The sequence below is a fragment of the Protobothrops mucrosquamatus genome, unplaced genomic scaffold (assembly GCF_001527695.2).
Source record: "Protobothrops mucrosquamatus isolate PMUCROS unplaced genomic scaffold, P.Mucros_1.0 scaffold2125, whole genome shotgun sequence".
Classification (NCBI taxonomy): domain Eukaryota; kingdom Metazoa; phylum Chordata; class Lepidosauria; order Squamata; family Viperidae; genus Protobothrops; species Protobothrops mucrosquamatus.
The window spans coordinates 9,412-66,709 of NW_015388225.1; the positions used below are offsets into that span (position 1 = coordinate 9,412).

General features: G+C 43.1%; 1 protein-coding gene across 1 annotated transcript; it reads right to left on the reverse strand.

Annotated features, from left to right (window-relative positions):
• Positions 1-2,534: 2,534 nt before the first annotated feature.
• On the reverse strand, positions 2,535-42,385 carry LOC107294841 (ras-interacting protein 1). The gene is made up of 9 exons (XM_029285722.1): positions 42,347-42,385; positions 12,505-13,152; positions 11,130-11,167; positions 9,587-9,738; positions 9,036-9,151; positions 8,703-8,943; positions 7,075-7,247; positions 5,641-5,788; positions 2,535-3,107 (listed from the first exon to the last, which is right to left on the reverse strand). The coding sequence occupies exons 1-9, from the start codon at positions 42,383-42,385 to the stop codon at positions 2,908-2,910; spliced, it is 1,755 nt and encodes a 584-aa protein (XP_029141555.1). The 3' UTR covers positions 2,535-2,907.
• Between the last annotated feature and the right edge of the window lie 14,913 nt (positions 42,386-57,298).

A 57,298-nucleotide genomic window follows, 5' to 3' on the forward strand; every position in this document is an offset into this window, starting at 1 on the left:
TCTGAGATTCTTTTCCGTTGCACATACATTCCAGGCATTTTTCCCTCCCCTATGACAGTGATTGCATCCAGCCTAGAGGGAGAGGCATCCGAATGGCTGAACAATTTATATAATGAGCAAGCCCCAGAATTGGAGGACCCCCATCTCTTCCTCGTAGGTCTGAAAGAAAGATTTGAGGATCCATCCCTTGGCCTAAAAGCAAGAGAACAAATCCACAAAATAAAACAAGTCTGCAGGCCTGCCCTGGAGTACATGCGAGAGTTTCGCAAGATAGCAGGTCGAATAGAGGGGTGGCCAGAGCAGTCCCTAAACCATCACTTCAGGCCACAGGCAGTGTTTCTTCACACAACAGGTGTCACCTGTTGCCAGCTGTCTGAGGCCCGCGCTGGATTTCACTGACGTGGCAGATCAGGTTCTGATCAGGGTATTTAAAGTCAGACACGCTTGCTGCCCTGCGTCCCGCTTGGGCCCTGCCCCTTGGCACCACCTATGCCCCACCTTCCCCCGGAGCTGCACTTGCAGCCTGTGTGTGTGTGTTTGTTTCTGTGTGTCCCCCTGGCAATGTGAACCTGACAGGATGGGCACTAAAACCTCTGTTAGATTTGTATGCCTTGGTGATGTATTGGGCTGTATGGATGAACAACACTGACCCCTCCTGGCCATGTGTGAAAAGGTCATCTCTACCCCCCACATTTGTATGGGACACTGAAGTGTCCGTGTGTGTGTGTGTGTGTGTGTGTGTGTGTGTGTGTGTGTGTGTGTGTGTGAGAGAGAGAGAGAGAGAGAGAGAGAGAGAGAGAGAGAGAGAGAGAGAGAGAGAGAGAGAGAGAGTTTGTAAGTAGTGAGAGAGAAGACAAAGCAAGGGCTCTTTTGTCTGTGTAATGTTGCTTTCTATGGCTGTCATCTCCTAATCTATTTTGGACTCAAATACATATGCGTTCCCAAGTAAAAATATAGACAAGGGTGAAAGGTATGCCCATATACAAATCTGTTTTTCCTCTTGAGATTCACACACTCCAGCCCTCGACTTAGGACCAGGTGCTTAGCAACCATTAGAAGTTACGACAGACTCTCCGGGGGGTACTTACGACCTGGTTCCAAAGTTTCCACGGTTGTCCTCTCCCCACAGTCATGTTTCTACATTTCAGGCACTCAGCAAACCACCCTCATTTATGGCCATTTGCAGTCTGCTGCAATTGTGTGAGTGTTTTAGGATGGTTTTGCAGAAAATCAACATTTACTTCCACTTTTCGGCAAAACCGGCCCCTAGTGAACAATGTGTCTGCTTAATAACTGTGATGTTCACTCAACAACCACTGCAAAAATCAGGTTGGTCAAGTGGGTGACCCGCTTTATAATCGTCACGACTTTTCGGTTGTAAGTCGAGGACTACCTGCCTTTCAGAGTGGAAGATGGTTGGTTGATACACGCATGCTAATGTGTGTACGTTTTTCCCCCTGCCCTCCAACATGCATGATCTTTGTCTTTGTGTGAGCTGTGTTACCTGGCATGGTCCCTCTCCCCAAAACTGGGCAGCCAGACCCGTGGCTTTGCTTGATTAGAATTCAGAGCTTCATGATCTGGAGCTAAAACTCCTGATTTACTTGCGGTCAATTGGCCCAGGTCTTTTCTTTCACCTGGATCTCCCTCTCTATAATCATGAGTTCTAGTCCCGCCATAGGCATGAAAGCCAGCTGGGTGACCTTGGGCCAGTCACTCTCTCTCAGCCCAACTCACCTCACAGGGTTGTTGTTGTTGTTGTTGGGAAAATAGGAGGAGGTGTGTTGGATATGTTCACCATCTCGGGTTATTTGTTAAAATAGTAAAGGCGGGATATAAATAAATAAGTAAAATAATAAAATAAATAACGTCTGTGGTGAACAGTTCTGGATTACCTGCCTTGGCTGCAATATCCTTGGTGCAAAGCATTCGTACCAAGGGCTACTCTGAACCAGCCCTTGGTACGATTGGTTTGCCGGGAGCTTCGTTTGACATCCAGAGAGGGGAGGGGCATGAGCTCATAGGTCTTCCCCAGGCTCGGATTTCAGAGATTAATTCCAGGCACAGCCGTGAAACTGAGGCTATTGACAAAGATAGCACACTTGTGGTCTGGGACAATGGAAAAGAGGCACGTCCCAGCGATAGCAAACCTCTACCAAAGAAATCGAAGAACAGCACACTGAATTTTTACATTAAATGTTTTACATTTTACAAAATGTCTCACACTAAGTACAGACAGCCTCATCAGACCCAAGTCAACATACTTTGGGGCAGTGTTTCTCAACCTTGGCAACTTTAAGACGTGTGGACTTTAACTCTCAGCTGGCTGGGGAATTCTGGGAGTTAAAGTCCACACATCTTAAAGTTGCCGAGGTTGAGAAACACTGCCCTAGAGAGTCTGAAGTAGCCAGAATACACTTTTTCTAGTTATCCTGCTTCCTACACTTCTGCCTTCTGGATAACATGGTTGCTACATGCCATCCTAAAATACTTGATTTATTCGTTTCAGATAATCATTTTATTGCAAAGAAAAAAAGAAGAATACATAGTTTGCTACAAACTGTATTACCTGAGGCGAAAAATAATAACCCAGTGTTGAGGTGGGTCCTCTTTCAAAGACATATCCAGATTGTTTCTTGAAGTCAGCACCTGCCACCCGATGGCATGGCTGCAAAGTTGGAACAGAAGCCAAAGAATTTATTCTTTCTGACCTCGGATACCAGGGCAACCGCTGATCTTCCCAGACCATTCTGCTTGCAAAGAAATAAGAGCTATTTCAGGTGATTCTGCATTTCCCAGAATTGGATCGAGGTTTTCTAATATCCAGCCTGACCCAACAGAGTCTGTTGTGAAAAGAGCTTCTCGAGGTCAAGGCACCATCTTGAATGTTGGCATTGGTGCCTCTTTTCATTGGCTGGGATCCAGCCCATATACTGCTCTTTGATTGGCTGGGAGAGATTCACGCTCCAGCTCCCAAAGAAAACGGCGCAAGCGCACCAGTTGGCGATGCAGAGTGTCATCTAGCACGGGCTCTGACAGATGCAAGTGGAAGCCATCACATGGAAGAATAAGGGGTGGATGGTCGGTGAAACTCTCAAATATATCACCTGGGGAAATAAAGATTATGAAAAGAGACCAGTTGATGGTTATCTATTTAGCATATGGCGATGTTACATTAGCCAGGAGAGTAGTGTAGAATAGTAGTTTGGCTGCCTAAGACTGCTAGCCCTGTTCGGTTCATGCTTGTGCACTTTCCAAAATGTGCCTGAGGGGGCGAGCTATTGTGCATGAGAAGAAAGACCAGCAGCTTTCCTGGAGCATCATTCAGAGCTGTCTCCACCAAAGCCAGCTTGCAAAGCGGTATCACAACCGGGAAGGTTTAGCACCAGCAGGGTTCTTACCATCTGCACAAAGAGCCAGCTCGTCTTCCCACCAAGTGGTGCCTCTTTATCTACTCGCATATAAGATGCTTTCGACCTGCTAGGTGGGCAGAAGGTGAGGCGAGTGACAGGAGCTCACCTGCCACACAGTGCTAGGACTCGAACCGCTGGAGCAAAGACCATTTCCAGCATCATTAAGCCACTGAACCACCACACCTCAGGTGGACGGTCAGGTTTCCCTAGAGGAGAACCATTAAATCATGACTATTATCTCACTCTTTAGCCCAAAAGTACCCCAAAACATCTTTCAAATATTATTAGCAGGAGAATTTGTACACTCGACTTGATTTTGTACACTCGACCCCAGTTTTACACATAAGACATAGGAGATTAGAAAGGAAGAGGAAAAACATTAAATCCAACACCAGCGTTATAGGTTTTGTCATGATCTGCTGTACCAAAACCAACTGAAGCACCATGACTGAATTGGTGTTGACGAGGTGATAATTTGAGAGGGTTGATTTCGCACTGGAGGCAATGGAATTATCCTGTTTCTTTTCTTCACATTTTTCATGTCTCTGTCCTGGGTTGATTTTAATATCCACATCCCAGTTTATGTATTTTGGGGGTGAAAGAATGCCAGAGGAAGAGAAAGAAGAGATACAGATTAGAACTGAATGAAAAGAGACATATGGATGCAGAAGAAAAGCTTCACCTGATGAATTGCTAGCTGGCACCGGCTACCCAGTCATCCTGGGTCAGATTGAATTCGAGCCAGCATAACGTTTGTTAGCCCCATTGCCAGTTCCTGTCCTGTTCCTAGTCATTGATGAATGGTGCTGTCCTCATTAGAGAGAGTGCTTCTCATACGAAAGGGTTTTTTCCCCCCTCCAGGTTTGCTGATGGCTTCTTTCAACCAGCAGAGAAAACATCTACCATCAAAGAAGAGCGTGGGCCTGGCTTTAGCCACCCTAGCTTGGTTGGTTTACCTCTTTCCTAACACCCTAGCTGAGCATCTCCAAGATAAATAATGTGACACATGGAAATGTTACTCTTGGAATTTTAATTTTTTTTATATTTGCAATTGTTTTTATATTTATATAAAAACATATTTTTTTATATGCAGCGGCCTAGAGGTGAAGATGCTCGCCTTTCACTTGGAAGGTTGAAAGTTCAATCCTAGGCAGTGACAGATGTTTCTCTATCAGGGTGTAAAGAGAAAACACCTGTTGAGAACGCTGCATAGGCGTCAGGAAGGGCATCCGGCCAGTAAACACTCAGCTCCATTCAGACACCCCGACTCCACCCTGAATCAAGGGATTACAGGGTCGCAAAAATTGTTTTTATATTTATTTTTTTACTGCATTGTAAGCCGTCCAGTTGCATTGGATAGTGAGATGGGAGGCATATAAATTTAATAATAAATTAAGATATACACGGGGCAGAAATAGTCCTGGAGAGAAGGGAGGCAGGCCAGGCCTTGTTAGTATAACTAGCTAAGTTTTACAAAGGGGATCTGAAATTACTACATTGCTGAGCAAGCAGGTTTCCTCCTTCAGCTACAAGGGCTGGGAAATGCTTAAAACAGACAAATATTTGAAAGCTGGGCAATAGTCAGCTCAGGTTCTCTCCATATTTTCCAGTTACAGCAGGAAAATAATGGGGGTGCCACATCTGAACGAAAAGATACATTTCAGTGTACTGTTCTAGATGAATAATGAAAAATAGACTGTCTTCTTCCCAAGATAAAATACTGAAGCTCCACTCTGCTCTCCTCTGCCTTGGTAGAAGCTTGAAGAAATGATGATGATGTCAAAAGCAGGGAAAGAGAGATGTGGCAGGACTGAAAGGAGCTCAGAAAACAAAGCACTAATGAAGAAGGTAAAGGCTGGGAGAGGAATCAATGTGTGCCCCCACCTCCCAGCGCTCCCAAAACACACCTTTGATCCTATTTAGAATCGGCCACCTCTAAGAGAATGGATGACAGATTTTATAGACTTTGAGGCTGTGGGGAGGTAGCAGGGGCTTAAGGAAGAAAATATTATTATACTGGCAACCTAATGGTAATTTCAGCTGCTTTACTTATGGACTGGGGGTAAGAATAAGGAAATGCCATGAGATCAAGGGGGAAAATTGATCTCATTGGGGTGTGATCTTGTCCTGGTTAAGAACATATGGTGATAAAGGCCAGAGAAACCCCTGTTAAGTCTCCAAAAATTGGCAAACAACTTATAGACTTGACACTAAAATGCTCATGTACTTTGTGCCATCTCGTCTCGCTCCTTGTCAGGTGGGTTCCAGCATTCAGGAGATGCACGGCCTGGCCCCAGTTGGTAATTTCTGAGCACATGTTGGAGCTGGGCTGGTGTTAGCGCTGGATAATCATTTCTTAGGCAGGACCAGGATGCCTGTATATCGATAGAACACAACATATTTTAAAAAATGTCAATGGCTCTTATGGCAGTCCTCTAAATCTGACTTGTTCTCAGTAGAATGTTTAGTTGTATCCAACACCCCTAATACAGCATTGTTTCAGAGGAAGAAGGCAGAATTATCCCCCCCGTCCACATTTTTTAAAGAAATAGCTGGTCAATAGTTCGATGTTATTGATCCATAGATTGAATTTGTTTATGAACAAAAACAGCTGGGGGGGAAGGCCCATTTCCTTTATCATTGATACTAAATATTGTAGGAGCACTATTTTTTAAAACACAGATGTTGACCAAAAAGGTTGTAACCAACTGAAGTTACTGATTACATGACATTAAAAACAAAGTGATCGATTTATTTGGTCTCCTAGTGTAAACTCTACACACAGAGGGATAGTGTTACTAAAGAATGGGTTCAGAAAAATAAGTGACACCTATTTTAGTATTTACTAGTTATTAATCAGGACACTCTGTCCTGCTAGACTCAGGGAGAGAACAAACCCACACACCTCTGAAGTTGTTACTACTGTGACAGTTTTTTGGATTTGTCTTCAATATGTAGAAATACGTATTGAAGAAAATGGAGATTCTCAGGACGGACTTGGGTAGAACTGCAGAAAAACACTGCTGTGTTGGTTAAGTCCTTGGCTGCTGTATTTGCATATAACATGGGGCAAAAACACTTGTAATTTAATATTCTCTGGCATATTTTCTTTAGAGGCATCGGATCTTACATAAAAGACTATCAGGACCTGATAGTAAGTAGTCCTACAGATGGTTGACTTATGACCCCAGTTTGATCATAAGTCTTCTGGTGCTAAGTGGGATGACTGTTAAGTGAGTTAGGTCCACTTTTATGACCTTTTTTGCTGCAGTTGTTAAATGAATCATATAGTTGTTAAGCAAATCTGGCTTCCCACACTGAATTTGCTTGTCAGAAGCAGGCTGGGAAAGACAAATGTCCATCACATGACCCTGGAATGCTTCAACTGTCATAAATACATGCCAGTTGCCAAGCACCCAAATATTAATCATGTGGGGGGAACGCTATGAAGGTCGTAAGTGTGAGGATCAGTTGTAAATCACTTTTTTCAGCATCGTTGTGACTTTGAATGGTCACTAAATGGTGATAAGCCGGGAACCACATGTAGTGATCCGGCCCCACATCAGAGCTGGCCCTGAATGTGAACAAAGACCTGGAGGTGAGCTGCTGCCCCTCAAGCCCATTTGGGGAGAGGAGGGGGGATGTGAACCGGCTCCTTCACCTGAAGCAAGCTGCTTTTGGGCATGCACAACAGGTTGGCTGTGTTGCTGAGCTTGCGGAAGAATTCTGTGGCGATGTCCCCCAGGCCAACTCCTTGCAGCCAGTCCAGGACGAGGTCCAGGTTGGTTCGGATCTGCACCGCCTTGGCCCACTGGAAGAGAGACTGGGAGCCACCTGGAAATGGGTGGGGGGTGGGAGGCAAGGAGGAAGAGGTGGTAAGCCTGGCTGACACCCCTGGCTTTCCTGCCAAGTAGCTTAGCCCCAGCATTCTCCACCCCCACCACGTCTGGAGGAGGGAGCCGCCCCTGGAAGCCAGGCTTATTTCCTGCTGCGTCCGAGGGCAGCCCTGAACTTTGGGACAGGCAGGAAATAGCCAGCTTCCACCAGAGACCAGAAGAAAAAATAGGAGGAAACAACAGCTGCTGGGGTGGTGGAGGCTGGGTAGCAGGGAGAGGCGGAATGGGATTATTTCTTTTCACTGCTCAGGAGCAAAAAACAGAAGTGGAAGAGTTCTGGCTTTCTCACATCTCCCTGAAGACAGAAAGGGGTTCTTGCTTCATTTGGTCTCGTTAATACAAGCAAAAATCCTTCACTGCCTAAAATATTCACTCAAAATCCAAATTCTTTTTCTTTCTTTCTTTCTTTCTTTCTTTCCTTCCTTCCTTCCTTCCTTCCTTCCTTCCTTCCTTCCTTCCTTCCTTCCTTCCTTCCTTTCTTTCTTTCTTTCTTTCTTTCTTTCTCTCCTCTCCTCTACATTAGCAATTTTTTAAAAAAGCACCTCAAAAGCAATTATAAATTCCTGAAATCATTTGACATGCTGTACTTAACAGTTCAGTTGAAGGCCTGGTAGTTGCAGAACATGGTGAGACTGACTAATGCAAATTTGGGGCCTTAGGAGGCTTAGCATGACCGGCAGACACAGCCCATCTGGTTAGTTCATAATGGTCTATTTCCTTCACAGAACCCTCAGGCTCCTAATTCTTACAAGTTTCTAGTTTCTTACACTCTTACTTGATTCCTTTCCTTCCAATGCACAAAAGCCAGAAGAACACTTTCTGTAAATTCCCTCTCCTAACAAAAAAACCTCTTGTTTTGGTCATCCTTTTCTTCCTCTTGCTCCACCATTTTCAGCCATCAAAAATTTCCTGATATTTCCAGTTGTATCATCCTTTGCTACCCTGTATGTCTTAAACTGTTCACAAGCACAAAAAATGCGACCTGTTTAGTGTTCAAAAATTGCCCTTTTTACATGAAGCCTTAGGATAGTTTTGGCTTCTATGCTCAACATCCAAAGCTTGTCTACGAATAAACCAATCTTCTTCCTCTATCTTTGCTGCTTTCTCTCTCCCATGCAGAAAGTTAAATTGCAATTTACTTGAGGCAGAGTCCTTCCTCTTACGCAGTGCAAAACCCCAGGTTTTTTTAGGAGGGAAATGCAGACAGGTGCACCTGTTTGTCTTCAGATGCGAAGTGCCGCGTAGCCCTATGTTATGGAAGTGAATCTATCTAGTTTTCTTCCACAAAATACTGAAGTATTTTTTTTTCTGCTTATCCACCTTCAATTCTTTCGAATTGGTGTCCCCTTCCCCCCTTCCCCGGGAAAATGTCTGCATATTGTTCCTGGCCCACCTCTTTCCATGATGGTGTTGAAGAGCGAAGCATTGGAGAAGAAGAAGAGGTATCCAAAGGTCTGTGAAACAAGGTCAGGGTGCAAGTCACAGTCACGGGTGAGTTCAAGTGTTGCCTGGTAGATGGCCAGGGTCCCTCGGATTCCCTCCGGCATGCTGCTCAGCTCAGGCACATGCGACAGGTCAGTGGTGGCTGTGAAGGGGTTACTGTCTAGCAAGACAGGAAGGGCTGAGTATAGAGTCTGCCGGATGAGGAAAGAATTAGACACTGAGACTACTAGAAAAAGGGAAGGGTCAGAAGGTCAGGCTTGATCCTTGCAGAGTGTTTGCTCACCTTAGTGAGGTAGTACACACATTGCTGGAATGTGGACATGATGACTTCATCTAAGACAGCCATGGCTTCATCACAGGTCTCCAGGTCACTGGAGAGCAATGCATTGTGTGAAACTCCTGCAGTGGGTTTGAGAACATTGCGTAATATTACAGAGAGGCAATAGCTCTACCGAGAGTTGTTCTGCAATGGAAACTAGGAATGTATGGAACATTTTCAAATTGCACTGCAAGGTGTAATAGATACTTTGGGAAAAGCTATGCGTATTCAACTGATATCAAGCTGTATCAGTTTGGTAGAATGTCCTTAAAGTTCTGGGCTACGTATGCAGAAGCTATGATTCCCTTTGTTGAGAGCCTTTTCTAGAGAAACCAGTAGTACTCAGCCCCCATTCTGTGACCTCGCAATTATCTTTGAGTCAATAATATTTGTCTTGGAGAAATCAGGAAGTCCTATTTCCTTGACCCCTCTGTTCTGGGATGAGTCTTTGAAAAAACAGTTGGCCTGTCCTTCAATCTCCTTGACTACTAGAAAAAAGAAGATTCTTGGCTCACCTTCCAAATCCAGATCTTTCTCAATGTCTAGGACTCTTTTTTGCACTAAGTTGAGTAGCTCCATCAAATTAGCCATCCACAGCATGAGGGGGCGCAGGTCAGCTGCCACTTCCTCAATGCTGAGGTTTCCTGCTTCTCCTTTGTCTTGCTGGCTGCAAGGAACACCAGAGTGACAGAGATTAGCGTCAAGGGGTGGGGGAGGTTGAAAAAGTTCTCACCTGCCAGCAAGAGGCAGCTGATTTTTGGCAGGGATATTAAAACAACAACTGGACTGGATATTTTGCATTTAAGCCATTCTACACATTTTCAGAGTTCACGCCAAGTTCAGCCTTTCTTGATGATTGTAAACTAAATTATTCACAAATGGGAAAAACGAAACCATACAAAGGTGTCCTGTTGACCTGGAAAACAATTTGTTGTTTATCTCAACATTTCTGCATTTACTGTTAACCCAACTTGTATTTTTTTTAAACAAAGAAAAGTATTTATTATTGACCTCCTCCAACTTAAAGGTCAGTTCTCATAATCTCCAGTCAACGTGCCAAAATGTCAGTGCTGGCTGGAACTGGTAGGAGTTACCTCCGCCTATCTAGATGTCTGAAGATGGAGAAGGATAAACTGCATCCCAGCATCCCAGAAGGCTGAGCAAGCAAACTGAACTCGATTGCCGAGCTTGCTCAAGTTTAGAAAGTCTGTCACTTCAACAGAGGTAGAAAAATGTCTAGATCAGTGTTCCTCAACCTTGGCAACTTTAAGATGTGTGGACTTCAACTCCCAGAATTTCCCAACCAGTCACACAGTTTAAGTCCACACATCTTAAAATTATGAAGGTTGAGGACCATTGGTCTAGATCAGGGGTAGGGAACCTTGGCTCTTTTATGACTTGTGGACTTCAATACCCAGAATTCCTGAACCAGCCATGCTGACTTGGGAATTCTGGGTATTGAAGTCCACAAGTCATAAAAGAGCCAAGGTTCCCTACCCCTGGTCTGGATCAACACATCAGCTAAATCAGCTTCTGTTATCCTGTATCCTCCACAAAGCTAGGAATTCTGAGAGATATTATTTCAATAAATCTGGAGGGAAGGCTAACATTACTGAACTGAAAGTGATTATTATGCTCTTGGGCCATAGAAATATCTTCAGGCACAAACTTGTTGAAGTGTTTAAGGTCATTATTTTGAAATGAGAACATTTCCCAATAGCTTGGAGTGATGCCCAAGCCACTTTGGCCATCTCAAACCAAGAGTAAGATCTTCCTAATATTCCACAAATAGACCTTGACTGGATGAGCAGATGAACCTTACTCTCCAGGAATGATAAAGCAGCATTTTTCATTGCTCTCAAGGGGCACAAACAAATTTAAGATGCCAGGAACCCAAAGCTCAGCTCCCCAATAAAAGGAAATGACTAGAGGCTTCTCTGTTGTACCTCCCAAATCACTCAACATCTGTAGCTTAAAACAAACTACAGTACTGACCAAGCCTAATATTATGACTTGCCTTGGAAAACATAGTCTTCTAGAGATTATTAATTTACTTACTTTTCTGGTTGTCGATCTCTGATTTCTTTGATCTTGCCCTAGGAAGAAGAATATGGAGAAAATGAAATTATTTAGGGAGGACCACATTCTTGGTCTCAAACCCTTTCCATACCTGATAGTCAGAAAGACTTCTACAGTTACTGGAGGATCGATGGGGGGGAAAGTATTTGTTATACTTACTTCATTTAAAGAGATCAAATATGGAGGTCAGACATGGAGTTTTTCCCTATAGGTTCTAAACCTGTATAATTCGACTCAGCTATGGATGTAAAGATTTTATTTTACATTCATACGATTCTGTTTCTCTTCTGATTATTTTTAGAAAATAGTAGAAAGCAAGAAAGGAAGAAGAACATGGATTCATTTTTACTTTTTGTGTGGAGCCAGAAGAACAGCATCTTGCAATTAATCATTAAAAACCAGTTTTCTTACAGTACTCCTTTCTTGTATTTCCTTTTTTTAAGGAAACTAGTCATGCTGTCTTCCATTCCATGACAGAATGTCATAGCCATATAACAATGGATATAACATGACACAGACTATGTGGATTTGAATTAATGAGATTCAGAATAGAGAAAAGAAAAGGGGGGGCTTGTACTTCTGAGGAGACTATTTGCAGCTCAGGGTTGAAATGAGGAGTCCTTGGCGCTCTCTGAGCTTGGCTGTTTTCTTGCAGATGTTTCATTACCGCATTAGGTAACGTCATCAGTGCTAGTAGGGAGTGGGATTTGCTCTGAGAGAAAGCCCTCATGTTAGGACCATAATGATGGTTTAACACGTTTTTTTGCCATGGTTTTGAAGTGAATCACGACGGTCATTAAGCGAATCAGCAGTCATTAAACAAATACTGCAGTCGTTAAGCAAACCAAGGGGTCAGTATGGGTGCAAGAACCATAAATGACCATTTTTGGCAAAACCATTGTAAAATGTGGTCACATGCTGGTGGGATGCTGCAAATGGCTGTAAATACAGCTGTGTTTCCAGGTGCCCAAAGACTATGTGACCACAGAGGTGACCCAAATGTGGTAACTTTGAATCAAGGTCATAAGTCCTCTTTTTCTTGGTTGGTCATAACTTCCAATGGTCGCTAAGCGACTGGTCATAAGTTGAGGACCAGCTGTAATTAAATAAATCTAAAGGACAGCTTTCCGAAATAAAGGACTATCCTTTTTCATCAAGGATATAGGGCAGGGGTCTTCAAACTTGGCCCTTTTATGACTTGTGGACTTCAACTCCCAGAATTCCTCAGCTAGGCACGTGTGCCTGGCTGAGGAATTCTGGGAGTTGAAGTCCACAAGTCATAAAAGGGCCAAGTTTGAAGACCCCTGATATGGGGCATGATAGGACCCAAGCAAAGAAGTAGAAAATCCTTTACCCAAACAGCTTCCTTCACCAGCTGAGCGATCCTGGCTATCAACCTGGGCAGATGCCCTGGCTCCAGCTCCCGAGCAGCGTGCTCCAGGCAGAGCCCAAAGAGGAAGGCGGGTCCCAGCCTGCAAGTGGATGTTTCCTGCAGCCGCACAATTTCAGCCAAAAGCGCTTCCTGTTCCTGGGGGCGGTAGCGGAGCTGAGGTTCTCGGCTCTTGAGATAGGCCCGGAATGCCTCCTGCCGCTCCTGCAGGGACCGGCCACAGGCCTGGCAAGCCAAGGCCCCCACCAGCCCTGGAGACATCCAGGCTTTGGGCAGCCAAGCCGGAGGAGCAGTGGCAGCTCGTGGATCTTTGTACATGAAGAGGAAGTACTGCCCCATGCCAAGCAAGTCTCCAGGAGCCAACTCCACCTGGCGATGGAGCGGGGCGCCATTGTGGGTGATAGAGGCTCCCCGGAAAGGCCGCACCATGGCTGAACTCCGGGGCTGGCTGGGATCAGCAGGGGGCACCGAGGATACCACACAGCAGTGCTGCGGCAAGATGTCGGGGGCATTCAGGAAGGTGTCCACAAAGCTCGATTGGTCTGGAGCTGGGCGACGTTCGGGGCGTCCAAAGATGTGGCGGTGACGTGTCATCACGTGGATGACAAACTCCTGTAGAAAGTGAGAAATGGAGCAGAGCAGCGTGAGAAACTGGGAAGGGTGCAGTTTAGGTGAGAAGACGTCACCTCAGTGGTGGGATTCAGCCGGTTTGCACCAGTTCGGCAGAACCGGTAGCTAATTTTTTGTTGCCCAGGCCCAGAATGGACCTCCGGAAGCAGCATCCACACAGAGAACCGGTTGTTCACATATTTGAATCCCACCACTGGGTCACCTGGTTTAGATGTGAAAGCTCTGGAAAGGAAATGGTTCCATTTAATTAACTCCCTGCAGGGCCAAATGGAAATGCACAGTTTTCAAGGTTACATTTTCCTCCCTACTAGCATGAAAGATCCCTTTCTGAAATCTGCATGGTTTTTACTTGGGTTTGCCAGCCTTTTGCCCAAAAGAAGACTCAAGATTTTTGCCTGTGACAATGGGGTGCTTTAAGTGTACAAACGCTCAGGGATTGGGACATTTATGTTGAGCACTAGCAACTGCACACGATTGGTTGAGTTTGCATGACCCCTGGGCTAGGCAGTTCTACGCTGAGTAGTGCTTTGTGGTTCAGCATGTTGTCTTAGTGCGTTTTTTGAATCCCAAGATTTTTATAGTGCTAAGGGAGGAAATCCCACCGTTTTTTTCTCTTTGGGAAGGTAATTTTTTTTTTAAAAAAAAGATAATTTGACAATGGACTGTGCTTTTATAGTATTAAAGTCAATTCTCTAAGGCTGACTTCCTCAATCTGCTTGATAAGAAGACTGGGGCCAAGAGGATGAGGAAGACTTCCCTGCTTTTCAGCTGTGGATTTGCTCTCCATTCCAGTTCCAATCTTGCCCCCTGAACCTGGGCTACCCAACATCTACACGTGACAACTTGAAATGATTAAATTCCAACTTTCCGGTTTCAGGGGAAGGAATGACTAGACCAGGTGAAAGCCTGGCCAAAAAGCTGCACTCGAGTGTTTGTGAGTGTATCTGTGCGTATAAATTTTCTTTCTCCGTGGCATAGGACCAGGTGCTTCTCAGTCCCTTTAATGCTGTTAGGCATAAATGTGGGTGTTAACAAAGACGTCAGGTGCAGTTGCTGGGTAGGAATTTCTAGTCCTTCTTTTCCCTAGCACTTCATTGAGAGATTAGACGATCACCTCTCTTAGGCCTGTTTCTATCTAGCAGTACCTCATCAGCTGCGAGAATGGTACCAGGCAGTGGTGAAGCTAGACGTTCAGCTTGCCCGCTATAAGAAGCCTCCCCCACCTGAATCCGAGCAGCAGCCAGAGCAACCCAAGCAACAATCACCCCCACGAAACCCTCCGACTACTGCGATGGCTGAAAGACCCAGGCCACCTGCAGGCCCGTCAATTAAGTGTTTCTGGTGCGGACAGAAGGGACATCGAGCAGCAAACTGTCCGGTCCCCTACCCCCGACTGCAGAGCAGACCGGAACCAGCAGCAAGAAGGAAACCTGCCCAAGGGCTAACGAGAGAAAAATCCAACCGGGTCACGCAAGAACCTGTTGTCCAGATTATACCCCCCACACAAGAGGACGCCGGGACTCCGGGTGGACCCTCCCCTGCTCTACCCTCCTTTGACAGCGATGACGAAGGAGAGAACGACCCAATGGTGAGTCGATAAATCCCACCTTTTCCACTGGCCGCCAAGCTTATAATCCCTAAGTCGGGGGCACAAATGGACTTAAACGTGCTAATTGATTCGGGATGCACCCGATGTATTATTAGCCTACCCTTTGCCATGAAAATGGGCATACGGGCAAAACAGCTCTCCAAACCTGTGAGGTTCGAGCAAGCTGATGGCTCCCTGATGGGAGGGACTTTAGCCACACAATTAACTGAGCCCTTACGCCTAGAAATAGGTGAGCACTGGGAGTTTATTCGCTTCCTGGTGGCCCCAAAAAGGACTGAGGCTGTGATCCTAGGATTAGCCTGGTTGGACAAATGGAAGCCATTTATCTGGTGGGAGAAAGGAATGAGAACTGTGAGACTACCTATAGGGCCTGAGCCTCCCACTGATTCAACTGACGTTGCGGGACACTTTAGGCCACCCAATGAACAAGCGCACTTGGCTGCCTCACCGCCACCAGACAAACCACTCATCCCCAACGAATACCGGGACCTAACGGAGGCATTTAGTGAAAAAGAATGCGATGCCCTGCCGCCTCACAGACCCAATGACTGCTCTATCGAACTGGTGCCAGGAGCCAAACTCCCACGACTGAGAATGTATGCTATGTCCCCCCTCGAAATGGAGGAGATGCAGTGATACGTGAATGGGCCAAATCTACCATGGGAGCCCCTGTGTTGTTCAAAGAAAAAAAAGATGGGTCTCTTCGTCTCTGCATAGACTATAAGGGTCTCAACGCTGTGAGTGTGGAAAACAAATACCCCCTCCCCCTTCTCAAATACTTATTAACCCATCTGGCTAAGGGGAGTGTTTTCACTAAATTAGACCTGAGAGAGGCATATTACCAGGTGAGAATAAAAGAGGGGGACGAGTGGAAAACTGCCTTCAACTGTCCTATGGGGAGCTACCAATTCAAAGTCATGCCATTTGGACTACAGGGGGCCCCAGCCGTATTCATGCAATTGATTAATGAGGTCCTACATGATCACTTGTACAAAGGAGTTCTGGTGTATCTTGATGACATCCTGATATACAGCACAAATATGACTGATCACATAAAACTGGTAAGAGAAGTGTTAAAGAAATTATTGAATGCCAAGCTTTATGCCAAATTGTCAAAATGTGAATTTCACCAGACCCGATTAGATTATCTTGGCTACAGAATTTCCAATGAGGGTATTGAAATGGATCCAGCCAAAGTGAAAACTATAATTGAGTGGCAGCCCCCAAAGACTCACAAACAGCTTCAGAGTTTTTTAGGGTTTGCCAACTTCTATCGTCAATTCATCCCCTCCTTTGCCGAAATTGCCCTACCCCTTACAGAACTACTCAAAACAGGCAAAGGAGGAGGAAAACCACGACTGGGCCAGCCACTTACGTGGACTATGAGCTGTCAAACAGCTTTTGAGAATTTAAAAAGACTATTTGCTGCTGAACCAGTACTAAAGCACCCCTACCCAGGGGAACCCTTTGTAATCCAAGCTGACGCCAGCGACGTGGCAGTGGGAGCTGTATTACTGCAGAAGAACAAAAGTGGAGTTCTACAACCCTGTGCCTACACTTCTAAAAGATTTACTGAAAGCAAGAGGAGATGGGCAGTCTGGGATAAGGAGGCCTTCGCTATTAGGTGGGGACTGTTAAACTAGCGACACTATCTAGAAGGGAGCAAGGTGCCATTTGAAGTATGGACAGATCATAAAAACCTAGAGGCACTGAAAACTCCCCGCAAATTGTCCCCAAAGCAAGTATGGTGGGCACAGTACTTTAACCATTTCAACTTCACTCTAAAGTACATACCAGGAAGAAAAAACTTCCTAGCTGATGCGCTATCGAGATTGCCCCAATACAAAAGCGAACGTGAAGAGGTTAATGAAGCAATTATCTCCAATCCACAAACTGCCACTCAGCTCACGCCTCGCAGGGTCCCAAATCCTGATGACCCTGGGGCAAAGAAAATAAAACGAGAGCTCCTCACTGATCAATGGTTCAAAGATAATCAAACCTCCCTGACATGCAGGGATGGTTTGGCTTACAAGGGGGGGGGGGAAGCTGTATTTGCCTGAAGCCCTCCGTCTTAATGCTCTCAAACACAGCCGCAATGTAAAACAGGCTGGACATTTTGGATATCTAAAAACTCTACATCTCACCCGCCGGCAATTTTGGTGGCCGGGGCTGAAACGGGATGTGGAAAACTATGTAAAGCAGTGGTTCTCAACCTGTGGGTCGGGACCCCTTTGGGGGTCGAACAACCTTTTCACAGGGGTCACCTAAGACCATCGTAAAACACATATTTCCGATGGTCTTAGGAACCGAGACACCGCTCCTCTATCTCCTTGCCCTCCTCTTCCTCCTCCCCTTCTTCCTCCTGCTGCCCCCCAGGCGGCTCGGGTGGGCGCCGGGACAAGAGGGGTGGCTGGGGGGAGCAGCCAGGCTGGCGGAGGAGCTGGCAGGGGTTCCGCGGCACCAGCCCCCACCGCGGCTCCATTGGATGGGTGGAGGGTGAGGCCAGGCAGCGTGGAGTTCCGGCTGGGGCGGCGATGGCGGTTTCCTCGCCCTCCTCCTCTCCTTCTTCCTCCTGGTGCCCCCCGGGCAGCTCGGGTGTGCGCCGGGACAAGAGGGGTGCCTGGGGGGGGAGCAGCCAGGCTGGCAGAGGGGCTGGCAGGGGCCGTGTGGCACCAGCCCCCACAGCAGCTCCATCAATGGGCAGAGGGCGAGGCCAGGCAGCGCAGAGTCCCGTATGGAGCAGCTGCTTCCTCACCCTCCTCTTCTCCTTCTTCCTCCTGCTGCCCCCCAGGCAGCTCGGGCAGGCACTGTCCCCACCGCAGCTCCATCGATGGGTGGAGGGCAAGGCTGGGCAGCGCGGAGTCCCGGCGGCGGCGGCGGCCAAGCCGGGGGCGGCAGGGACCCCCGACGATGCAGCCGTAAGAGAGAGAGAGAAAGAGAGAGAGGAAAAAGAGAGAAACAGAGGAAAAGAGAGAGAGAAAGAGAAAGAGAGAGGAAAGAGAGAGAAAGAGAAAGAGAGAGGAAACAGAGAAAGAGAGAGAGAGTAAGAGAGAGAGGAAAGAGAAAGAAAGAGAGGAAAGAAAAAAGAGGAAAGAGAGAGAGAGGGAGAGGAAAGAGAAAAAAGAGAGGAAAGAGAGAGAGAGGGAGAGGAAAGAGAGAGAGAGGGGAAAGAGGGAGGGGAGAGAGGAAAGAGAAAGGAAAGAGAGGAAAGAGAGAGACAGAGAGAGACCGTTTTGACATCTAAAATGAAGATAACACTGCATATATCCTTGTTTACCTTTATTTTATATACACACACACAAACACAGATACATACATACATACATACATACATTAAAGGTAAAAAAGGATATATGCAGTGTTATCTTCATTTTAGATATCAAAAAGGTTTTGCGGCTCCCAGTGTTTTGTTTTCGGTGGGAAACATGTCCAAGTGGCTCTTTGAGTGTTTTGGGTTGCCTACCCCTGTCCTAAGGGAGGCTGCGCTGCTTCGTGGCCCTTTCCGCGGAGGAGGCTGAAGTAAGCTCTGCCGGCGCTGTCGCCCTCTTGGCTCTCTCTCTCTCTCTCTCTCTCTCTCTCTCTCTCTCTCTCTCTCTCTCTCTCTCTCTCTCCCCTCTCCCCGCCTGGGCGCTTCTCCAACCAGGCTGGGCAGAGCCAGCGGAACGGCCTTCCTGCCCCCCCTCCCTGGCCAGCTGGATGGGGGGTTGGGTGTCACCACAACATGAGGAACTGTATTAAAGGGCCGCGGCATTAGGAAGGTTGAGAACCACTGATGTAAAGAGTTGTACCATATGTGCCACAATGAAAAGAATCCCAGGGAAAACCCCTGGGTTACTGCAGCTGGTGGCAGACCCTTCTCAACCCTGGGAAGAAATAGCTATGGACTTTATCGTAGACCTACCTGAAAGCAGAGGAAATACTGTCATCTGGACTGTGATAGACCTGTTTTCGAAGCAGGCTCATTTCATCGCCTGCAAAGGACTCCCATCTGCCCAACGACTGACTAAATTGTTCCTGAAACATATCTACTGGCTGCATGGGGCCCCTAAGCGAATAATTTTGGATAGGGGGGGTGCAGTTCACAGCAAAGTTTTGGAGGAGTTTCCTTAAATTAATTGGATCATCTCAAGGCTTATCATCTGCTTTTCATCCGTCCACCAATGGAGCTGCAGAATCCACTAACAAAATGGTGGAGCAATATCTCAGATGCTACGTTTCCTACCAACAGACAAACTGGACTGACCTCCTCCCTTTTGCAGAGGTGGCGTACAATAATTCTGTGCACAGCAGCACCGGCTACACACCTTTCAGAGTAGCCACAGGAAAAGAGTTCGGTTCAATACCTGAATACCCCCAGGTGCCAACCGCTTCCCAGACACTTGACCAATGGGTGAGGGGATGGGAAGACGTTTGGAGAAACACGAAAACTGCTTTAAAAAAGACTTTTGAAACCTATAAAAAGCAGGCTGATAAAAAGAGGGCTCCCCAAAGAACATTCCAAGTTGGGGAAAAGGTTTATCTCTCAACCAAATATTTACGCCTCAAATTACCCAGTAAGAAGTTAGGACCGAAATTCTTGGGGCCTTTTCCTATCGTAAAGATCATCAATCCGGTCACCGTAAAACTGAAACTCCCTAGGCTTTTAGGTAGAATTCACCCTGTCTTCCATAGCAGCTTGTTAAAACCTTATCGGGGCTCCACTTTAAGACCTCCCCCGAAGAAGGCACCTGGACCCCTCGTACTTGCGGGACAGACCCACTATGAAGTGAAACGTATTCTTGACTCTAGAATTTTTAAAGGGAAATTGCAGTACCTAGTACAATGGAAGGGATACCCGTTGTCTGAAGCCACCTGGGTGAAATCCAGTGAGGTGAAAGCTGACAGGCTCGTCAAAAGGTTTCATGCGAAATACCCCAACAAACCGAAAACTAGTCATTAACATATGCTTTTGTTTACATTACAGGATCTGTCTTTTTGTAAGGGGGGGCCGAATGTCAACGCTGTTAATATAGGATATTATTGCTTTGACAAGATATTCAGAACTGTCTGGTATTTTTAGAGTTAATTCAGATGACATAGAAAGGGAGGAGATTTATAAGGAAAGCGCGGGATAAGGAACGGAAGTGAATCTTTGCCCTCCAGGCTAATTGGAAGATGTGACTTATGACTGCAAAATAAGGGAGGGGTTTAGCAAGAAAAGTCAGACGTAAGCAAGAGAAATTCAGATTCTGGCATCCATTCAATATGTGCCGACAATGTGTCCATGATTAAAGACTTTTTCAGAATAAATATGCCTGGAATTTCCTTGAAGTGTTCCATTAGTCGGAACTTTGACAGGGTCACAATTTATTATGTTTTTGCCAGTAACTAGAAATAAACACCAGTAAACATCAATAAATGCCACAGCAATCGATAGGTGCACTGAATGATGACAGCGTTCACTTACCAACCACAGTGTTCACTTTACAATTGCCACATTCACTTAACAACCACCACAAAAGTGGTTGTAAAATTGGGCACTGACAGTATTTCTTCCTATCTCCTGACACCATCACCACCTTCTGAGACACTGCCTCTGTCCCCAGCATATGACCAAGTCAGTTGCAAGTCAGACGCTGAGCACAGCACAGCCGCACTTCAGCAACTCTTCCCCCCACCTGTCCACCAGGTTGAGATGCAGCCATCGGTGAAGGGCATCCAGAAAGCTGTGGCTGAATGTGGGGTTGTGTTTTATGCAACAAATGGAGAATCCAGAAAAGGTGGGGGTTGGAGGGAGGGAGGAAGGAAGGAAGAACAAGAGAAAGTGAGGCTAGCAGAGCAAGAAAACTTGCAAATGTGTGAAAGCCATCAGTTCAGATTTATAGAAACTCCATTTAACATATTTTTTTTTGAAAAGACAGAGGAGAGTTAAGGGAGAATAAAGTGAACCTGATGAGCTGCCTCCAACCTCTCTGCCCAAATCAGGAAACGATTAAATCCCCAACTTTTAATAATTATCTCATCAAGATTAACTACCCTTATAAACGAAATTAAATCAAGGTCACCTTTCCTTTTTTTTTAACAATATTTTATTAAGTTTATATAGATAAGGGAAAATTAGGAACAATATGGGTATGGTAATGGAGGGGGATGGGGGGAAGGAGATAGGGAATTTAGGATAAAATAAGGAAAGGTACAATCACATATTTTAACAAACAAACAACTGTCCGGATCATAATAATGAGTGAATATCTTAAAATAAGCTTAACTATAGCCATATTACAAACAGTTAATAAACAAATAAATTCATCTATTAAATAAACACGAATAATAAACTCTCAGAAAATCCTAACTATCAACATAGATAAAAATCACTAAATCACTAAAAATAACAATGTCATCTACCTATTAAATAGAACTTGGTTAGAAATCAATCATCTATTCTGAGATGTTAGATCCTTTTCAATTTCTAACATGTCTCTAACCATTGATAAAATTTATCCCAAGTTATAAAATAAACTGAATCATCTTTTTCTTTCATCTCCAATGTTAATCTATCCATTTCTGCACACTCTAAGATTTTAGTAATTATAGTCTGGTCAGATGGTAGATTCTCATTTTTCCAATATTGGGCAAATACTATCCTCGCGGCTGTTAAAACATGCAGTATCAGATAATCATTCTCTTTACCATAATTAGGTTTTAATATTCCTAACAAAAACAATTCCGGTTTATATTCTATCTGTATTTTCATCATCTTTTCCAGCCATCTATGAATCTTAGACCAGTATTTCTTAGCATTGGGGCATATCCACCAGACATGGTAATAAGTGCCTGGTTGTTGCTTACATTTCCAACAAATATCCGAAACATTTTTAAACATTTTCGCTAAGCGAACTGGTGTCATATGCCATCTGTAAAACATCTTATATAAGTTTTCTTTATATGCTGCGGCTTTTGTGAGCTTAATATTTTTATCCCAAAGTTTCTGCCAATCTTCTAAATCTATAGAATATCCAAAGTTCTTTGCCCATACTATCGTTTCTTTCACTTGTTCTTCTTCCATCTTCCAGTTTAAAAGAAATTTATAGAGTTTCTTAATTAAGTTCTCATCTGTTTTTAACAAAAATGTATCTAGTGGAATCCTTTTTGTGATGGTCTCTCGCCTCCTGCTTTTGAAGGGTAGCCCCTGGCAAGTCATTCAAAGGCCAAAGATGGTTCTTAGGGTGAGGCAGCCACTTTGGTGAGGCTCGTGGCCAGGGGCCCCATGAAAAGCTTTACGATTTAATGGAGAATTCGTTTGGTTTTAATGGCAGAGAAGAAGCTATGAGAACTTTTATGACACAATTAGGCAAAAAGGAGGAAATTGGATTTTGTGCTGGCAGGATCTGGGCTCTGAGAGATTCCTCTGCAGATGCAAATATATAAAAAGGGGGAGGAAATCCCCCAAAATGTCTTAAAGAAAAGCTTTTGCTTTCCTTTTTTTTTAAAAAAAAGTTTTTTTATTTATAAAACAGTTAAAACAAGGATGGACATAACGTAACATTCCAGTGTATATATTCCTAACAATTTGTTCCTCATCATACATATAATTCTTAATCTCTATATATACATATTTTTCTATAATTTGTTTCTCTATATACTGACATACAGTTTTATATATCTCTATCTTAACACTAACTTAAATCCCGAACAGTTCTCCTTGATTCACACCAACAATAGAATTTGTCCCAGATTTCAAAGTAATCTGACTCCGTCTTGTCCTTCATTTCCATTGTGAGCCTATCCATATCAGCACACGATAAGATTTTATATAAAATCTCTTCTTCTGTTGGAATTTCTTTATTCCTCCAGTTTTGTGCATACGCCAATCTAGCAGCCGTGAGAATATGTAGCATCAAGTACAATATCCCTTTGTCGTATTTCTGCGTAGTTATACCTAGCAGGAAGAGTTCTGGTTTTAGCTCTACCTCTATCATTAGTATTTCTTCCAGCCATTTTTTAACCTTGTTCCAAAAGTCACGGGCTTTTGAGCACTCCCACCACATGTGGTAATATGTCCCTCTTGCCAATTTACATTTCCAGCACGTGGAAGAAACATTTGGACCCATTTTAGCTAATCTTGTGGGTGGGAGATGCCATCTGTAGAACATTTTGTAGAGGTTTTCTTTGTAGGAGGTGGCCAAAGTAAGCTTCCTATTTCGTACCCATAATTCTTGCCAGATATGCAGATCAAAGTTGAGATCAAAATCCCTGCTCCACGTTAACATGGTTTCTTTCACCTGTTCCTCATACATTGCCTGATCTAACAAATAATGATATAGCTTTTTAATCATTTTATCCTCAGTACCTAGTAATATTTTATCCAGCCCTATCGGTTCTATTTTTATGCCTAACTCTTTTTTATCTTTCCAATATCTCGCCTGTAGTTGAAGGTATGCCCACCATTCTAGTTCTATCCCTTCGTCTTGAAGAATTTTCCTGGGCTTCAATTCCCCTTTCTCGTCTAGTACGTTTTATATGTTATAATCTTCCCTAATTGGATAAACTTTGGATGTACATGCATTTCTAACGATGAGATCCAGCCGGGGACTTGAGTATAGTTTGGTTGCCAGGTTTTAACCCATACATCAATTAAAGCTCATCTGATATAATGCCTTTGAAAATATTTGTGTGTCTTATATTTCTGGTCCCATAGCATGGCATGCCATCCTATTTGTAAATCATGACCTTCCAGACATAATAATCTCCTGTTCTTCAAAAGTATCCAATCTCGCACCCATAATAATACTATGGCCTGATAGTATTTTTCCAGGTCAGGGAGGCCAAGTCCCCCACTTTCCTTCAAATCCTGCAATAATTTTAATTTAATCCTTGCTTTTTTTCCTTGCCAAATAAATTTGAGTATAGTTTTGTTAAAGTTTTGAAAACATTTCTTATCCAATTTTATGGGTATACATTGGAACAAAAATAAAATTGTTGGTAGCACATTCATTTTGATTACAGCTATTCTGCCCATAAAGGAGAGCTGTAGGTTGGTCCAGGTATCTAAATCAGTTTTAATCTGTTCAATTAGCTTATCATAATTGTCTCTCTTAAGTGTAACGCATCTAGCAGTTAGTTGTATCCCTAAATATCTTATTTTATTCGTAATTTGAATACCTATTCTGTCAACCAATTCATGTTTCTGTATTTTAGTCATATTCTTGACAAGCATTTTAGTTTTTTCTTTATTTATCTTTAGACCTGCTGTTTCCCCATATTTACTCAATACTTCCATCAATCTTGTCCCTGATTGTAATGGCTCTTCAATTATAAAAACTAAATCGTCTGCAAAAGCTTGCGTTTTAAATGTTTCTTTCTTGATCTCTAAACCTTTGATCTGTTCATCTTTCCGAATTACTCTGATTAATACCTCTAGGGATAATATAAACAATAATGGCGATAACGGACAACCTTGCCTTGTACCTTTTTGAATTGGAAAGCTATTGGTCATTTCTCCATTAATTATTACTTTTGCTGCCTGATTAAAATAAACTGATTTAAACATATTTATAAAATTTTCCCCTAAGTCCATATGCTCAATTGATTGAGCATAAAATCCCATTTCACATTGTCAAATGCTTTTTGTGCATCGAGGAAAATTAAACCCATTTGCTTATAATTGTGTACCTCATAATACTCCAATATATCCAAAACAATCCTGACATTGTTTCTTATGTATCTTTTAGATAAAAATCCATTTTGATCAGAATGTATAAAATCTGCTAGGAATCTTTCAAGTCTTTGTGCCATTATGGCCATAAAAATCTTATAGTCCGAATTTAATAATGAAATGGGTCTATAGTTTTTACTATGCACCAAGTCAGGAAAGCTTTTGCTTTCCTGACCATGCATTCTGGTCTTTGAATATTCAATAAAGATCTAAATCTCCCCAAGGACATGCAGAATCTTTTCGACTCGGAGATGAAATATCCCAAACTTTTTCATTCAAAATTGTTTCTTCTAATCTAAGCAGTTATTAGCAAATCTTCCAAAAACTCTTAACTCAGATGAGAAATTATGCAATTAAACACTGCCAGGATAACGCCATACACTTCTTTGCTGATTTGTAAGTTCCTCCACAGGAAAGCCTTTCACCTCTGAAGAATTTTGTAAGCAGGCTTTACATGTCTAAGGATGTAAATCCAAACCATTTCTGAGCGGCGACTCCTGGACCTCTGCGTGTGATCTCCGAGACTTCGGAGAAGAATTTTAAGAAAGGGCTGTGGAAGAAAAAGGTACTTGATCACTTTGGATAGGGGTTTTGAGGGGGGGGGGGAATGGAGTTTTTGACTTCTTCCAAGATCCCCTGAAAGTTTATTGCTGTTTTCTTTTTTAAAAAAGACAAAACAAAACAGTCCAGCTTGTTCTAGATTGAACTTGGAAAAGAGCTGAACCTGGATTTCAATGGGGGGAGGAGCCAAGGTTTATTTATTTTAATTTGATTTTTATCCCACCTTATTCCTTTATAAATAACTCAAGGCAACGAACATACGTAATTCTCCTTCCTCCTTTTTTCCCAACAACCACTTTGTGAGATGGGTTGAACTGAGAGAGAGAGAGTGACTGGCCAAAACTCACCCATCTGGGTTTAATGATTTAATGGAGAATTAGTTCAGTGTTAATGGGAGGGAAGAAGCTATGAGAACTTTTATGACATAATTAGGCAAAAAGGAGGAAACTGGACTTCGTGCTGGCAGGATGTGGACTCTGAGCGATGACCATTTCTCCACAGGATGCAAACGTTGTACAAAAAGGGGGGAGAAGAACTTACAGTCTACTGGTGATTGGCTCAAAGTCACTAGCCAACTTTCATGCCAAAGGTGGAACTACAACTCGCCATCTCCTGGTTTCTAAGCCAGCGTCTTAACTACTACAACCATACTGGCTCTCTGGGAAAGGACCAGAAGCATTAAGGAGGGAGATGACTACTGAGAGTTTTGGGTTTCATAAGAAAGGCTTGGGTCCACACCTGCTGTGTATGAGTCATCATCTAGGAATTATTTTTTTGTGCCATCTTATGCCTAGTACCAAGACCTGATCTTTTTGTTCTGGAAAGGTATAAAAGGTGGAAGACATCTTTCCTTGTTGTTGCCTTCATCACTCTACCAGCCACGAAGAGAGATGGGGTCACCCAACTCTATTTTGATCAAAATAAAAGTTGTTTGCTTGCTGAAACCTCGACTCAGGAGTTTCTTTGGCTCTTTTAAATTCCTGAGTAATGCTGGGGCAATTGTGAGGCTAAGTGGAAAACCTTACACCAGCGAAGGACGAGGGCGACTCGGAGGAGAGGGGGCCGTCCCGCTGAGCCAGCAGCGCGTTCCGGGTGTCGGGTGTCGCGGCAGGTGGCACCGGCGGGGAGGGGCGGGGAGGGGGGCTCGGTGGCGTCCGTCCGACCCCGGGCGCGGGGAGCGGGAGGGGGGTGGGAGCACAGCGCTCAGGCCAGCCTCTTTCCGCGCCGCCGGGCTCGCCGGGCGCTGCCAGCCTCACCTGGGCAACCAGCACAGGCAGAAGCGCGCTCGCCCCCTCCTCCCGCCGCCGCCGCCGCCCGACCCTCCCCGAGAAGCCGTCGGGGCGCCCTCGAGCCCGCGGCAGCCACAGGAGAAGGAGGGCCGCGCTCTCTCGTCGACCATTCCGGTGAGCCGGGGCGCTTTCTCGGGGCAGGGGCTGCTGCAGGGGGGCGTCCGGCGGGCACTCCTCGGGCTCTCTAAATCCCCCCCCCCCGGACTCTCCCGAAAGCGAGCGGAGAGGCTGTCAAGCGGCCAAAACTGGCCGAGTCGTCGCTTCCCATTAAGCTTTCCATCAGGCCAGGCAGAAGCTCACCCGGTAGAGCCCACCTCCCTCTAAGCGTCCAGCACGACAGGCAGAAGCTCACCCGGTGGAGCCCACCTCCCTCTAAGCTTCCACCAGGACAGGCAGAAGCTCACCCTGTGGAGCTCACTACTTCGTTTACAAAAGCCGCCGTCGATCTCCCCCCCTCCCCCTTTCCTCTAAATCCCTGTTCTTGCCACTGCTAGGCGGGGACGCCTTCCCTTGTTTTGCCCATTGAAACCAATAGACCAAGAAAGGGACGTTATGGTGAGGGACTGGTACCCCAAAGCTGCAAAAAAAAAAAAAAGTGGGGATACTGTTTGAGTGAAAAGTGTTGATTTATCTAATTGGGGCAAATCTTGTATCATTCTTTTGATGTAGCCTCTTCCATGGGGGAGGGGGGGTGCCAAGTCCTTGAACCCATTGCCATGCTCCACCTGCTGCTTTTCTTCCAGTTCCGCAGTTGTTCAGTTGTGGTTTTGTCCTTGCCCCCACAGACTTATCCTTACAGCAACCTTTGCTTCTTTACCATTGCATTTGGAATGGAGCATTTGTGATTCTTTCCCCTTTCCTTGTTGGATCTGCACAACAATCCCCTGAGGTAGGCAACCAATTGAAAATATTTCTACAGCAGGTCTCAATTCAACATTTCAAGGGCAATTGAGAATAAAAGACCAATAATAATCATAAAAATTTTACAAATTCAGAGTCTCTCTTGGACTTCCAGCTTTGTGGAGATTTAAATGCCCATCGCCCATTCTAAATCCAAATAATCTGCCCAACAATAAAAAACTCTAAAGTTAGGTGACCTCTGCTAAAAAAGATCCTATTGAAATTTCTGAGATTAAGAACCTGATGTTGTTCTTTTTCCTTTTAGATGATTCTCCCCCTCCTCTTCCTTTACCTTCTGTCGCCACTATTATTTCTTCTTCTTCTTCTTCTTCTTCTTCTTCTTCTTCTTCTTCTTCTTCTTCTTCTTCTTCTTCTTCTTCTTCTTCTTCTTCTTCTTCTTCTTCTTCTTCTTCTTCTTCTTCTCCTTCTCCTTCTCCTTCTCCTTCTCCTTCTCCTTCTCCTCCTCCTCCTCCTCCTCCTCCTCCTCCTCCTCCTCCTCCTCCACCACCACCACACCACTACTACCACCTTCTCACCTTCTTTTTCTTTTCCTGCCAGTGTTGCTAAATATCAGTGGGGCCTACTTCACGTTTGGGATCTGTAGCTCCAAAAGCAGCCAAAGATGACACTTCTGGCATCTGAACAGTCAATGCTCATTCGAAGAAGATTTCGTTCTGGTAGGTAGGACCAGCATTGGTGTGTCATTTCAAAAGACAGGAAGCATTTTGTACTTTTGGGTTGGAGGCCCAGCTACCCCAATCCCTTCCCTAATGGAACCCCCAGGCCTTTTTTCATTCTTTGCATCTTCATGTCACCATATAATGAAACTATGCTTTTGTTGGAATTTCAGAGTTTGCTTGTCTTTGTTATTTACATTCTGAGGATTTGGGGCCCAATGTCCGAGTATTTAAGCTTTAGTTTTACTTTTCCCCTTCCCCAACCATCTCCTGCTCTGTGAGAAAACAATTTAGCCCAGCTTCCTCGACTTGATATGGTGAGTGTCTGCAGGAAGAGCAAATGATATCATTACAATAATGCTGCAAATTATATATTCTCCAAATAGACTAGTGATTCACTTCCCAGAATTCCCAACCAGCACTATTGTAAATCCAACTATTGATGGCTGGTTGATTTAAACCAATGTTGCTCGACCTTGGCAACTTTAAGATGTGTGGATTTCATCTCCCAGCAAAGCTGGCTGGGGAATTCTGGGGGTTGAAGTCCACACATCTTAAAGTTGACAGGGTTGAGAAACACTGGCTTAAACCCTTATACCTATGCGAGATAAAAGAGAAGCAGTGTAAGTTGGACCCCTTTATTAGTTCTTTTGCCTGCTGCTTTCTTGGCTGTTGCCTGCTGCTTTTATGTTGCAAAATTTATGTTATAAATATACTTTATATTTTATTACACTGGGAAATGCCCTGCAAAGCTCAGTGGCAAAAGGTCAGAGGACCAATTTGTGGCATCTCCAGGTAGGGCTGGATAAAGTCCCCCCCCCCCCAAATTCTGCAAAGTTGCAATTCCAGTCTGGATTTTAAAAAATTGATCTAGAAAGGTCAATGGTTTCATCTGAACTAAAGCAGCTTCTTAATTAAAATTTCCATCCCCCAAACTTAATTAGAGCCAACTTTTGCCTTGTAGCATATTTAGAAGTATTCTAGTAAGTGTGGAGAAATATTTTCATATAATTTAACCATTCCATGGATGACAAGATTAAGATCAGAGTTTTCTTCCCAACAGAATTCCAGTATAATGCCTGTGTTGTAGTGTTGCTGTAGGAACACTGCAGCAAAATCAGTGGTTGTTAGAGAGAAGCCAAGAGCCAGGCCTTTTAGGTCAGAGATGTCACTTACTGTATGTCAACCAACAATAAGCACTGAGCTTCTCCAAAACCATGAAGTGCAGGAAAAATAATCCATTAAAATATGGAAAAGATGGGAAGAAGAAATGATGGATTTAAACTGCTTTCATTTAATAAATAACTATAATAGGAAATCAAATGCCAGTAAAGTGTAGTCAAGTTTTTAATATGACTTCAGCTAGTTTGCAAGAAAGATTCTTATTGAATTGCATCCTGATAAATGTGCAAAAGATTTTGGCCGGGTTTTATTCTAGCAGTCTTGCGAAGTTAAGGATTGAAGATTTGCACTTGTATCCAGGTCTGGGGATCCTTGATAGTAGTGACGGTTATGTTGTTGATCCAAAGGTATCCCAACTCACTCATCCCCCACCATGCACATACATATACATAAGCCATACATAATTATGGATTCATGCATGTTTATGTTTCAATTAAAAGGACAAAATGACATCTCACATACAATCCAGGAATCAAGACTGCACATGTCCTTCCCTGGTTGGTTACTTGTAATATGGCACAGAGCAAAAAGTACTAAGAAAATAGTAGCTCACTTCTTTCAGTCAGCTGCCTACTTAAAACACAGGCTGGCCTTGAATTTGAATGTATAGATGGTATAAATGCACCTCTCTTTATTCCATGCGTTAGGACCCTCTTCCATCATGAGTTGAGCCAAGGTCATTTGATTTTGCATTTAATGAAAATGGGGATGGAGAAAAAAATGGGCAATCCATGTATTTATGGATTGCCCATAAGAGACTTTTGAATGTGGTGGGTGGAGGGGAGGCTGGGAAAGGGAAAAGACCCGCCATCTTTCATTTTCAAAGATTTCACCTCTAATAATTGCTTTAGGCTGGGAAATGCTGGGAATTGAAGTCCACACGTCTTAAAACGGCCAAGGTTGAAAAATACTGGTTTAAAGTTTAATTTGACGGTTGGCTCCTGGTATGCCTCAAGCAGAATAGGAGTCTGCCTTGGTTCTCAAGGATATCCTTCAGATCTGAAGATTTAAAAAATATATATTCAGAATGACTTTTTAAGCCCCCTTTACTAGCTGTAATGGAACACATGGATGACCTTGAAGAAAACGGAGAAAGAGGTACTACTTAGGAAACAATCAGACAAGAGGCAAAGGAGCCCACAATCACTAAGTGGCCAAAGAAAGAAACTAAGGAAGGATCCTCCCTAATGGAGCTAACAGTTAAATGGAGTTTGTACTTTCAGACTTGCAAGAGTCTGTTAATGTAGTCTTATAATAAAGTAGATTTAGCTCATCTAATCGTGTTTCCTATCTGGTTTACGTGGGAGGTCTGACTTTCCTGTTGGGTTGGCCAACCTATGCAGATAAGAAATATGATATCTTCAAGAGCAGAGTTTCTGCATGAACATCTGGATTGTCTTCATTGAGATCCAGATGGTACCTGCTCTGCTGTTGTTTAGAAAAGCCATGCAGAGCTGGCTCTTCACCCAGGCCTTTAGTGAGAGAGACTGGGACCCTTAACTTTTCTATTATTATGTTTTATTGATTTTATTGTAATTTCTTTGATTGTTATGAGCCATCTAGAGTCGTTGACAGTTGGGCAGCATACAGGTGTAATAAATTATTATCACTAACATCAACATTTTTCTTTTTGTCACTTCGAGTCAGTAGTCTTGGTGTCTGCCTGGACGAATCCCTTCAGTTTTCTTGGCAAGATTTTCAGAGGTAGTTAGCCCTTGCCTGCTTCCTAGAGCTGAGAGAGAATGACTGGCTCAAGGTTACCCAGCTGGTTTTGTACCAAAAGTATAACTGCAAATAATGGTTGCTTGGTTTCTAGCCTGGTACCTTAACCATTACAATTTAGATGGCCTGTTGTAGAATTACACTGTCATTCTCTGATGAGAAATGGCAGTAGTAATGACCAGAACATGGACACAGAAGTAAATCAGATAAGAGTAGCAAAAGAAGAATTAAGGATATAAAGAGATCATTCAGCATATGTCATACCGTACAGATAGTCCTCAATTTACCATTGTAATTGAGACTAGAAATCCAGTCGTAAGTCATTATGGTGATAAGTCAAGACACCCCACAAGATCAGAAACAATTTTCCAGCCTTTTTTGCAGCAGTCATTAAGCAAATACCACGGTCATCAAGCAAACTCATTCATTTGAAAGGATGTTTTTGGCCAGAATTTTACAAAAAAAGCCAGAAACTGGCAAAAAAAACACATTGCGAATCACAATCACATGACTATGGAATATTGTGGCAGGTGGTAAAGCTGACCTGCCTGACATATGGTCATGTGACTGTTGCTGGTGTTTTAAGAGCCATAAAGGGCCATTTCACGGCCATTGTAACTTTACACAGTCTAAAATAAGTGGTCATACGCTGATTACTACCTATAAGTAAAATAAGCAAGTATTCCTTCCAGGCTCATAACAAAGCCAAAGCAGCAGAACATACACATTTAGACCAATATAATATCGTTCTAGTTACAAGGACAATTTTTTTCACAGAAAGCCTTAGTTTTATGGCCCAGCACTGCTCATGAATGAAAGATGTTCTCTTATAATCATTTTCTTTAGGCTCAAACTCCTAAAAACCCCAATCTGCTTCTGGGTATTTTTAATAGTCATTGTACAATAGTATTGTATTCAATGTTGTGTGCCTCCCCATTTATGGTAAAATATTCTTCAGAATTATTCCACACTTTTTATTTTTATGATATTGCCAGAGTTTCTGAAATGTCTCCATGAAAATATGTGTTATTTAAATGCAAGGTCAGGCCACTTAACAGCTTTCAGGTATTCTGGATTATAAAACTTGATGGCAGTATAGCATTGTCCCAACAGAAGAGAATATCTGTAGCTCAGGGTTGAACTTTGAAATTCTTGGTGGTCCCTGAGCTTGGTACTTTGCTTGTAGACATTTCATTACCAACCAGGCAACTTCATCAGTGCAAGGGAGTGTGTGGTTAGTTGTTCAAAAGAGACGATTAAAACAAAAATCTAAAAGTGACAATTAAAAAAAACCTGGAAGGAAACAGATTAGAGCGCATTCTCTCCAGCGGCCCACATTCAGATAAGCAGGGATCAGCAACAGACAAACAATCAGGTGGAAAACTATACTCCAATCAAGGACCCACCAAGGAAGAAACTACCAAAACTGGCAGTTTTCAGTTGTACAGGATTATACTACTTCCAGAATTTCAGAAACACACATACAGCTAATTTTGATGCAAACTTTTGTTCATGCTGATCAGTTGACTGATTGCTAAGAAGCTAGCTAAGATTGCTCCTCTAAATTTTCTTCCATGGCTTGACAAACTTCGTGAAAATGAGAATGTAGGGTGCAATCAAATGTTTCTTTGGTCAGATACATGGAACTGTCTGCAATTAATCCCCACCTAGGTGCCCATGTGTCCCATATGAAGGTGCTGTATACTGCATATTCTGTGGGTATCACCCACCACCCCAGCCCTGACAGCCTCTGGCCTGGGAATCAGGGGCATCTTGTATTTCCATCCTTTTAAATAAATAGCTAGTGGCGTCACCCCAGCTGTTGCTGACAACAGGAGAAATGCCAGCCAAGCAGGGGGCACAGGAATAGAAACGCTTGGAGCAATCCCACCCTCCAGAGATATGACGTGCCTGCTCTTGGAGGATGGGCAACGGGGGCTCACCTATCTCACCCACCCCTGCGGTGCTCTTTCTTGCCCCCAAGGATTACCCTTGCCAGGGAGCCATTGTCCCCAGAAGGAGGGTACAGTATGGGGATTTCAACGAACAGAGTGACTTTTTTTAAAAAAGTTCTCAAATGCCTTTTGATTTCATACCTAGCGAGTTGAGTTCAGGTTTCCATGCCATTGAATTTCTGAAAGATTGCCAACCAGAATGTGGAGCAGCAGCATTCTGTTGCACCAGAGGGTAAGACTAGCCTCAATGGGTAGAGTGAGACACGCAGGGAAGCAGATGTTGGCTAACCTTTAGGAAAAACGCTATAAGACGAAAGCTGTTCAGTAATAGAACAGACTTTCTTGGGAGGTAGAAAGTTCCTACTCTGGAGCTAGTTCAGCAGAAAGTGGATGCCATCGGGCCATAATGCCTTAGCAACCAGTTTCCAGCAGCGAGCAAGTGTTAGTTTAGGTCATCTTAAAGATTATCTAAACCTGTGTTTCCCAACCTTGGGAACTTTAAGATGTATGTGGAGGCTGGAGAATTCTGGGAGTTTGTCCGCACAACTTAAAAGTTCCCAAGGTTGGAAAACACTGGTTTAGGTGATCTCCAAGATGCCTTCAACCTGAGTTTGCCTCCCAGCAATCTCTGTGCCCAGCGATATGATAAGCAACAGACCTTCATGGTCTGTTTTCCTTCCTGGGTTTAGAACAACCAATGACCTTTTCTTTCCAGGGTCAGAGTGCAAATCAGCTCTCCCAAGAAACTGAAGACAGCTAGGGAGATATCTGAGTTAGAAAAGACAGTCATGATTCTGTCTTCATAGTTGATTATAGGAATTGCAATTCTATACCTCTAGTGTATTAAGAATTCTGGCTGAAATTCCAACTTAAATCTCTTTAGAGGCGGAAAACTCAAAGGATTTGGATTAGAGAAATGCCAAATGCTTCATGTCATCTTGATCCATCAGTGGTGTTGTGTTGTGAGGAACAGAACATGGTTTTGGAGCTAGAGTTAATTCCCATCCCTCCTGTGGGAGATGCCAAGAAGTCTTACAAGTGTCCCACTTCAGCTGCCTTTCCTAAATTAGCAGCATTTGCATGTACTGTTATAACAATCTTCATGTAGCATTATTTAATCCTTGTATTTTTAATTGTTCTTGTATTTATAATTGTTTTTATATTTCTATTTTATTACATTGTAAGCCGCCCAAAGTCACTTTGGATAGCGAGATGGATGGCATACAAATTTAATCAATAAAATAAAATAAACCGCCTTTTTGGAAAATATATATAATATTAGCTTTTGAAAGCACTGTTGTATATATTTGTGGAACTGGTGGGACTGTGAGTTTTTCCTGATTTTTCATTGAACTGATATTTACATATGGGTCATTTGGGTCAAGTGGAAAATCCACATGTTAAGAAGCATTTACTTCTGTAGTATATGTTGAGAAACACAGGTCTTCTCTTAATGGTAGAGGATGAAAGAGATAAATGCAGAACGAACAAGAAATACCCAAGAATTTGCTCTAGTGAGAAAATTTTGGATATTTCTTGTTCTTTCTGCATTTATCTGCAGTGAGAATCCATTGCTACACTCAGGTTTTCTGTGCCTGTTCCCAATGTGAGTGCAAACCAACAATACACCATTCCATTCTATCTTAAGCAAGTGATTTTCAGCAGAGACTAAAAAGTTGTGTCATTGGATCATCTCCACACATTTTAGGTATGCCAAGGAAATGTACTTGATCCCCGGGAATTCAATCTGTAAGGCGGGAAGTCCATCTGTTGTCTTTGAGGTGCACCATATGGCTGGCCCATCTATGCAGGTGTCTTAAATGGTCTCATCATTGCACCCGTAGGCTGATATATTTCTTTTCTTGGGGAATGACCATAAGGAACAATTTTGTGCATCCATTATTCATCAGCTCTTTTACACAAAACAAGTTTATCCTGTTAGCAAACTCAATTGCCCATCCAATCCTCTACAGCAGGGGTGTCCAGATTTGGCAACTTTAAGACTTGTGGACTTCAACTGAGGAATGCTGGGAATTGAAGTCCACAAGTCTTAAAGTTGGATACCCCTGCTCTATACTATAGACCAGAGGTCCCCAACCTTTTGGGCACCAGGGACCGGTTTCATGGAGAAAGGTTTTTCCGCAGACTGGAGAGTGCGTGGTTTTGTGTGCTGCCTGCATCCCACAGACTGGGCTTTGCTTGTTTGTGTGGACCGGTTGCTGGCATGCTGCGGCCCGGTACCGGTCCACAGACCGGGGGTTAGGGACCCCTGCTATAGACCTTATGAGCAGAATTTCTTGTTCAGTTCTAAAATTCTCCTCTAGTTTTTCATTAAGAAGTTTATTCTCAAGTGATAGTAATCATGCATATAATTTGTAAAAACTGGAGGGGTGGGCTGCTGCTGCTGCTGCAGACTCAGGTCCATAAGGTTCAGTTGTAGTAATTTATTAGCCAAAGCACACTACTATAATTCTTACTTTCTTCAACACTGATTTTAATCTAACCATCTGGTAGCACTTTCCATTTCAGTTCCATTTTCTGGGTATGCCTGAAAGAGAGAGATTATGTACATGTGAAGGTGTACATGCACTTGTGCCCATGTTTTGCTTAAGCTGCTACATTTTTCCTTTCAGCTATATCATTGACAAATGTTACATGAACACATGTAACATGATCCTTCATGGCATTTCCCAGTATTCCAATCAGTCTCGTTTTATTTAATGACAACAATCCTAGAACTCAAAGAAATAGTTTCAGAGGAACTGTGTTGCTTTATCATCCAAACTTTATTTATCTATTTAAAACAGTTCTGTATCCGTTTCCTTGCTTTTTTAAAAAAGGAAGCGTTTTGTACAGTAGTTTTTAAGCATGGCAAACCTGCTCAGGCAGGAAACCTTATACCATTTCAGACAAATGGTTGTCCAGTCTCTTCTTAAAAACCTCCAATGTTGGAGCACTCATAATTTTTGGAGGCAAATCATTCCAATGATTAATTGTTCTAACTGTCAGGAAATTTCTCCTTAGTTCTAGGTAGCTTCTCTCCTTGATTAGTTTCCATCCATTCCTTCTTGTTCTGGCTTCAGGTGCTTTGGAGAATAGGTTAACACCCCCTGTAAGGACCCACCCCACTTTGCATCTTAAGAAGACAGAACTCTTGGAATATTTCTTCCAACAGCCATCTTTATTAAGAGAAGATGGTTGCAGGCATTCTAGACAGGACCTGAGGGCCCACCCCTAATTCTAATTCTACTGTTACTGGGTTTATGATTCTTTTAATTGGAAAAGGCCCTATATATTTTGGTCCAGGTTTTTTACAGGGTTGTAGGGACTTTAGGTATTTTGTAGATAAATACACCATTTCTCCTATAATGAATGGTGTAGGCTCAACCCTTTTTTTATCGGCTTGTGCTTTGTATGCCTGCCTAGCTTCATCTAGTGCTTTTCTAACTATTGGCCAGGTGTTTTGTAATTGTTCCATCCATTCTTTCAGTGATGGGATCGCCGGTTCGTTTGGAGTTAGTTCTGGCATGGGGTTGAAACTTTGACTGGTAGCTATTTGAAAAGGAGTGTAACCTGTGCTGGAGTGGACTGCATTATTGTAGGCAACTTCTGCGAAAGGGAGTAGGTCCATCCAATCGGACTGCTGGAAATTAATAAAGCATCTTAAATATTGCTCAAGTACTGAGTGACAACGTTCTGTTTGTCCATCTCATTGTGGATGATGGCTAGATGTCAGTCCCTGAGTGGTCCCTAAGAGGGATAAAAATTCCTTCCAAAATGCAGACGTAAATTGCACTCCCCTATCAGATATGATGCATTGGGGTGCCCCATGCAATCTGTAAATATGCTGGACGAAAGGTTTCGCTAAGGCTTTTGCGGTGGGAATCTTTTGGCAAGGGATAAAGTGCACCTGTTTGGAAAACAAGTCCGTGACCATCCAGACAACAGTATTCCCATTGCTTTCTGGTAATTCCAATATAAAATCCATGGCTATTTCCCTCCAGGGGGCTGGGGGATTTGCCACTGTTTGTAACAGTCCGGGCGATTTCCCTTGCAACCTCTTTGCAGTTGCACACTTTGGGCAGCTGGCCACATAACTTTCTATGTCCTTTTTTATGGATGGCCACCAAAATTGCCATTTAATTAAGTGTAATGTTTTTACAACTCCAAAATGCCCTGCTGATTTTGTGTCGTGGGAAAGCTGCATGAATTTGACCCTTTGGGTTGTTGGTATATATAACTTTTCCCCAACCCAAGGCAGCCCGTCTTTCATTGTGCACACATGTTTATTTTTCTGGAACCATTCATCTGTTTCCAAACTTTTCCGGAATTCAATTCCGGTTTGGCTGCCCAGCTGTGGTTTTAATTTAGCTTGGGCTCTGGTGGTTATGGCGCTGCCAGTTGTGATTCTACCATCATCAGTTTAGAGTCGGTGGCTCGCGTGCTGTTATATTGGGGCATGCAAGATAGTGCATCTGCCAGGAAGTTCTTTCCCCCCGGCAAATGCTTGAGCGTAAATTGGAACTGGTGAAAATGCTGGGACCAGCGGGCTTGTTTGGGGTTGAGCTTCCTGGGTGTTGTCAGGGCTTCCAAATTTTTGTGGTCTGTCCACACCTGGAAAGGGATTTTGTTGCCTTCAAGGAACTGGCGCCACGTGAGTAATGACCAACGTATCCCGTATGCCTCTTTCTCCCACACGGGCCAGCGCTGTTCCGTTTCGGTGAGTTTCTTGGATGTATATGCACAGGGTTGCAATACCCCTTCATTGTTTTCTTGTAATAGTACAGCCCCCACTGCCACATCACTTGCATCCGCCTGTATTACAAAGGGCTTATCCATGTCTGGGTGCCTCAGTACTGGTTCGGCAGAAAAAAGTCTCTTTAATCTCTCAAACACTGCTTGGCACTCCATTGTCCATGTTAGTGGCTGGCTAGGTTTTACTGAGGATGCTCCCTTTGTTTTTAGTAAGTTCGTGAGGGGCAGGGCTATCTGGGCAAATGAGGGGATGAATTGGCGGTAAAGGTTTGCGAAGCCCAGGAAACTTTGCAGTTGCTTTCTTGTGCGGGGTGGTGCCCATTCTAATACTGGTCTGACCTTCTCTGGGTCCATTTCAATGCCCTGTGGGGATATGCGATAACCTAGGTAGTCTATCCTTTCCTGGTGGAATTCGCATTTCGAGAGTTTGGCATATAGGTGGGCGGCTCGCAGTTTCTTTAAAACCGCTCTGACTAGATTGACATGTTCCTCTTTTGATTCGGTGAAGATAAGAATGTCGTCTAAGTAAACCAGGACCCCTTTAAATAGGTGCTCCCTTAGAACGTCATTGATTAATTGCATAAATACTGCGGGGGGCCCTTGTAATCCAAATGGCAAGACTTTGAATTGGTAGCACCCCACTGGGCAGTTAAATGCGGTCTTCCATTCATCCCCTTCCTTAATTCTCACGTGATAGTAAGCTTCCCTTAGGTCTAGTTTAGTAAACATTTTCCCTTTCGAGAGGTGTGACAACATGTCCTTCATGAGGGGCAGGGGGTATAGGTTGCTTTCACTGATTGTATTCAGGGACCTATAATCCATGCATAAGCGTAAAGAGCCGTCCTTCTTCTCCCTAAAGAGGATGGGGACAGCCACTTTAGGCTTGGCTGGCTCAATGAACCCCCTTTCTAGGTTTTTCTTTATGAATCTTTCCATTTCCTCCTTCTCCTTTGGGCTCATGGAGTATAATCTGGGCTTCAGGAGTTTTGCCCCAGGCTTGAATTCAATGGCACAGTCCGTGGGTCGGTGGGGGGGGAGCTCATCCACCCTCTCCTCACTGAAAACCTCAGCGAGATCTCTGTATTCCTCTGGTAGTCCCTTTTCCTCTCCCATGGATGCTTTTTCCGTTCTTAATTTTGGTAGCTCCCCTTGGGATTTTAAGTCCATAGGGTCCCCTTTTGGGAAATTGATTTCTGCCGTCCTCCAATTCACCTAGGGGTTCCATTATTTTAACCATTCCATCCCTAGGATCATCGGGCATTCCATGCCTTGGGTCACTACAAACGTTATGTCTTCCTCATGTTTGCCCAGGGAGAGGTGTATTGGTAAAGTGGCTAGGGTAGCTGGCACCTCCCCTGCTATGGACCCATCTAACTGGCCAAATGAGATTGGTTGTTCCAGTCTCCTCGACGGAATGCCCAGATTTCCCACTAGCATCGGGCTAATGAGGCAGCGGGTGCAGCCAGAGTCTATTAAGGCTTTCACCTTCACAGCTTCGGGCATGGGGGGAATTAATATAGTCACTGTGTTGAGGATGGGTGCGATGGGTCCACTTACCAGGGGTTTGCCCTCCGAGCTGTCATCTGAGGCGTCCACTGGCCCTGCGGTGTAGGCTGGAGTTTTTTCCCCCTGATGAGCGGAGGTGGGGGATTCCATGGCCTCCATCATTCTCATGGCAGGTTCTTTTGGCTTAGCTGGAGACTTCCCGGATTTGCTGGCCGGTGATCTGTCTGGGTTGTGCTGGGGGGCTTTTGAGCGGCATTCTACAGCCCGATGCCCCTTTCTCCCGCACTTGAAACACCCCATTTGCTTCTTGGCCATAGCCGATGGTTTCATTGGTTCACGTGTCAACTCAGGCGGTGAGCGGCTCCATTGTTTTCCTCGGCGGTGCCTCTTCAATATGTCGATCTCTGCTTCCTCTGCCAGGATGTACCATTCGTCAAGTTGGTTTGGGTCCCCAGTTTGCTGGCAATGGCCCGGAATTCTTGCGTTTATTCGGCTACTGGGCGTTTGCCTTGCCTCATCGTTTTGATCCTTTCGCGGGCTTTGCGATCAGCCAGGGGGTCCTCAAATCGCCTTCTCAGAGAGGACATGAAACGGTTGAAATCGTTGAGCTCTGGGGCATTGGAGTCGTGCAAGTTCACCATCCAATCTGCGGCCGGCCCGTCCAGGGCAGATTGCACGATCTGGATACAGGCTTTGTCGCTGGGGATGTGCCGTCCGTATTCCTCCATGTAGCTGAGGACTTGGGTTAGGAAAAACCCCAAGCGTGTCGGCTCCCCCTTGAATCTCACATCCAGCGGTGGGAGTCTTTTAATGGATCGGTGCCTTCATTGTCGGTGGTAGTATCTTCCATCCAGATCGCCATCTGCGGGTCGGCGGGGAGTGGGGACTACTGGATCAGCGGACGTCCCCGGGGCTGCAGGTTCCACTTCCCCCTTGGTGTCTCTCCAGTTGTGGCTCCAGGAGCTGGGGTGGCCATAGGGCTCAGAATTCTCCTCTCCTAGGGAGCTGAGGGTTCTCTTCATCAGGTGGATAGCTTTCTCTAGGATCCAGCCCGAGTACGGTCCCCAGCTCCCTTCCTCTTCACTTGCGTGCAGGGATTTCCCCATCTGCTTCCATTCTGGTTGGTTGGCCCCCCGTCTCAGGGTCATCTTTCTTGATTTCTTTTCCCACTCGCCTTTCTTTCCAATGCCTATTGACCACCGAAGTTTGTGGTCCCGTGTCTCCACCACCTCTTCTCCTGAGGAATCTGACCTCTCAGATCTCAACATCTGGCAGGGTTTCAGTCAGGGCAGCGGCTCCCTTTCCAGGGAGTTTTCTCCCTTCCCTGCTCCATCGTCTGACATGGTAATTTTTGCAAAGTCCCCCGGCAAGGTTCTCCCTTCCAGGTGGACTAATTCTGCAGGTCCTGTCTAATGTAAGGACCCACCCCACTTTGCATCTTAAGAAGACAGAACTCTTGTAATATTTCTTCCAACAGGCATCTTTATTAAGAGAAGATGGTTGCAGGCATTCTAGACAGGACCTGAGGGCCCACCCCTACCATTCAAGGTTTAAGTGTTCCCAAGCAGCCCCCCACCCCACCGTCCTTCCAGCGACAATCCCAGGCATTACATTTCCACCCCCTTTTCCTCACGGCCGGTGGAAGGGAGACTTCAGAGAGGAGTACATGAAAGGTGATGGCCATATTCTTATGGTCAGTCCTCTTGGTGAGATCCACATTCAGTCCCTTTGAAGTTTTAATGAAGGAAGTGAGAGCCATAAAACCCCTTTGCTCATCCCCCTTCCCCTTCGTAGTATGACAGAATCCAGAGAGGGCAGAAATGGGGTTTTCCATAGTTGATAACTAGAGATGAAATATAATTGGATTCTGACACCCCCCCTTCTTTATGGCAGCTCGTTATATAGTGGAATATACTATAATATCACCCCTAGTCAGTGGTGGGTTTCAAATATGTCAACAACCAGTTCTCTGTGTGGATGCCGCTTCCGGAAGTCCATTCTGGCCCTGGGCCAAAACTCAACAAAAAATTAGGTACCAGTTCTGCCGAACTGGTGCGAACCAGCTGAATCCCACCACTGCCTCTAGCCCTTCTTTTCATTAAACTAGACATACCCATTTCCTGCAATCATTCTTCGTATGTTTTAACCTCCAGTCCCTCAATCATCTTTGTTGCTCTTCCCTGCTCTCTTTCTAGAGTCTCAACATCTTTTTTATATCGTGATGACCAAAACTGGATGCAATATTCCAAGTGTGGTCTTACCAAAGCATTATAAAGTAATATTAACACTTCACATGATCTTGATTCTATCCCTCTGTTAATGCAGCCTAGAACTGCATTGGTTTTTTTGGCAGCTGCAGCACACTGCTGGCTCATATTTAAGTCATTGTCCACTAAGGACTCCAAAATTCTTCTCACAGTTATTACTATTGAGCCAGGTACCACCTATTCTATACCTGTGCATTTAGTTTTTCTTGCCTAAATGTACAACATTACTTTTCTCATCATTGAATTTCATTTTGTTAGATAGGGTCCAATGTTCAAGTCTGTCAAGATCCTTCTGTATCTTGAGCCTATCTTCTGGAGTATTGGCTATTCCTGCCAGCTTGTTGTCATCTGCAAATTTAATGAATTCTCCTTCTATCCCCTTATCTAAATCATTGATGAAGATATTGAAGAGTACTGGGCCTAGGAGAGAGTCTTGGGGTATCCCACTGCATATTTCCCACCCTGTATATGCAGTTCCATTCAGGACTACACATTGAATGCGGTTGGTCAGCCATCTGGTGGTGATGCTGTCTAACCCACATTTTTCTATCATATTAAGTAGTAGGTTGTGGTGTACTTTATCAAATTGCTTACTGAAGTCCAAGTAAATTATATCTACAGAATTTTGCTGGTCCACTAATTTTGTCACTTGGTCAAAGAATGCAATAAGATTTGTCTGGCATGATTTATTTTTGACAAACCCAGGTTGGTTTTTGGTTATGACTTTGTTTGCCCCTAGATGTTCGTATAGTCACTACTTGATTATCTTTTCCAGAATCTTCTCAGGCATTGATGTCAGGCTGATAGGTCTGTAGTTTACTGGTTCCATTTTTTTCCTTTTTTGAAGATAGGAACTACATCAGCTCTCTTCCAGTCCTCTGATCATTCTCTGGTGCTCCAGGAACTTCGAAAGATATGGTTCAGTGGTTCTGAGATCACTGAGATCATTTTGAATCTACCTTATAGAGAGTTACCTAAACTGAGGCTTGCAGACAGCACTGAATTCATTGGATCTATTTGTGGTGTCACTTTTTGCCCATAATCAAATAGCAGCTTTGCCTGTTCTCTTTTACCAAATCCGCATTCTGCATTGTTCATATTCACTCTCCGACATGTTTTCTCCCTTTCTGTCTTTAAAAAGGGTCAACCAGACATGTCCCCAAAAAATCAAGTTGGCAGTCTGGACTGCATGATTGAATTTGTGATGCACACAAAAAGAGTGGGCCCTTGTTCACATAGTCTTGATCTCCACCTTCACTTTTATTGTAGCACAATAGATATAAATAAAACATTACAAAGAAAAAGCAGAGCAACATTCCATATTTCAGGTAATGTGCTCAGTCCCTTGCTAGTTTGTAGTTTGAGACAAAGAGGTACAGAGTTATGAATGCTAATACTTTTATTATAGGTTTACAGTAATAGAATCTTGTGTGTCTGGATTTATTTCCCCCCCTCCCTGTTTTAGTCTCCGTGAGAATTAGGGAGGGTTAGCTTTCTCAAATTACATTTCTGCCTGGGATTCAAATTTCTCTTATCTGGCTGTTATCTTCTTTGTAGCTCTTCCTCCTATTCCTCAAGGTTATTCCTATTTCCCATTACAGGAAGGGACTGTCTTTCTAATTAAACCTAGTCATTCCATGGGAGTCTTTGGGGGTATGATGATTGGGTAACGAACGGCCAATCAAAGTAGACATTATAGAAGAAAGAGGAAATTGTGAAATGTGAACTTTTGAAGTGGAAGTGGAAGGACAGGTCTGAGAAAGGCTCAGAATCTAGTCTAATATTTTAATTAGGTATATGCTTATGATTAAGCATACAGATAGTCCTTACAACCATAATGGAGCCTGCCCTTCATTGTCATCAGCCATGATGGTTGTAAAATGGGTTGGTTAGGTGACCACTGGAGGGGGGTGCATTAGAACTTCGGGTCATAGTTAGCCCAAAGTAGGTCTGTCATAACTTTGAACAGTCGCTAAGTGACTGTTGATAAGTTGAGGACTACCTGTACTTAAGTAGATAAAATCTACTTACCTTCACAACAACCCTGTGAGATAGGCTGGACCAAGAAAGAGGGCTCGACTTAAAATCATCCAGGAAGCTTCTGTGACTGAGCAGGGACTAGATCCTGCATTTCCCTGCTCTTGGTCCTACATCTTGACCACTACAATGCACTGACTTCTCTCTTTTAGCATAGAAAATGCTTCCATCTGTCCAGCAGGCAGGAATATATCTAGGCCCAGACTGAGTGGAATCAAGTGACTTTTGATAAACCATTTCAATTTATTTAAGAAAAGTCAGTTTATCTCTTTAAGTCAGGGGTCTTTACAACTTGGCCCTTTTATGACTTGTGGACTTCAACTTCCAGAATTCCTCAGCCAGGAACGCTGGCTGAGGAATTCTGGGAGTTGAAATCCACAAGTCATAAAAGGGCTAAGTTTGAAGACCCCTGGTTTAAGTGTTAATCAAGGGCTGTGCTTTCCTGTATCTCCCCCATGTTCCCTGGACATAAAGAAATATAGGGGGTGGGGAAGAAAAGAGTGTCTAACCAGAACACAGCTTAGGGGAACAACAGGGCAAATGCTGTAGAGCCTGTAGAGTTCTCATTGACTTCTCTGAATTGGTTTAATTTTAAAAGAGCATAAGGAAAAGACACCCATAATTAGAAGGGTATTTGACCTGTGGTAGAGAATCAAAGGAAACCAGTGCAATGAGGGCCTGTATGGTTATGGGGCCCAGTTTGACCTCTCTGTGTTAAATGGAAGGACCTTAGATCTGCAGATCTACATTGTCCTTGTACCCCACATGCCCTATTTTAATACCTAATGCTAGCAGAAGCACTACCAGTGGAAGATTTATACCAGAAGAACATGGTGCAAGCAAAACAGGGCCTCTAGAGTGTTACTTCCCACCCACCCCCATCCCTGCCAGGGTTGAAATCTCTCTGCTGGATGGTAGATGGATGCCTCAATTACAACTTCGCCCCACTTGGACAGCTGTCGAAGGAGATTAAATACAGCTCTCATCGTGAACTTGTTTCCACCCGCTTCTTTTGATTTGTCTCTTTAATTTTTGCTTTTAAAATATTAAGTAGTGCTGAGTAACCTCACTTCAGCTCCATTTAGAAGGGGATTATTACAAGTCTGCCATGTGAGCCTTCAGGAGGGGAAAAAATGCCTCCCACCTTGTTAGTTTGATACATGCATCCTGAAGGTGCTGTGCCCAGGCACCTGTGAATAATATCCCCAGCTTTTGCCCTGGAGGGAAGCCACAACAAGTCACAGCAGCCCAACTGAGTTGCATTCAGCATAATTTATTTAAAAGAATCTTCTCTGCCAGCCAGACTCTATCAGGCAGCAGATGTGGGGAGAAGACTGAATATATGTATGCACAATAGCAGAAAAATCTCTGTTTTACATTCTGAGCTGAACTTTGGGGAAAAATAATCCTCAATTTGGTAACACAGCTGAGTATTCACCAGGAGGACAGGCTTGTTCTTTTAACGCAGCGATGTCCAACCTTGGCAACTTGAAGACCTGTGGACTTCAACTCCCAGAATTCCCCAGCCTGCCACAAGTCTTAAAAGTTGCCAAGGTTGTTTTAAACATTGCCAACATCATTTATAACACTTATTGACACATTGCACCATAATCACTAATCTCAAATCATAGACCAGCACTGTTGCTCTGTTATTTGGCGTGCATTTTCAGTGAGTTTGATTTTAGCATGTACATTTCACTTTATGCTTCCATGTACCCCTCGGCTGATGCAACCCATCATTCCTGTGATGCGTTCCTTGTGGCCTCTCTGCAGTCCTCCAAATGCGAATGCAGCATCGGAGGTCCCAAGAGCAGCTCTCCGAACGACACTTAATTCCAGGTGAGCCTCGTAAAAACCCAAGAGAATCAGATGGCAAACAAGATGCGGGAGGAGAGGAGAGGAGTGGATGCCTGGGAAAAGAGTTGGCATCAACATCAGAATATTAATGCAGAATGCTTTCCTGCCATGAAGGGAAAGCTGCACCCTTTGAATTTCTGCTTACTATAGGTAGTCCTTGACTTACAATCAGTTGCTTAGTAACTGTTCACAGTTTTGAAGGACATTCATAGGGGCTACTTAACAACCCGGATTCGAAGTTATGATAGTCAGGCCCGCCCTCCCAGGTAACATGACCAAATTTGGGGCGCTTGCACACCAAGCTACATTTACGATTGTTTGCAACTGCCAACAGTTATGTGATCGTGTTTTATGATGGTTTTGCTGAAAACTGCAGTTACTTTCAGTTTTTGGCAAAAATGCACCCACAGCGAACCATTAATGACCATGGCATTTGCTTAGCAACTGCCACAAAAAAGGTTGTAAAATCAGGTGGGTCACATGATCAATCTATTTTACAACCATCACGAGTTACAGCCATGATGAGCCAGTTCCATTACGGTCATAAGTAGAGGACTAGCTATACACTAACGAATTTCAGCAGAAAACAAAATCAGTAACACCACTGCTTGGATTCCTTGATTTCTGGGGGACACCCAAGAGAGGACTTCAGCTAACCCAATCAAGAGAATGTCCAGTCAATGCAAGTTTTGAAAAGTTACAATTCAACATTTGCTTTGATTTCTACAACGGAAGCGCCAAAATGTATCTCTCCTACCAAGAGCCATAACAACAGCTTGATCCAAAATGGCTAATAGCATAATGCTAAATGGATGGAAGGATCTCCTTTTTGTCATGCATAATAAGAAATGTTTTTGACAAATGACATTTTAAAAGAGAAACCCCCAAACAATCAGTTCTGTGCCAGACAGCAGATTTTGCAGTCAAATGGAATAAAATACTAAGCCTAAATAACATAGCCATTTTAAATAAATTGAGAATACAAGAGTGGCTTGGGTGAAAACATGTCAAAAGACTCAGCTGGAGGGTTGCGTCCAAGTCTCTCCATTTTCTAGAAGGATTGGGCTACCCTGTATATGCTCCTAAATTTGGGGGAAGCATAGTGATGGATGGCAGAACACTTCCTCTAGGCGCTCATCTGATTTCCCCCCCCCCTTTTTACCCCTCCAGGGCTCAGCAAATCCCTCCCCGCTTTTTCACAGCCTAGTGGGACACAAGGGCAGACCAGGGTGAGTATAAATGGGATTTAAGAATTTTAGCAGCATGAAACAATCACAGGGATTTTCCTGGCATGCTATTGGACAGTCCACTTCCAAGAGTTGGGCTAGCTGTCAATAAGAATGACATCTAAGTAGAGATCCATGTTCTGCATCAGCCATAGCTGCTGGCTTACCTCAAAATGTACATAAGCTTTTCAAACTCTGTCTCCTTTCCCACCACCCCATCTTAGTGAACTGGATAGGACAGACAGACAGAAACTGATATATGCTGATTTAGGCCATTGGTCCATCTTGCTAAATATGCTTATTTCTGCCTTTTCCAATAGAGTGCTTTCCAAATGCAATGAATAAGCACCCACAATTCCCACTTAACATGGAACAAAGTGAAGCCTCCAAGGGAAGTTGATTGTTGTGTAGTATCACTACTCTGAATTGCTAGTGTGATCAACAGTGCATTTCCAAAATCTAGGACAGAGAAAGATAGTTTATGATATCCATGGGTTGGAAACACATGTACTCTCCTATATCCAAAACTTATCTCATTATGTTTCCAGGTGTGTTTATATTACCTATGATATTAGATCTGAACACCAAGTGTAATCTGAATCTCCTTCTTTTAAAGACATGCAGTGGCATCATCCAAATTTAAAATCCTACACAGAATCCCATCAATTCTACTTCTAAAATAGATAGCCATAGAAATAAATTTAGAGACTCATTGAGTTGTCTGATGGAGCAATATACCTGGCATGCCTATTTCATTCATAACATGACTTACTGAAATACACTTGTCTAAACATGGTTAGTGCTCTGTTGAGGAGACCTTATACTTGACTTTTTCATTGTCTTCTCTTGATTGCCCTAGTACAATGTTTCCAAGGCTTGGCACTTTCCAAATGCTGAGGCTTCTATTCCCACAATTCTCCAGCTAGCATTATTATTAAAGAAAATTCTGGAAATTGATATCTATACATTTGGAAGTTTCCAAGGTTGAAAGTGAATCAACCACAGGCACAGGCTAAACAGTTATTTCAGCTTAAAACTCCATGATTGAGATATATTAGTGGACGGGAAGAGTTTTACAGAGACTGAAGAAGTAGTTAATAGTGATGACTAGACAAGCCCGTGAGCCGTTGAATCATCATTTCAGAGATATTTCTTTACCTCATTCCTTAACACCGTCAATGGCAAAGCTTCTAATGTTCTGGAAAAGTTCTTAAAAATTCAGGGAAATATTCAGAAACGTATCTGCCTTGAAAGCAGCCCATGTTGAACAGCATAGCACAGTCAAACACCTGGAGTTGACCATAGTGTTTTATGGTATTTGTATTATGTCATGAAATATTTTATAATAATTGGCCAAATTTTAATTCTATGGGAATCATAGATTCCGGATTTTGGATGAATTCTGTAAGTTAGCCAATTTAAAGTACCTTGGTTCAAAAATTGTTGCCCTACAGTGCGCTGTTTCACCCGATTAAAGTTTACAGACAAGAGAGTTTTAGTAATATGTAAATTGACTGGGTATATTAGCTGTGTCGGTGATGTTTTTCCTTTGCTTCTCACAGGCCAATGAGACTGCCAAGTTCAAGGTTTCACCCCTGCCTCACAAGACCAACTCTGCTAAGGGCCAGCTGGCTGAAGGTAGGGAACAACACTGTTTCTGTCCAAGTTGCAAACATCTGTGCCAATCCCATGTCATTATCTGAAAATCAAGATGTTGGGTTTGTATAACATACTAGACAAGGCTCGATATGGGTTGAGTAGTTTTTGGAATGGTGTGTTGTGGGAACACAACTATTATCTTAACATGTGTGATTCAGGCCAGCACATTAAGCCATGATACTGTTTTTTTTAGGCATAGTATATTATATGAGCAAGGAACCTATGTTTTGTCAATACAGAGTAAGGGTATGTTGTGCAAACTCAAGCAAATAATCTTAAAACCCTGATACAAGATCCAGATCCTCTTGGGGAACCCATTTTTCACCTACTTATCTTCAGAATCCTGCCAGATCCCCCTTTTCCTTTTTTAAAAATCTATTTCCAGGAGGGAATCGTGTTTTGACCTCTCAAATTTCCCCATAGTTCTAAGTGGAACATTTGTGTTTGATTGGCAAGTATAGGGATAAAAATTATGGGGATGGGAGCAGGGCACTCTAGTACCAAATTTTGTGATGCACTGGCAACATTTATAAAAGTCAGAGGGTGGGCAACCTATTTTCATAAAAGTACTTTCCTACTTTATTTCTGTTTTCAAACCCTTTTTGCAATTAGTGATTTGGGGGTCCTATTTTCCCAGTCACTTTTGTTTCCAAGAAAAAAAAAATTATAGTGCCCCATCTTTCTAGCTTCCACTTGCTGTGCTGCTGGATATCATAGCTCTGGGAAGCATTTAGGCAGGGAGACCAATTCTCAGCACAGCCCAGATCAAATAAATACATACACAGTTATAAATAAATAACAGGGGGAGAGAGATTTAGAAAAGAATGATTTTTGCTCTTAAATTTTGTAGGAAAGAAACCCCTCTTCTTCCACAGAGTTCTCTATACTCTCCTCCAAAGAGGTGTTACCCCTTCAAAGAATGAGATTAAAATGATTAGCAGGCTTTTTGGACTCAGAATTATCTTCATGTTTTCCACTCCTGACTCCCTAATGGGGAAAATGAAAAGACCTCCCATTCTCCAGGCTCAGTGATATATTCTGATAATCTTCTCCCCCAAGAGAAAAAGTGTTCTGCCTTAAGGGGTGGGTGACAGGTGCTATAGGAAACCCTCCCATCCTCTTCAGTGCCTCTTTCCCCCTGCAATATTCACTCTCCTTCACTTTCTAATTTAGACGTCTGGATGTAGCTTGGGAAAAATGAACTCACTTTTCTGGAAAACAGGTTATTTTTTTCCCTTAAGTTCCTAATTTAAACTAAAATCAAGATTTAGAATGTTCATTTTAAGCCAGTCTTTTTTGCAGGCCAATGTGTCCCACCTTGTTAATGTTGAGGGGAAAAAATTGGAGAAGAAGCTACTTTGTGCACAATCTTGAATTCCTAAATGAGAGGCAGGATAGAACCTCCATCTATGCATGAATAAGTTCATCTGTGTTTCTAGCTACAGGTAGTCCTCGACTTATGTCTACAATTAAGCCCAACATTTCTGTCACTAAGCAAGGCAGTTGTTAAGTGAGTTGTGCATTTTATGACCCTTTTTGCCACAGTTGTTAAGTAAATTGCTGCAGTTGTTAAGTAAATCATGCGGTTATTAAGCAAATCTAGCTTCCTCTATTGACTTCACTTGTCAGAAACCAATTGGGAAGGTCGCAAATGACAATCACACGACCCTGGGATGCTGCAACTGTTATAAATACATGCTGGGTGCCAACGCCCAAATTTTGATCATGTGACTGTGGGGATGCTGTGACAGTTGTAAACATAAGTCCCTTTTTTCACTTCCATTGTCACTTTGGTTACTAAACTAATGGTTGTTAAGTCAAGAACTACGTGTACTCAGAATAATCCCCAGGGGATGATTAAACCCTTTGTAACTATTGGTGTTCATCTTGTGGATGCAGGCTTCTACATGAGGTAAAACTCTAATCTAGCCAGGTTGTTCTTATTTCACTTCATTTGCTTTCCATGAATGATGAATTCCCTCTGGTCCTCCATTTCAGTGTCTCGAGGGGACCATTCCGAGTTGCAGGAAAAGAAGGCTCGCTTGGCCGAAGACTTGAGCGAGAAGATCTTGCACCGTCCTGGGCCACTTGAGTTGGTGAAGAAAAATATTCTCCCCTTGGAGCCTGGTATCAAGGATGTTGTGGGAGGTAATGACATGGTTAATAGCGCTTCAGAAGGGGGAGAGAACACAGCCTCATGCAAGCTTCTTTCTTTCATAGCTGCTCTCGATTGTATGGGAAAAAGCATATTTAAAATAGCAAAAACAGGAATGTAAAGATGTGAGATGTCTGGAACTATAATCTTGTTATTGAAGAAAGCTTCAAATGTACCAATGATTCTCAGTTACAGATAGTCCTTAGCTTACAACCATTCATTTAGCAACCGTTTGAAGTTGGAACAGCACTGAAAAAAGTGATTTATGACTAGTCCTTGCACTTACAACTCGCAGCATCATGTGATCAAAATTTGGGTGGTTCACAACTAGCATGTATTAACAAGAGTGGTAGCATCCCTGGGTCATGGGACCACCATTTGCGACCTTCCCAGCTGGCTTCCAACAATCAAAATCAGTAGGGGAAGCTGGATTTGTTTAACAAGCACAGGATTCACTTTACAACTGCAGTGATTTGCTTAACAACCATGGCAAAAATAAGTTCATGCAGCACAACTCACTTAACAATTGCACTGTATAGCAACAGAAATTCTGGTGCCAATTGTGGTCATAAGTCAAGGACTTCTTCTACTATGGCCCAAAATGAGTTTTGATGACTGTGAGCTCTCCAAGAACAGAAATTGATTAGACATTTATGAGGTACATGAATCAATCATCAAGCTCAATATAAGATAATTTTAGATAGAATGAGATAAAAAAGGAACAGGATAGCATTATCCTTTCACTCTACTGTGAGTCCCAAGTAACTCAGTCTGACTTTCAGCCTCTTTTTCCCCCAACAACACCTTCAGATGCAGCCCATTGTGGAGCCCCTGATTCCTTCAACGTTGAAGAAGATCTTAGCAGTTCCTCTTCCTCCTCCTCCCCATGTTTTACATTGTCTCCAGGAAGTGGCCAAGGAAATCCTTCCACATCAGAAGCAGTTTTTCAAGTAAGCAACCTCTATATAGACATATATCTGTGTGTGTCTTTGTGTGAATTGTTAAAGTACTGTTTGATGAAAATGGAAATTCTCCAGGATACAGTGGGAAGCTCCTTGCTATTTGGAGGAACTGACTAACTAAAAGTAATGTTTCTCAACTTTGGCAACTTTGAGATATGTGGACTTCAAGTCCCAGAATTCCTCAGTTGGCCATGCCAGCTGGGGAATTCTGGGACTTGAAGTCCACATGTTGCTGAGGTTGTGAAACACTGGGTAAAGTGTACCAGCATGAAACTACAAGCCAGGATGATGCCTTGATGGGACCCCAGCTTCTATCTTCTATGCCAGTGGTTCTCAACCTTTTTAATGCCACGACCCCAACCAGTCGTAAGTCGAGGACTAAACCGGTCGTAAGTCGAGGACTAAACCGGTCATAAGTCGAAGACTTTCCCTGTCCAGGAGCGCCGCACATGCGTGGTTCCGCCCCCTGCGCCGGCCGAGGCGTAGCTGGCAAGCGGCAGAGACGAAGCAGGCCGACCACCAGCTGGCCCAGCCCAAGGGAGGTAAGGCACCTGCCGGAAAAGGGGAAAAAAATGGCGGACAAAAAAAATGGCGGACAGCCTTGCTTGGCGACCCCCATGAAATGGTCGATCGACCCCAAATGGGGTCCCGACCCACAGGTTGAGAACCACTGTTCTATGCTGTCTGAGGCCAATAGAATTAAGAATCCATATTGTGTCTTACACCATAAAAATCATAAGCAACTAAACCCCCACACTTAAAATTCTTGTCCAGGAGCAAGAATTGATATTGTTGGGTGAGAGCTGAACTTTGGATCTTGATGCAGTGTAACAGAACTGATCAGCCAGCAGTACTTGAAGATAAAAATAACTATCATATCCTGAGGTGTCCATTAAAAGAGGTGCACTATAGCTATTTCTAATACCTCTATAAAAGAGGCATTATAATAAACTATAACACAAACAGATCCACACTCACACTCATACATACATACAAACATACATACATACGTATGCATATATATTGCCAGCTGTTCCAAATGGTTTCTGCTGATAAGATTATATCCATTTCCAAACAGATAACCAAAATTTAATAATAAAAACCACAGGCAGCAGCAACGTCTTACAAAAATAAAGCTACAGGCTGGTCACTGTAAGTATCCCATAATCACATTCAGAATCAGTTAAGCTACCCCATTTTAATAGCTTTGTGGAACATCAGTAGGGAAGTGCCAGGTATAAATGGCAAGATTTTCACAGAACAGGAACTGCTGTAGAATTAGCAGTTCTGTGTTCAGCGAACAGAGGAGGTCAACACCTAAAGAGAAAAGTTTTTCCAGCAATAATCGTTGGATTTGTCCCACGGAAACAGGTACTAATATGCTGGCTAGGGAATTCTGTGAGTTGAAGTACACACAACTTCTGGGCTCTGAGATTTTGAGAAACACTGGTTTAATGGATGCTTTTGCTTTATATGGCTACCCATTTTTCTCCCCCATAAACAAAGACGTTTTGCTCTGACTGGTTCCTAGAATATCCTGACATATATGACTTCCTTATATATGACTTGTTCATTTAGAGAGCCCAGAGAAAGGTCTTTATTTCTGCCTCCAGCGAAAATTGTTGGTCCATATCCCCCCAAATATATTATTTATTTTTAAATTTATTTAAATTTATTTTTTATAAATAATTTAAGGTGGCAAATGAACCTAATACACTTTCCTCCTCCTATTTTCCCCATAACAACAGTCCTGTGAGGTAGGTTGGGCTGAGAGAGGGGGACTGGGCCAAAGTCACCCAACTGGCTTTCATGTCTAAGGCATGACTAGAACTCACCGTCTTCTGGTGATTGCAACAAAGTCATCCAGCTGGCTTTCATGTCTAAGGCAGTACTAGAACTCCACCTTATCTAGCTTCCTCTCTCCTTCCTTCCTTCCCTCCCTCCCTCCCTCCCTCCTTCCCTTCTCCCCCCCCCCTTCCTTTCCCCTTTCTTTTTTTTTCCAATGAACTAAAATAGTGATAGTGTAACTAGTACAACCCATTTTAGCAAGTGTGATTCATGGATGGGCTTTTCTGACCTTCACCTTTATTAAACAACCCGGCTTCAAATTATGGGGAAGAAGATAAATCCAATGTGATATGGGGAGAAGACAAACTGCGTGATAGCCTTTGTGGCCTCTGACATTAATACAAATGATTGAAATCCAGATGGAGCAGAGCAGGTGCGCCTCTACCACAAAATGTTGCAGTATGTAGAGCTTTTTATTCAGGCTGTGACATTCTATTTCTAATAAATTTTTCTTGCGGTTTCCCAACACCAACACTCTGCATCCTATGAATTGGAATAATCTCACTGTTTACCATGGGATTATTTTTATCATTAAAAAGAAGAAGTAAATGTTGCATTCTACCCAAACTAGCCTGACATCTTTTATGCGCTATGCTGCTGTTGCTTTTAATGCCTATAAGCAAAGATACTGACAGTCTGAAGACTGGAAATAGAATAATCTAACATCCTGGTGAAAATGCTCAGTTCAGCTGCAATTTCTCATGATGTTTTATTGAATACAGGTAATCCATAACCTCCGAGCACAATTGGACCAGAGTTTCTGTTGCTATGCAATGCAATCATTAAGTGAGTTGCACCTGATTTGAAGACCTTTTTTGCCATGGTTGTTAAGCGAATCACCCTGAAGGGGTTAACTGAATCAAACTGTCATTAAGCGAATCCAGGTTATTATTATTATTATTATTATTAATTGCATTTATATCCCGCCCTTCTCCTTTCGGACTCAGGGCGGCTGACAGATGATAAAAAGCTAACATAAATACATATTACACCTAGTTAAAATTCCCCCTCGACTTTGCTGGGTCCCCCTCGACTTTGCTGGGTCGCAAATGGTGATCACATGACCCTGGGATGCTGCATCAGTTGTAAATACATGCCGGTTGTCAAGCATCCAAATTTTACCAAACAATTTTTTATTAATTTTCAAAAAAAAAAAACCCAAATATACAAATACAGGCATACATTAATATCAATAACAACTCATCTGCTTCTCAAAAATTTAGCATCAGTACACCTGATTATTTTATATCTATTTCTACCCACCCACCCACTCCCAATCCCCCCCCGGACTTCCCAGAATTGATTACAGGGTTACAAACACCTCATCCCAAGTCAAAATATAAGTACCCAAATTTAAAACAAACAAGTATAAACATCCTTTAACTCTAAACATTAAAAAACAATCAAATAAAACTCCAAACATATAACTAATAATAATCTATCCATCTTCCCCAAATCACACTTAAAATTAATCTTGCAAATATGCAGAAATCTTTACCATTTCTCCAAGACTTAAACATAATAATATCCTTAATTATAATAAACATTATAAAATTTACTCATAAACTAAAAAATATTTATCACTTTCTAACTTTCTCTAAATATAATCTACCCATCTTTTCTAAAATTTAAACAACAATAATCTTGCCACTATTATAACATCAGCATCACATTCATCTCTTTAAAATTCAAATCCCATAATAAAGTACGAATTATATCCCATATATCCAATCAATTATTTTACAGTCTTTAACTAATTTTATGAATTCTCATTGTATAAACTCTATTCAAAATACAGCTCCTTATAACTAACTCCCTTAATCAAATCAAACCTTTAACATAATATAAATTCATTGCAAACTTTCCCAAATAATGAAATATTCTCTTTCTTTTATACAGCAAATTAACCATCAATATTTAAAATCAAAAGTATTAAATCCTTTTTGCTGCATACACATTATAACAAAATCTTCTGAAAAGTAAATAACAACATCTCTAGGTAGATTTCTCTGACGTACGACCCCTAAATTAAATCTATAAATTTTTCTCTCTTGAAATTTCTTCAGGGTCGTACGCCAAAACCATAACCAGATCTATCGCAATCTCTTCTCTCAGCTTTTCCTGCATACCATATTTCAATCCAGTTCTCAAAACAAACTTCATGACTTCCACAGTTTCCTCTTTTGCAGATCCATCTTCCAGGCCTTCCACTTTTTCTGGTAATACTTCCACCCGTCGATGATAACAAAATCTTCTAAAAAAGTAGATAGCAACATCTCTGGACAGATTTCTCTGACGAACGACCCCTAAATTAACTCTATAAATTTTTTCTCTTGAAATTTCTTCAGGGTCGTACGCCAAAACCATATCCAGATCAATCACCATTTCCTCTCTCAGCTTTCCCTGCATGCCATCCTTCAATCCTGTTCTCAAAACAAGCTCCATGTCTCTATAATATAACATATCGTTCTGAAATATATCCACAATATCTTCTATTAATTCATCCGCCCGTCATACCTGAGCTGTACAATCTTGAAAAACAAATGCTCTGTTTTCATAAAATCCCCCAGTTTCTTGTCCAAAAAATCCTCAGTTTCCTGTAAATCCTTGAGTATAATTAACGGGGGGAGTAGAAGAGACATTTTAAATTTAAACTATTGTAGAAAAAAGGAAGAAAAAAGAAAAAAAAAGAAACTTGAACTTTCAATAAGCTGAAAAAGTTCTTTACAATATATCTGTATCCATTCAGTAACCGGAAGAAAAGTGAAAGTTTTCCTTAAAAATGCCTTTTGCTACAAAGAAACGGCAGTTCCGCAGCCATTTTCTTCTTGCTTTAGTTTAATGCAAATAAGGAAGATAGTATAATATTCTCTGAGTTAAAGTTTTAAAATCATTTAAAATCCAGTCCTCCTGTTCAGTTCCGTCTGCTTTAAATTTTACTCACAATAAGTGTCTTTAGAAAGCAGAAGTGGAAGCTGCTTCTGGCTTTGCTCCTGAAAAGAAAGGAGCAAAGGCACCATGGGGTGCGGAGAAACGTCCGGACTCTGAGAGAGCCAGCACTTTCAAATCCCCCAACAAGAAAGGGGGAGAAAGGAGGCTTCTATCTCTATCCAGACAGACTCACACACCCCTTCGCCCGAGGGGAGAGGTTCCTAGCCGAGAAACAGCTGTTGATCGCTGTCTCTTCAGGCTTTGACGCAGCCCCAGGCGGACGGCTAAAAAAAGCCGCCATCTCCGCAGCTATTTTCCCACCGGAAGCTCAAGCATCCAAATTTTGATCATGTGACTTTGAGGATGCTGTGATAGTCGTAAGTGCGAGACCAATTGTAAATCGCTTTTTTCAGTGCCGTTGTAACTTCAAACGGTTGCTAAACAAATGGTTGCAAATTGAGGACTATCTGCCCTGTATAAATAAAAGAGAGCAGTGTAAAATAGTAGAATGCTGAGTGTCAGTTGGTTATTATGCTACTGCTTTCCATACATCATGAAAAAAATTGACTCCTAAAGTTCATGGCTTACTCCCAAGGACCTGGATATGAATTCCTCAACATTTCTCCATTTTTTATTTATTCAAATTTTTTAATCTTGGGGCTGTCACTCTAATCGGCCTAGAAATGCAGTGGCCGGGCTCAGTTGTCAGAAAGGCCTTATGGTTTTTGTTAAAGTAGAAGAAGTTTTGCTTTATTTTCTTGGGTCAAATTTATAAATGAAGATTCTGGGCAGCATCCAGTATTAAAAGCAAGAAAAAACAGAGTAACAAAGAAAAGAAGAGAGGGGGGGAAATTCATACTGTCATGTAGAATGAAATAAGAGCCTAACCTGGGGGCAAAGCCAGTTTATTAAGACCTTCCAAACAGGGTCAGGGAGGGGCCAGAGGGATCTCTAGAAGGATGCGGTCCCAGAGGGCAGGTCCTGCAATAGAGAAGACCCATTTCCAGGATCCCATCAAATGGCATGGTTTAATTGGTGGAACCCAGAGCAGGCCAACTCTGTCCAGTCAGGCAGGCCAGGCAGAAAGTATTGGAGAGAGGGAAGCTCTCAAGTAGTCAATTTACTCCTACCCTCAATTTCAACTTAAATACTGTAATGGAAATCAAGTTTTATTAAAAGCCAGGAAAGGGACCTGTAGCATTGAAGAATGCATTAGTGTTTTGTGTGTTTGTGTGTCTGTCTGTCTGTGTGTGTCAGCCTGCCAGCCTGCCTGTGTGGTACTGCTGCCCTCTGCAGGACACTTTGAAATATTGTTGAACTCCTATCCTAGCTGAGG

What these genes read in the sequence shown, in the direction of transcription:
- LOC107294841 (XM_029285722.1), bottom strand. Translation starts at nt 42,385, where the DNA reads ATGAACAATGCAGAATGCGGATTTGGTAAAAGAGAACAG. An exon ending in TGGTGAAGGAAGCTGTTTGG is followed by an intron (nt 11,168 to 12,504) that starts GTAAAGGATTTT and finishes TCTTCTTCCTAG; the next exon opens with GGCAAGATCAAAGAAATCAG. An exon ending in CAACACCATCATGGAAAGAG is followed by an intron (nt 7,248 to 8,702) that starts GTGGGCCAGGAA and finishes ACCCATTTCCAG; the next exon opens with GTGGCTCCCAGTCTCTCTTC.